Source organism: Anopheles moucheti, chromosome 3, assembly GCF_943734755.1.
Source record: "Anopheles moucheti chromosome 3, idAnoMoucSN_F20_07, whole genome shotgun sequence".
NCBI lineage: Eukaryota > Metazoa > Arthropoda > Insecta > Diptera > Culicidae > Anopheles > Anopheles moucheti.
Window position 1 is genome coordinate 62029661 of NC_069141.1, and position 72089 is coordinate 62101749.

The window sequence follows — 72089 nt, forward strand, 5'->3', positions numbered from 1 at the left end:
GGTTTTTTTTTTTGTTGCTTTCGTTCTCCACGGTGAAGCTAAAGGTGAGATTCGGTTTCGTCTTGATTGGTTTTGCTGTGGCGGGTGAAATAAAACTGCTGCAGTTGCTCTTTTTTTTTATTGAAAATGCTTCCTTTGGGAATGCGGGGAGTTTGGAATGAATAGTCGATTATTTCTGAAAAATCGATAACGATGAAGATGTGCTCGGGATGCTGCAGGAAAAGCATTGAAAAACTTTATTTAAAAAAAATAAAATACCCAAAAACTTCGATAAATTAGACACTATTACTCCACTGTAGTTTAAATTAAATATCTGGAATATTTGTCAACATTATTGAGACACGTTTAAACCATCCAAAGCGATTGTTATTGTTTTCATTAACATTAAAATTAACAATATCCTTTACTTCTCATTTGTAGATTTGTTTCAAAATGAGCACTACATGTCGTAAGAAAAAAGAACATTCATACCCTTTAGCATTCCCTTTTTAGCTCCAATTTGTTTGTCAACAAATTTCAGTGGCATTTGAAAAAAAAAACAAAAACTTCCTTTGCAAAAGTCGTGTAAGCCCACTTTCCAAACACATTCCTCGACCCGGCTGATGTTTCACTAAAATAAAAATAAGCAGTCAAGCAGCGGCAGGTTCCAGGCGTATCGCAATTTGGCGTTGAACATGAATTCCTGCCGCTTTGTCGAGCGAATTAAAAAAGAATGTTTGCACTTCTCACCTGCAATGCAGTGGTGGTGCAACCATTTGGTTATTTTTTGTTTTGCTCCCCAGCAGCTTACACCTAGCAACAGCGAAACGATTTCGTGGCTTTCTCGCGTATGATCGAATTTTATGCTTGTGATGCATCTTGGATGCTAAAATGGTTGGAAGCAAAAAATAAAACAGAGCACCAAAAGAAACCAACCACAACTCGACACATGAAACATCAAAAGCAAGAGGCGTTTTATGGTGCTGGTAATTGAATTTCATACATCACTTTCTCCTGCTGTCGTGGCCAATAATGGTGCTTGCCGAAGCAATTTGTTAATTAATTATCCAACCATCCGCAACAGTGGCACAACACACGAGAGCCCGCTTAAGGTAGCTCGCGATGGTATTTTCGTTAAAAAAAAGTCCACATGATGCTGGTGCTAACCAACATATAAATTAATAAACTCGATCGTTTCCTTCACGTTCGGTACATCCCACTGGCTGTACCGGTTAAACAGTTCGCTCTTTCAGCTGACCTCCCGTTCGAATGATTTCACGGCCAAGAACGTGTGTATTAAGGCGAACAAGAGCTGTCTAAATAAATGGACTTCTTAATTGAAAGTACGTCAAGGGTAATTAAATTACCATATGCGGCAGATAGCTAATCGAATCGGTCGGATGCTTCGAAAAGATTGGGTTGAGTGAAGGTGGTAAAGCGTGCGAAAAGACGAGTTTTACTTGCTCTGATTAATGCTGACAAATAGATCCTCTGTTGCTGAAAACCAATGCAAATAAAGTTCTTCAACAAGAACCGCACACTTGGATGGCAACATTAACAACAAACGGAAATCACACATTTAACCAGTTCACTGTGACAGTGAGGAAGGATGGAGATATGAAGGATGTTCGACACTAATGCTACAGATATTAATGTAATTTTGCAACAAATTGCAGCACTGCAAACTGCATATTAAGCTAAAGGGCAAAGAAATATGTCTTTTGTTAAAAATCCAACATGCAATTGCTCGCATGTTGGCCTCCAAGCGAAAAAAGAGAGATAAAACTGTCTCATGCCAGAGGCATTGAGAATGTTCCGCCTAATGATGTGAGAAAGGTAATTGCTACACATGTTATGGTTCATATTTTATTTGTATATAAATGTAACATTGATTGTACAGTTTAAGGCTACCTAAAGTGACCTCTTATTATTTCGGATTTCGCTGAATTTCTGCTAATATTTATAATATTTTGTTTCATCATATTTTATTAAGCCATCTTTCCAAAATACCAACGAATTCTTCTGATCTTGCTGGGTCTAATAGCTGGAAGGAGCTGGACTTCCACAAACTTTGCACCTTAATCTCATTGGAGAGTTTGTGAGCAACAATATCAATGCCAGGGTTAAAAATGCTGTTATTACTAAATAATCTCCATAGTATATGAAGAACATGACGGGGAGTGTACTCAAGTGTTTGAAACAAATCTTTAAGCTCAAACGATAAACCGCTTTATATTTAGCATTATTTTATTGAAACGTGAAAAGAATATGCTTAAACAAGATGTTTACTTCAATGATATTTATACTATTTCAGGTAGTTTAAAAATTTCGAAAAATTTGAACTCCGCTCCGAATGTTCGAATGTTGAAGTTTGACACTTCAAGAAACATGATATTTTTTTACATATGATTCTTCAATATTCCGAGAACCTTTCTTAGGTTTCGCATGTTTTGTTGTATGTATGAGTTTCTCCAAATTTGTTTAAACGTCTTGTATGATGCATCTTATTTTGTATGTTTCTTTCAAAATTTATTTTCTTGTTCACCTGTTTGCTTTTAATTATGGCAAAATTATATCCTTGTCAGAAAGGTTCGTCCAAACTGCTAGTAGTTGAGTTGAGTTATTGCCTAACAAAGTGCGTTAAAATATGGTCCAAACCCGCCATACTGCAACAGGCAGAATGCACCCGGTGCCAGTGCCGGTGATGAATGTTAGTGATAATTTCATGCCCTTGGGCTCCAACAACATTGGCAGGATTTTGGGAACTTGCTTTCCATCAATCCAGCGGCCAGCGTTGCATTTTGAAAGTTTGAAGAAACATCTTTGCGGGTTCCAGGAGCTAAACTGAGCACACGCAAAAAAAGCGTTACCCACGGTGCGCCGTCAGAACGACTGGTACGTTTAATTCTTGACAGTAGGCTATCCCGGTAGCCCCTAGCAACGCGGTCCTGCTGGAGTGATAAATGTTTACTAATGAAGACAAGAAGTATGTCACCTGTCAGCGGTGCGGGTAGAGCGAGGTACGGGCGGAAACGGTTCACCATCCATCGTGGAGTATAAACGCGACCCATGCACACGAATAAACATCCCAATTTTGCGCTTGATAGCGTTGTAAAAATGGGCCTGCATAAAACCAGCGCGCCTTTTGAAGGCGATGCACCGTCAACGTCAGCGTGAGACGAATTAGGTTGCGTTTTTTTCCCGTTTGGTTGCCCGCGTCGATCATTTCAAACCCATCGTACATTGGCTCGTACAGATCCGGTGGTGTCTTCTTTTTATTTGCCTGCATTTTCGTTTTCTTCCTAGAGAGTTGTTAAGATGCACAAATTTTATGAGTATTTGTTGTGTTTCAGCAGGGCTTTGGTGGTGAATAATTCGAACGCAGGAATTTGTTGCTGGTCGCGGTCGGAAAACCGTGGCTACCGTGGTGATGAATATGCGATGAGGATGGCGCACTTTAATGCAGCACCGTAGACCCGGGCTCATGGGTGCTCATGGGCACATGCGACCCATTCCCGTTCCTGGATGGTTTTCGGTGGTCGGTGGTCGTAAAACACCTGAAATGATTGCTTTCATCCTACATTAAACAAGACACTTTATGGTAAAGCGCAAACAGCATTTTATGCAGCTAAGTGTTCCTTCGTGGTGCTTGCTGTACGAGCTAAAGAAAACCTGTGTTTCGCGTCAGAAAGCATGTGCTTAGCAACTGTTTGCAAAATACATTGCCGAGGTACTTGCCGGCAACTTATCGTCGTTCGATTAAGTCCCACGAGGTGGTACCTTTGGTGCAGGGTGCTGCGATATGGAGTCAGAATTTTAAGACACCACCATCACCACCACCAGAGGTTGTTAAACTCTTGGGAACGACATTTCACTCCATGCGACTAGAAGCGACTCAGACAGATGGAAGTTTATGTTGTGTTTTATGCTATCGTTGAAAAATTTATTGAATTTTCCCTACTTTTTTATTATACGTTTTTAAAAGTTTTGCGCTATTTTGTATATTGATAATTATTAAACGGTAATATAAATTGTTGAAATCATTTCAATATCACTTTTATTAAATCATATTTAAAGACTGCTGCGTATCGTTTTGCAATTTATTTACTTGAAGGTGAAAATAATCAACTTGATCTAAAGCTGCTTGATCAACTTCACCTCAACGGAGAGCATTTAGTTTCCCAAAAACACGGCCCCGTAACTCTCTCGTAATGCTTCGTAATGATCCGACTTTGCACTACAGCAAAACTGAAAATAATCAACTACAACTTTGCGCTTTCAGTTTTTTGTACTTTACCTGCCAAAAATAAAATAGTATGAAGAAAGAGAAACATTATAAAATATTCCAAATAAACTCCAAGCAGCGTAATCAATTCGACATTCCGAAGAAGCAAGTAGCAAAATATAACGCAAAAAAAAGAAACACATTTTCCAACCGGCACTTGTTCCGTCCCGAGCAACTGTATCAACCTGCAACTATTAAACCAAAACTGCCAGTGCCCTGAACTTGCCTGAACTGAAAGTTGTGCAAAAGTGTTCGGGAGTGTTGGGAGAATACAACGCTGAAATAAAAAAAGGAAACCACGAAGAAAGAAAATGTGTACAGAAATAATTTCCCAACACAGAAAAAAAAGAACCCCCCGTGACCGTATCTAAACGATGAAAAATCCGGCCTCCATGTAAATGGCACCGCCCGTCAGGATCTGGCTGTCGATAGGCTCGAAGGTATGGCCGCGCTCTGCTCCCGTCCACATGCTCCACACGAACCAAGCGAAAGAACTCGCAACACCGGTACAATATCGCCATCATTATCAACAATAATTCACCACCTCGAAAACCCGGTTCCATTCGTTCGTTCGTTCGTTCGTTCGTTCGCTGCCATGTCCGGACCGTTTTCCAATGGATGGAAAACTTATTCACCTCGCCATCATGCGAGTGCGAAAGGCGCCTGGTGGAGGTTGGGAGTAAAGGGAATAACGAACAAAACAAAAAACCCGCACACTCCAACCTTTTGCCCGCGAATGTGACCCAAACCCGCTAGAAGCAATCCAAAAATAAAAAAAAAAACAACGCAACGAACGAAATTCCCGGCACCGGAAAGCAGAATGTGGAAGGCTTCAACGTGAGTGGTTGAATTTTCCCCGTTTGCTGCGAGGGTTCTGCCATGTTTCTTTTTTTTTTCCCCGTTGTTGCAACGCCACCACCCGGTTCGAGGCACAACCGTGCCGAAAATAAATCGGTGGGGGTTTCAGTGGTTTGCAAGTTTTGCACAAACCATCGCTAGGCCACAGGGAAGTTCATATTTTTCTCACTGGCTTTCAATTTAAATAAGGCTTTTTGCGGGGAAACTTTGCGCACGGTGTTCCGGGTCCGCAGTCTTAGAGGTCTGCGGGTCGTTTGGATTGGAAAGTGGGTTGGAAAAATGGGAATCCGTGGCCGTGCGCCACCGCCTTTTTCACCACACGAATGCGCTGGTATACGGGGGGTGACGCGATGACGAGTGGCTCCGGTCATGAATGTCGGCAACAGTGGCACCGGTAATGACATCAGGATAGGACGCTCGCCATAACCCAGCAGGATACGACACACTGGGCCGTGGGGATGAGTCACGATGGTGGGAAAGGGGGGGGGGGGGGAGGGGACTTGATACTCAAAAGAGCGAAGCAACAAAAAAGAAGAAAAAACAGAAATGGTAAAAAATGGAACCTTCTTCCATGCAGGCGCCTGGCGCTGACAGGAAATATTCTCTCCAGATTCAATCCGATCCAATCCAATTTCTTCGCTACCGGCCGGATTCGGCATGAACGATGTAGTACCGTTTGTGTTATTTTTTTTTTAGTTGTTGCTGTACCGACCGTTGTGTTGCGCTGCCAGTGTGACAAGCAAAGCCTTTTGCTTCATTTGTCATATCGTTGCCTTTCGTTGGTTGCGCTGAAGCAGACGGACGCGAGCCGAACGTGGAAACGGGGACATCCAATCATCTATCTTCACCGGTAGCCCGGTAGCCCGTGTTTGGGACTACGAGACCACCGGGAACCACCGGGCGGGAACGTGTCCGACTGTGTCGAAAGTATGCAAAAGAATAAAAAAAAACAGTGTGACGAGAAGCAGTAGGACACCGAACAGCAGCAACAAAAAAAAACCCCACAGTGCATGAACTAAAAAGCAAAATTGTACGATGTCATCATAATTTATAAGAAACGAGAATTTGAACGTGATTCGTCGGTTTTAGCTGATTTCAGGTGTTTCCTCTTTTTTTTTGGTACTGATGCTAGTACTTTTTCTTCCCAAGCGTGGCTTCCTTTAGTGTGATGCATGGTTGTGGGAAGTTTTTTCGTTTTTGTTCGTTAGAGGCGTTGTGTTCCCCCCCCGCACCATCTTCATCCGGATGTCCCTGTAGACGGTTTTGACGCAGGCGGAAGGTGTACGAGCCAGTTCGTTAGTACGCACATTGAAAACCCGGGCACGGAAGTCGGTTTGTGTTTATGGGATTTATCTATATATTTTCTTACCAGGTTCTTCGAGTTCTTGTTCGCGTTTGCGAAAGAAAGCAACGGCGGGGAACGGGAAGGGAGTGAGTAAGGACGAAAGGACTAAGTTTATCAACTGATTGAATGACTCTTCATCGGACCGTTCGGATGTGATAAATTTGGTGATCGAGGTTTGAGACAGGCAAATGTAATCAAATTCATTTTATTTACCTTCTTGTAGCGAAAGGTTCCGATTTTGGAAATTGGTAAAAGAATGTTTGTCCTTTTGATGCATTAAACATACCTGGCTCGTTGAATTGAAATGTTATCAGACAAAATTGTAATGTTCGCGTGTAAACCAGCTCTTATACTATTTATTTATCCTTGTTATACAATTTACATGTTTTCCTACTATATTTATAACTTTTAGTTGTTTGTTCTATGCTTCTCTGCGCAGTTTCTATGTATAAAACTTTTTGATGTGGTTTTTTCTCATTGCATGTTCTTAAACTTAACACCGAGTGTGCCCAATTGTGAATCAGTAATGTTTCTTGTGGACCTAAAAATTTTGCATTGCGATAAGAAAAATATGCAAAAAGGAAAAAAATATTATACTCCTACATTTTAGTATTTATTACTTGGGACATCAACAAATGAATTACATTACATTACCATCAATTACAATACTAACATTTAAAAATAAAAAAATGCTGTTTTTTTAATTAATAATATTAATTTACACTCAGAAGATTGTTCTAATGTTTCCTCACTAAAAATGCAAATGAATATTTGATGCTTTGTTTGGCTATTTCTGCAACTTCTTTTTCTACTTTTTGGCACTTCTACTTTCTAAACTAATAGTTTAATTATAAACTGAAAAGCGTTTCTAATTTAAGATTTTATACTTTATTTTTTGTTTTAGAAATATCGATGTACTTGGATGAAGTTATATAATAGTTTTCCTTTTATTGTTCTTTCGTCTTAACAATATCGAACCTCAACCGCATACATCAAAGGAACCCTGCTTTCGATTGACGTATCTAAAATGCTAAAATGAAACTAAAATTTGTCACCCATTATCGTTCTCGCACCACCCAAATCGCCTCAAAAGTTGGTGGTCGCGTGAAATGATTGTGTTAAAGACGACATGATCTAATCCATGCGATGACCGGAACGACCATCCGACCGACCAGAGCGACCACGGCTACCCCCAAAAACCGCTGGCAGTTAGTTATTTATTTAACCTAGTTAGTTAACGTCACCGTCGGTTGCGTTCACCCAGCCAGCAGCAAACCGTGCCTTACTGGACCGGACGGGCCAGGATGGTAAGGATTCTATCACCGAAGAAGGATGCCCTAATTTAATTTTCGCTCACTTTTCTCCATTAGCTCACGGGGCGTCGCATGTCCGAGGCGTCGTCGCTCGGTAAACGGTTGGTTTGGTGAAGTTTCAATTTTCCATTCCGTTCGCATCGCTTTTGATGGCCCCGTGCTGGCGGAAAGTTCCTTATGTTTCCGAAGCGCAAAGCGAGTAGAGTGCTCCCGGAGCGACGGGTGTCACTTGACTTTTTATGTAAAGCAAACAAATTAAAACAATTTCCAAGCATTTTCCACATCCACCCTCGTGTTGCCTGTTTTCCTTCTTCATGTTGTGTTTGTGTGGGTTGTTTTTTAAAATGTTGTCCGTTTTCAGCATTTTCTCTTTGCTTTGTTGCAACTTACTAACCTTCTGACTTTGGGTGGGGTTTTTTTATTATTATTACTGTCCAGTCCAGTTCGTTTTGTTCGCTGTCAGTCTCAGACACTTTGAATTGCGAAGCTGTTTGGGTAAATTTGAGCCCAGCAAAAGGAGTCAAACGTAACGCTAGACTAAAATGAAAGCAGGAAAATTCTTTTAAGTACTTTGTCCCATCGAACCCGCCCATGCTTTTGCGCTGAAAGAAAAAGCGCTGCCGGCAGTCGAGTGACGAGTCTGTCAGAACGCAGAGTCGACTTTTTAACAGCTGCTCGGATGCTGCTGACCTCGCCCGGGCCGATGATAATGATGCTCGCTAGCAAAAAGCAATTAATTTCTTGACCTAGGACGTTCGAGAAGCGACGGCCACTATCGCTTTCACTTGGAATGTCACCGGAGTTTCGTTCGGTTGACTCATTTTCCACTTTCACTCTTGATGTTACGTCCCATTACTTGATGCTTTTTTTGTTATTATTCGTTCGCTTCTTTTGCTCGCACTCTTTTCTTGCGAACATTCATTCGTACTTGACGTCATTTTCCATTACCGCAGTTTGGACCGGCCGCGGTCGGGTCTATTCGCCCGACGGGTAACTTCTCGCGTCATCAGAGCTTAAACTTAAACAATTCCCATTTTCTTTCTATGGTCAGGCGAAGGACACGTCTTTCAAGGACACGAGAAGGATGAAAACCACATTAAACGCTGGAGACGGATGGGTTTAATGAAAGTTGGCGACGCAGAACTGGCAGGCCGTGCTTTAATGCGAAAAGATGCTGTATTGATTATTGATTTTCCATAGTAGCAACGTAAAGTTTAAATTAATCCAACCTTAAGAACCAACGATGGATTGATTAAACAACGCGAATTTCTTTACAAGACCAGGTTAGGTTTATTATATGAAATTAAATGGAATTAAAAGGGTATGCTATAGCATTAAACATTAACATTAACATTGAATATAAATTAGCATTATACATTATTAAATTATTTTTGCACATTTTGCCACATTTGATAACCGGTTAGGCTCTTGAAGAGGAAAACATCATTGTAATTCTTCCTTTTCAATTACAATATTTTTATTTATCACATTTTTCGATAAATTAATTTCGATAATGATTTATAAACCAATCATTTTGATTACAAGCGTCAGTGGTAAACTATTTCGATACCTAAGCAATGATGGATTAATAAGAAATAATGTTTTAAATCCTTTTCAGTTTTACCATTATAGAACCTAGTTTAATTGTCCAATTACTTAAGCAGAAACCCTGCTGTGAACAGAGCTTTTTTGTTTTGAAAGAGTGAATGAATTTTGAGCATGATTTCTGTACGAAAACTATTCTGTTTTTGAACCCTATTTTTATTTAAAATGCGTTGTAGTTTATTTCGTTATTTGCCTATTTTTTTGCCTTCAGTATTCTACATTTGTGACACTATCTGCTCAATATGTATAAAATATTGTTAATTTAATAAGCATTATACCCTCTATATTATAAGTTTATGAAAGAGCATATTCCAATACAAAACAATGCTTCGCTTTGTGCCACTTTCAATCGATAGTAGTAACATTGCGAATAAAGGGCAACCCTCCCAGGATAATAATCTTGCTTTGTAACGTTTCTTCAATTTCCATAGCAGCTTCTTACACAATGTACACGTAAGTTTCCAATCGCTACGGTACAGCCGTAAGATCCAGGAAAATCCATAGAATCCATTCGTTATCCCGAAAATGGCAATTTTCCCAAACCGTCGTTCCTGCCACCCGCCTGCCCCTCCCCCTGCACGACCGTTGAATCATTGAACCAGAACGCAATTTCGTCCACCATCCGCCGTTTTAGCGGAAACCTTCGCAAGGAACCGCCTCGAGACGCTAACGCCAATGGAAATCCCGTACGCTCGTTAGTTCCTTCGCGTCGCCTTTCCTTCGCTACCGCGGGAATCGGCCGAGAGTTTTCCCTAAGATTTCCCGATAACGAGCGCACATAACGCTGGTGTAGTAGTGAGACACCAACACCATTGCACTGAATCAATCCAACTGAAAGACTCACACACTGGAATGGAAAACGCCGCTTTTCACATGCTGTCTCTGTCACACCCACCACACTACATTGAAATGCGATGGTGTTGGTGTTGAAACACACAAGCGCAAAGTATTCCGTTTACTATGGGGGTAAGAAAACTGTCCAAGGAAAATGTATTTTTTTCGCTCTTCTTCTACCAACACCACTAATGTTGGCATCACCAACACACGTGTGCACATTTCCCCTCCGGAGACGGTGTTGCACACATTTCTTAACCTTGTGTTTGCATGTGTGTGCGAAGAATGGGGAGAAAAAAGGGAAAAAAGCAAACCGTGCAGGGGTGCATGTGTTGGTGTTGCGTGGAAAATGAGGCGGTGTGTCGGTGTTGGTAACGCAAGGGCAGTAACGGCGAGGGTGCAAAAGGCTGCTCGGGCAGAAAATCGGTTTGCATTGGCTTTCGTGCACGAAATGGCCGAAGCATGGAATGAAAGCGTCTTTCTCGCACAAACTCACCCCCTCCCTCTCCATATTGCCATTCCTTCCGCTTGATGCGAACTTCACCACACAGCCACCATCACCATCGGGGCACACTAATGAACTACGAAACATGGCCACTTGTCTTCACCGATTTCCACAAACAGACAGCAACATAATTAACGGGTGATTCGGTAAATAATTTTCACTTTCTACGGTCACCTAGACGACCGCGTCCGGAAGAAGCATCCTGACCTCGACCCCGAACACCGCCGCACCGCACTTCACCACACCACGCACCGGCCACAGCCTTCCTTCCTCCCGTTCGGCTTCTGCAGCATCGGTTAATGACTTTTCGCTCTTGTTGCTGGGTTTTAATTTTGCTCCAGTTTTTCGTCGTGGCCGCGATGCGATTCTTTCATTCAGACAAATGATGTTTTATGTTAATTAGCGTCTGGGCGAAACCGTGCGGTGGCTGTGGTAATTAAAGTCGCGTAAACTTGACCTACTTCAATGCGGAAATCGGCAATTTGGGGATTTTTTGTTATTATGAAAAGACGAACAATTACTACAGACAGGGAAATGAAGCGGGGCAGAGAGGCCAATGAAATGTAATTAATTTTACATTAAAGTTGATGTTTCCATTGCGGCGCTAATCATTAACAGTAAATGTGGAATGCTCATGTTTTACAAAACAGTTAAAGAAAATGGAAGCATTCATTAATTTGAAAAAACTTGACGCCTCTCGTCCTTCTTAAAGAGATCTTTTGTGGTATTATTAGCCTTATCTATATTTGAAGATTGTGTGTTTATTCTATCATAATGCTCATTAAATCATCTTATGACATAATAATCAAATCTTAAACCAAAACAGGTTTCATATTATCAAAATTTTCAATATTAGTACTTGGGCATTTTTTTAGAATTCTTCAAAACTCGTGTAATATTCCGGAAGATAATGTAAGAAGTTTTAATCTTTGGTGTAATCCGTGGTAAGTTGTCTTTTTATTGTTTTAAAATTAATTTTATTTATGAACAATACATTAAAACTAGACACTGTTAGTGCCCTAAAAATTTACTTCTAAACTGATGTGATAAAACGATAGTTTGATATCGTATAGAAACGTATTGGTACGATCTTGGACCTTATACCGGCGGGATTTTTCAAGTTGTATATTTAAGATAAACTTCTTCAGTTTTTATTCTGTTCAAATTCAACTCAACAAAATAGAAGAACTTGATTCTTTTTCTGTTCCTATTTCAGTTACTTTTCTGGTTTTTACAAAAAGGTTTATAATCTTTTACTGTTTTATTTATTTATTAAGAAATTCTCAACATAATCATCAATTCTCCAATTATGATTAATCATAATCATCACATAATTTACCACTGAATTTTAAAGAGTAAATTTTTTGATTGGAATTAAATAATAAGAGAAAAAAATGCTATAAAAATATAAAAACGGATAGTATTCGAATATAGATAGTACTTTAAAGGTATCGATAAAGGTAAAAGTTTAACATACAGAAAATGCTAAGACTTTCATCATGATTTATGTTGAGTTTACATTTATGTATTTTATACGACGGGCTGGAATATTAATTTATTCCGGACTGGAGATTTCTAATCAACTTAAAAACGAGTTTTTCTGTTTATTCATTGATGCGTGTATTAATATTTTTTGATTAACAATTTGCTAAATAAATCGACTTCGTTGTTATGGCTTTGTATTGGTCACGTGTTCAGTAACTCACTTCGACAAAAATTGTCTATTTTTTTCGTCTTTATCGACACAATAACCAACAGAAATCTAAGCATACAATTTTTGGCTTTATTTAATCGGCGAATGGGCAACAACATATTCTAATTGAATTTTGTTATTGATTATAGCATTTCACTAGTCATACACTTATTAACACTGGACACACTCGTTCATGCAAGTACTATTAGTTGAATAATTAATTAATCTTTCCGAAAAGACACTTTGTAGCAATAACGTTTAACTGTTGCAACATTTTCACCTCACAAACACATCACGAACGAGCACAATACAGGCACTCATTAGTAGCTGGCACACGAAATCTTCCTTGATCTTCTTGTGGCTTGATCTCAAACCATCATCCAACCAGCAAAGCCTTGCGCTGACTGATTGTGCTACCGTTCGCGCGCTGGATTCTGAGGATCCGTGGATAGTGCGGGCCACCGTGTGCCAGTCCGCACCGAGTGGAAGGGTTAATTTCACTGCAGGCTACACCAACCGTTCCGTCCGCAGCTTCGTGACCTCCGCTTGCCTGCTTACCATTCAAACGAGCGAGAAGCTGGCAGACGGACTGTTAAAATAACAGTGAATAAAAAAAAAACACCCGTACCCGTAGCGCAGAGCCGCCGGGATTGACATGGCCCGGGAAGGTGCGGCAAAAGAAAGGAGATTATGCTGCTCCATGCAGCCGAACCGTGCGGAGCGTGAGCATAGAAAATCGGTGGCAAAGGCGAAAAAAAGAATAAAAAAAGATTGAATGTAAATTAGGATTCTCACGCGTACTTTCGTCGTGCGCTTCCGCATTTACGGTACGATCGCGATCGCGACCTGGCTGGCAGGGAGCGATTTTTGCATAAATAATTATTTATTTACATCCGCTCACCATAGAACACCGGAAGCGAAAGGACACTGTGTGTGCATGACGGCAGGGTATAATAAAAGGTAAAGGTAAGTGCTTATGAAACACCGAGATTGTTCGTATTGTTAGCAGTACGGTTCGTGCGAGAGAGCAACGGCGAACAACAACGCGCAGACTGCACTAACCCTTTCGCTGTACCGAATCCCTTCCCCTTTTTTTTGAGGCCGGATGGATCCACCGATCGTTGGCAAGAAGGAAGGTTCAGGCATCCCGGAAAGGACGTTTTCGTGTGATATCAGAATTTATGCAAATGCGCAACCGACCGTACGGTACGGTATTGTGGCGCATTGTGCCGTGGCCGTGGTAAATGTTTCGTTTGTTTCCCCGCAGAACATAATTTCATTTACAGCGTGTGAAAGATTCCCAATCCGGATGATAAATCGCGGAACGAAGCGGCGCATTATGACAGGCAAAAACTTTGCCCCGATAGGAGAAGGAGACGAAAATAAGCGTACTCATATCGTGGCGATCCTTCTGCTAATGGCAACTGGATTTCTCAGCAGCTTTGGCTTTTTTCTCTGTCTCACTCTTTTACATTCAATCCGTTTTATGTGATTTATGCAAATGACGTTCCATCAATGTCGATTCCGTGTCGAATTGTGATATAAACGAAGGCCTGCGTGTAAGAGCGTGAGATGCAACTGCAATTCGGGAAGCTGCAGTTGGTACTAGACGATGATCGAGTGATCACTTCTGGAACCGTTTTACTCCGAAAAATAATGTAAATTTACGATATGTCACTGGTGTTATACGTGTTGTAAATTTTTGTTTAATTGACAATTAAAAACCAATGATGTATATGTGGAATTTTAAATGAGGTCTTTGTAGGTGAAGTCCAAAAGAAAAATACGTATCAAGCATTTTAACCATTAAATTATGTTTGATGTCATTTTAATAGACATTTTCCTTTGGAATGAGTGTACTTCAAGCACGTTTGAATGGAAGTGGCCTATAAATACGACCAAAAAACAACTCGTTCAATAGCTTATTCACACGTCCTTGCGGACCAGGTGGGATCGGTCTTTACACAAGTCACCAGTAGCCGTTGGCAATGCACAACAACTCCACCTTACCCCTAACCCCTTAGACTAACCATTGGCAAGACCATTAAGAGCTAAAAGGACAAGAAATTGAACGATAAATTGAATTCGGAACGGCCTCCCTCCCCGGTGCACCTTCTTCGGTCCAAGGAACCAAGCCCCAGAAACCGAGCGCCGAAAAAACCCGATCAACGCAGCGATCGTGTACTGGCCAAAGCTAATAATTACAATTACATTAATGCCGGGCTGTCGAGAAGTGCACGGCTATAATTTTTATCCAATTATCCAGATGAGCACACGCATGCCTGCGAGTGGGTTTCGTGAGGTGAGCGTTCCTTCTAAAGGATACGATGCACACGCATGCTTAGGAACGGCCTCTCGGTGAGGGCATCTTTCACTGAGCATAATCTTTCATCGTCGTGCGCTAAACGTTACAGCGCACTGTAGTACAAGAACCGCTCGCGGGAGTTCGGGGCGCAGTTTCACGTGGATGATATATTGTTCCTCGCATTGGGTGCATTGTAGTTTTGGCTGAAACACAGCGCCACGCGGCTTGCGGCTATGTACAGGTGAAGTTTATCCGTTGTTTTTTCGCTTTTGTCCAAGCATTTGCTCTCGAGTTTCGACACTAATCGGAACAGAATCTTGCCCCGGAGGCTTGCTCGAATGAAGGTACGATTCGTCGCATGGTGATATTTGGTCGCGTTTTGTAATTCTAATGGGAGCAGCTGAATCGACGGCGGGGCAAATGATGCAATATTTTATTCGCAAATTGGACGGCAAACCATGGAAGCTGCTTATTTCCTTACAAAATATGCGCTCGTTTAGCTGAATTTCTTACTTAAGAGGAGGCTTACATTAAGGTTAAATTTGGTCGAAGTTAAAAGACGAACCGACTTATCCTATTATTTAAAGCAAAAAATAATTACGTTCGGCACACCCCCTCTACGCTGTTTTTAAAATTGTTTTGAGTATCAATTATCAATTAGATTTGCGATAAATATCTTTAAAAACCCTTCTCCCTATTTTAACTGTCAACTAAGGCGTTCGTGTGTTAGTGTACAGTAAACAAAATCGTAATTAAACTAGGAGTGTAATTGCTAAATAAATAGCTTTATCCCACAAGCGACACTGCACACATTGAACAAGCACCACATGACATCAATACTGCAGAAGATACAGGAAGAGCGACAAAGAAAATCACCCATCAATAAACACCCAGTGCAATCTAGGACCCGGGTCGAGGGATTTTGCAACATTTGCATCACAAAGCAAACAAACAGCAACAGTTTTAGAAAAAGAAGGGCTTTCACATCATGCAACCGGTGCAGGGTTGCAACACCGTATGCATCCGACCACGAATTTCATACATAAATACACACAAACACACTTGGCACACAGTGGCCTGGTGGAACATCATTAATTATGACGGGTGGTAATTTTTGCACGTAGAAAAGCCAGCAGGTTGCACCGTTACAGCGAGGGGTGAATGTCTTACCGTTTTTCCGCTTCCGGGTTCGGAACCGGACCGGATGCGCCCGGGGTTGGATACCAATGCCGGGATTTCTGGGAGCACGAAAAGCTGTGTGGAAACGTGTAATTAACGTTATGATTGTACTAGTGACAATCTAATAATTGTTGGGTTTGAAACCAACATACAGTTAGGAGCGTAAAACGGTGTGGGAATCTTATACTGGAGCTAGATTTGCGATAATATTCAATGAAATTAGCGAAATTTATTTTCCCAGAAAATGTCTGAGTTATTTTGCTGGGTGCTGAATGACAGGATTGGTCTCAATACAAGATATTTTGGGTTATAAAGTCCAAAAGTTTCTTAAGTTATTTAACCACAGTATGCAAAACAATGGTCTAATTCCATTACTTACTTTACATTTTTTGTATTCTTATGTTCCTTTTGATTTTTGATTTTCAGCAGCCGTAATTACAATTCATTTTGTTGATAAAATAGAGACATTGTGCATCAGTAATACCAATTGGGGTTAGTACATGAAAGAAACCAGATCTTTATGAACGTTGAACAAGAAGGCAAGTAAAACGGATCAAACATAAACCAGACATGAAACGGCTAAATTTGACTTCAATTAGAGCAAAACCCCTCAACGAGATGCGCTAGTGAAGCGCCACCAGAAACCACCGCCCGAGGGTGGTGAAGCGGAAACGGAAATGAAGCATGCTCCAGCCCGAACAACGCGCAGGCGGTGCTTGCGTTAATCCTAATTACATTCCAATTACAGCACCGTTGATCGGGACATTTTTCCACCGCCATTAATTACATGTTCGATGTAGCCTAATGTCGCTAATTTGGGTGCAAGTGATGCATCTGGATGGAGTAGCATAATGTGTAGAAAGTTATGTAATATTGCAACACTAATTAACTAAAAATGCTCACGCTGATTCAGCGTAAAATTCTTGGAAAAACACTTTTGCTGATTTTTTTTATGCGAACAGCGCTAGCGCCATCTATGTTTGACTAGGGGAAACATCGTACGCACATTTTTTTCACCACTTTTTTCTACTGCCGATGTTAGCTTCGTCCTTTTCGTCCCATTTCCTCGTTCTTCGTCACCCTTATAACGAGAAACCGACCAGATACGAAAAAAACGGGGATGGGACAAATACAATAAAAAAGTTTATCCTCTAGCAGGAAAGAATGTCGCTGATTCTCGGAAGGGACACACAGCACAAACGTCCAAAATTGTGAGGTGAAAAAGAGAAAGCAAAAAAAAACTGGGAATAACAACAAGAACTCAGGCAGGAAGAATATAATATCGTCCTTGCGGTACCATAGGACGGTTGTGCGAAAGCCCCACCCCTCGAGCAAAGGAAAAACCACCCCTAGAAGGTTTGGTTCCGTGTGGTGGTAGGCTAACGTTTTTACGTTTTTTTTTCTTTGTTTGGTGTGCTCGCCTTTGCGTGCAGCTCTGGTGTGTTTTCCTAAGGTGAAGGCATTTTTTTCGTCCACCTTCCGCATGTGTATCGACTCGGAACACGCACGCTGCTGGCGATTTTCTTTCATTCCGCTCCCTTTCAGTTTTATTTTGGAGCATTTCGGTGTGTGTTTTCTTGTCTGCTTTTTTTCCACCTTTACATTTTGTGATTCTTTCGGTTCGGTTGATTTTCCATGAATCGTTTGCGCTGAATCCACGTGCTGGATCGATGGTGAATCGGACAGGCGCTTATCTGTCGTCGAATGATAAATAAATAAGCCCGACATTTCGTGCACACTTAATGCTACTTTGGGGCGTGGGTAATAAATAAAGCATGCCGTATACTACACAATTCGGTGCAAGGCAAAGGTATTGCTGCTAAAGTTATCATTACGCGTTTGGGACGGCAGGGTGTCTGTGGTGTGGAGTTTGTACTTCAGGTTTTGTTGAAAGAAGACATTGATGAAGAATGTTAAAATCTATTGATTGTTATAGGCTTAATAGGTTATAGGAAAAATACCTAATGGTCCCGTGTAGGAAGTGATATCAATTTTATTCGATTTAGATTTACAACAATTATACAATAAACATAAAATAGTAGAATTAGTTTTTCCAACTACCAGTGCAACCGAGCATGTCAGGGATAAGGCAAATCGCAAGGAGGAAATGCCTTGTGCCACTTGTTATTATCTCTCAACACAAGCGATGTTAAAAATACGGCATTGACGTCATAATAGAAATTAAATAAAAAAAAGAATTAGTTCTTTCTGATTCAGCAATGATATTTTGAGTTTTAGTTTCGTTTTGAACAACAACCAAGATTTCGGTTTAGTTCATTGATGAATTAAGCATCACAACATCAATAGCAGAAAACGGGTTTATAAAGGTTAAATGGTAACAGCTTTAGAAAAATCTTTAGAATTTATATAAATTAAATTCTTTAAAACAACAATCGAATCTTGTAACAACCTCATTATCATCATTAAAAAACATTGCATACATGTTGTATAAACCTTTTATTCATGGATTCATTTAGCTTAAACTTATGTAGTAAATTGAGCAAGTATAATTTTCATGTTACTTCTGAGTAATTCGATCCAACTGCATATATTTTTGTGCATTTAAACATTAGTTTCATTATTACTTAATCGATCAAGGACCTGAATCAGTGCAGTAATATAAATTCTTTATTTATATATTTAAAAAACCCTTAGTGATAATCGTTCATTGCGCTTATTTAGCCCAGCAGCAATAAAAACAAAACAACAATTCCTGCGTGCACATATTATCCCGCACAACCTGTTGATGCACCATGCACAACAAAAAAAAAGTGCAGTGCACAACCAATATCGATTGCCTGAGCCCTCATTTCGCAACGACCCCTTTTTTCAGGGATCGAAGCATTCGGTTCACTTAACTAGGGCACTCACACAAAAGAGTGTCAATTTGTCAAATGCTGGTGAAACGTCACGTGCGATTATTTCGCAAGGTTGCCTCTCGAGAGGGTGCCCTGTTTTTTCCGACAGGGATGTGATGGGATTGCAATTTCAAAAAAAAAGAAGGATAGGAAAAAACGACAGTGCAAACAAACAAACCGCAAACCATTTCTAATCCACTGCCAAAAGGCTCCTTTCGGTGTGTGATAATCAACCTTTGTGATGCACTCGAAAATGCAGTTCTGCTGGAATAAGGTGATCGATTTCGGATAAGGGTTGGAAATTGGAATCCTTTGACTTCGAGAGGAGGATATCGGCATGTGAACAATGAAAACACCAATAGAAATAAAACCATTTGACATTGCGAAATGATTGTTTTACGTGCAGTAAGCGTCACAGTTAGCGTACAGTTTGCCAGTCGTTGACGTGAGCACGATACTGGTCTCAGTCTTGGTGCCTAATCCACCACCGATGAGTGTCGCCTCGAACGGGTGCAGTAACAAATTGTTGTAACAAATGACGTAGAGGAGAGCAGTCTGGGAAAAAATGGGAAAAAACACGAAACGTCGCAAGTAAATTACCCGCTGCTGCATCTCGATCTCTCGATCAACTGCAACTTACCGCTGGGATGAACGTGAAGGTGCGCGTTGTGATCGGCGTAAGCGTTTTGACGCTGACAGAGTTGGAGTAGCAAATGGAACCGGAAAACGCACCGTACGTGATCACGTTCGGGTAGCTAAGCGCTTCTGGAGGCTGCGCTAGGGTAGGACCAGTGCCGCACGCAAAGAACAGCCCGAACAGCAGTAGCGTGCGCGACAATGCACCGGGCAGCATTTTGGCAAACCGTAATTGGCAGGACATTTTCTTCCACGCTCGCCGACCGTACTGACGTGTGGCGAAACTGTGGGAATCAGTTTTATATCGCTGACAGGGGTGTGGTGAAATTTTGCAGAAGTAGGTTAATGCAGCTGGGTTGCAAAAATTTCGTCTTAATTTCACCCTCGATTAATGGCACCATTAATGCACGGCTTAGTGCAAGGGCGCTATAACATTGGTACCAACGGGGATCCTTCAAGAATTCGAAACCATCACATCGAAAACTGATCGCACTATATTTATTGTAACATTTTCAAACATACCCTTGCATATAAAATATATCAAATTGTACAATTTCTTTAGAATCCCGATCGAAAGTTCCACTTTCTCCCCACATGCTCTAAATAATTCGCTTTTGAAAGCTCCAAAACCGAATGATAATGTAACGTCCTCGTAGTTTTATTCGGTAGGTTTCACTCACGGCCAAAATTGGGGTCAATGCAAGCGATTATATGCGCGTGGCGCAGTACCTTGCACTTGAACGGTGTTCATTTTAGGACAACTTTTTGCACTTTATTTTTTTGTTTCAGCTAATTATGGAACCCGGGCCCCCAAAACCGGACAGCTGAACCTGTTTCGCGAGCCATCGGGCAACGAACTGATAAGGGTAATGATTTTATTTTCCATCGGAAAACGAGGTCAGACAGCGTCATTAAACCGGAACGTAAAGAAACTGCATTCTTTCTGGGACAGAAGAATTGCTTTCCCGTGGTTATGGTCCGCAGAAAATTTTTACCGTCGCGCTAAAGAATCCACCGTGCAGGGCATAACAAACGGTTAAGCCTTTGCTGTACGACCCTAAATTGAGCTGTCTTCCAAACGTACTAGATCGTCCTTCAATGTGTTGGACTTTAGTAAATCCCAAAAGCATTAGTAAGAAAATATAAATTTCGTTCTTCATTATATGAGGAATTGGAAACAGTTGCTCTTCAGATTTGGGGAGAGTTTGTGAAAAATGTTTCAAATGCACTAAAGAAATATTTTCAATTGCCACAATATGCGTTCACTTCCGCATAAAGTCGTCCACCGTAGTCCGATGTGAGTGCAACACTGATCGGTCGTAAAGTGTCCATGTTAACGCCGCCCTGCACAATGCGAGCCGTCAACTTGCCGCTCGTTTTGGACGCAACCGTTATGTACCGCACGTGCATCTGTAACAAACATGGAAGCGAAAAACGGATAATAGTATCAACTGACTGGCTAATGCTACACCAGAACCGTCTTACCTTCGGTGTGAAGGTAACGATCCTTGTGATCGGCAACAGGCTGAAAATGTTCGCCTTCACCGACGTAGAATAGCACTGCGTGTAGTTGGCGCGTTTCGCACCAAACGTGACGGCAGGTTCGGAACCATTCGGACCGCCGAAAACCAACAGAACGCGACAGGATGCGAGCGAAAGCAGCAATGCAACGGATAATTTACTCGATCGCTGCATGGTTGCAGGGCAAGTGAGTGCGACATGCGTGCACCGAATGGGTTTTTATATATCATGAAACATCGCACATAAGCGTTGCTTTTTGGAACCATGTATTTTTTGAAACGAAATAATACAACGCACGGGATGATTGTGGGATTGATTTATTATGCAAATTGTTGCCCTTACTGCTACCACTGAACTACTGGAGTGTCTTTTAATTACCTTTAATTACGGCCTAAGCACCACAGTAGATCCGAACGGCCACATTGAGGAAACCACCGTGAACGGAAGTAACGAGGATGTTTGTCGGTGTTGGGTTGGCCGTACCGATACCGCCGTTTACGATCTGTGCATAGAACTTACGCCGATCGGGAGACGTTATCCGAATGAACCGCACATTCATTTGGGCGGCCTGCGAAGATGTTTTTTTTATTTAACAATTAACATTTTTAATGGCAACCCACAAACAGCTTACCGTCGGTGTGAACGAAAAGGTGCGCGTAATGGGCGTTAGACGATGCGCTTGCGAGTTGATCGAATTCGAGTAGCAAATCGTCAACGCGGTCGTGTAGGAACCGAATGTGAATTCCGTCGCCGGAAAGACGGTCCCCGTTTGGGCGCGCACGAAAGGGAGCAGAAACGAGATGGTCCAAAGTGTGCCCACGACGGTGGCCAATGTTCGTACCGTACGTGTCATGTTGCGGCTAATGCAGTACGCCGAATGGTACTAAACCGCAACCGAATTCTTCCGGTGCATTTTATAACCGTTGCGCGTGCGAATGCGTTGACCCCGAAAAATTACACCCAGAAGACATCGGAATAATGATGCTGCGGTGAGGAACTGACCGGTTTGTTGGTTTTTTTTTCGGGGGAGCCTTTCAACGCTGTGCGTAGATCCCGCTGGGCAGTAAAATTATCTGAATGCTGATCGAGATATCTCGGTGAATTGGGGTATGCAATTATTAGCTGATACAATTATTATCACGCGTTCCACAGTTGCGCGTTCGTCGCTTGTGATGGGATGAAAGTTTTTTGTCCAGCACCGCGTCAAGAATGTCTTCCCTCGGCGAGAAAGCGCAACCGACTGGCAGCAACGGGTCGGGATGGGAAATTACTGTGCACGAAAAATAAAGTAATTTGGCAGAAGTTTCGCTTCGGCCGCCGTTGGGTTAAATGCAGATTGATGCGACAAATTAAAGTATAAAATGAAGACCGTGTAATTACCTACCGGTTCGATGGCAAAGACTATTTAATTATTGTTGGTTATAGTGTAATCGGTGTGCTATTAATTATAATTATTAGCAATAGTGACACTATTTGACGATTAATTACAAAACTGTGGTTACATTTTATTTCTTCCATTGGAGGTTTGCTTTGGATAGTAATCTATCACAATATTATCGAATTTTATTGTTCTAATATCCTAGAGTTGTTTAAGAAAAAGTCTAAAGCTCGTGTAAAGCTCACATTAAATTCAAAATGGGTATTGTAACACTTTTTTAACAGCCTGTAACTTCCTTGCTAAGCCATGATGATGCTTAAGTAATTGTTTAACAGACATTTTAATTCATACCAATAAAGATTACCTCTACAACACAAAAACATTCCCAAGCTAGCGTCTGCATTCAGTGAACATTACATTGCCTTTGAATTTACAATAAAACTACAAAGCAAAGAAAATCCCAAACGGTACAAGACGCTCTTTGCAATGTCTCCGATATTAATCTTCCGTTCGAAAGAACACATTCATTCGCCTAAATTGAGGATTGTGCTCAGATTAGTTTCCAGTGCATCTTTGGAGGGGGCTTGTTGTGAAAAGTTTCAGATTTGTTTCCCGGTTTCTACATTACGCCAACAGGACCCTTGACTTGAGCGCACTGATTTAAGATCGTCTTTGCACACGAATGAATCTTTTTATTAATCCTTGGTCTGAGCCGCTGGATGGCTTTCCATGGCATTTAACTTTTTTTCCTCTAGACTACACGCTAATTGTGTCTTAGATGAGAAATGATAAAATAAGGACGAATGCTGATGGAACGATACGGTGAAAACCAAAATTCCCTCGGCACTGCATTTATTGTTATAGAAACGAGTGGCGTCTTTTGACGTTTTTTTTTGTATTTTTTTCGTTTCCTTCGTTCTTGGTGAGCTTGTTCGTATTTTGACAAGGGACCAAAAACCCACCCACAAACTGGCCACAAACTTCGATGGAATCAAAACACCCGACGTAGGACCGACGCAAATACGGATTGACCCCGCAAAGACGTGTGCCACTTGAACGGTAATCAAACGAAATGCGCCCGGACCGCTGGAACGCATTCGGAAGAATTCCAATTTAGCGAAGCATTTCGAAATTTAATTTAAATGCGAATCTTTTTTAATATTCGTGTCCACCGACGCAAATTCCCCGATGCGGATGATGGATGCGGATCGAACCGGCTATTCGCGGCTGGGTGTAGGTCTGACGGGAAATTGGCCAATGCTTATTGGGCACGCACTTGCAAACCGTGGCATGGGGCGAAGAATGCGAGCGTCATGTAAACGGTTGTAATCGGCGAAGCAGTACGTTTGAAGTTAGGTGTCTTTAAGGTATTAAGAATATATTAAGTTAAGCGACTATGAATTTTAAGCATGATTTTTGAGAATTATGCACGTTTGTGGATCATTGTGGAATTCCTTTATCTTTTAATAATAGTTCAATGTTTTAGCTGGTCCCCATAATTCAGTGATACGTCATGGCCGTCCCTTAAGAAAAATAAAATGATAATCCAGAGATCATGCTCTTTGCAATTCAGTGATGATTGGGTAATTTACACCAACTAGATGAGTGTATTATAAGCACATTTTGTTGAAAACTCGTCATTCGATTTACAATATAAAACGCAAAACTAATCAAGAACATGATTTAACAATAAAAAAAATATCAATACCAGCATTCTGATGTAGGCGATTCGATACTTAACGAGTTTTTGAAGAATGAGCTCAAAAAGTTAGCAAATCTCTCGTAAAGTTTTATTTACTTGCTGTAACGAACAAGTCCTCAAAACATCAATTAGGTTGTGAAGTAATATCATTTTTAATTTAAACAAATAAAAAATATAATAAAAATAAAGAATGAAATGTATAATAAAATATATAAATAATGAATATTTATTTATTAATATATGCCCACTATATGCTACTAATGAGCAAAGGAACTTTGTTACTAGCTTTCCGCAGTGTATCGTAGAAATTCGATATGGGAGCATTGAAGTCTATCTCTGGGATAAATGCGTTAAAATTAAGGATCATAGCTAATATTAATTAACAATAGAATAATTGAATCATACGTTAAAATAGATCTCATAAAACTGATCACTGAAACTCTATTGTCATCTTCAGAACTAAACCTACCTTCCTAGAGGGTCTTCTTGTGATCTCCTCAGTTAATTTGGTGGCAGTCGTCTAGTGATCGTGCAAGATACCAAGATAACGTACTACGTTTGAACAGCTAATTAATTGTTCATGAAAGACAAAGTGGTAATGAATAAATTAGAAGGTGATAAGCATGTGGAAAAGAGATAGTAGTAAATTTGTGTACACTTTACACTTGCTAGAATTCGTTTAAAGTATCCAATAGTTCGTCATGGTCGGAATAAAAATTAATAGGACGGATAAGATAAATTTGTAATAGTTAGATATCTAACTATTTCATAAATTTTAAATAAAAAAACGTACATTTGAATTGTTTTGGCCGTTTTGAAAACGTGCTATGAACCTTGAGCAACAAAAAACCCGGTTCGAGGCCATAAAAAACGATTGATCCACTCAACGAGGTAAGCTTCAACGGTTTCGAGGTAATTTTCATATCATGACCAAAAAAAACTTGATTTCATCCTGCTCCTAAACCTACCCCAAAACAAAACAAAAACCATTTCTACTACACGCCGTTGGTCCAGATGTCGTTCCTTTCAGCATTAACTCGCCGAGGCCATCGAACCGGCATACACGGAAGGTAGGTTCTGTTCTGTTTTTTGTGCGTGGCTCTCTTGTCCATATCGTGTGTCGTCTAAACTGATATCCTTTCCCGTAACCGGGAGCAGCCGGGCTCACTATCATGAGCATTTGAATAAACATCATTGCTGCCGGGGCCGGGAGTGTAAAAGCGAAAGGGTGCGTCACATTGTTTTCTCACATCTGACGTAAGATAGTGCGCGAGCGGGCTGTGGGGACAGAAAAAAAATCCTCTACCAACAACACGGTCCGGAAAATGAACGGCAGATAGGAAAAAAAAATCTGTTACACACGAAAATATAAGAAAAAACAGTCCCAATATCCCTTTCCATCCTTCTAGGCACGTTAGAATTCAGAAGGACATCCGCTGGTTGGTTGGCACGAGTGGTTGTTCCTGCATGGTTGCATTGTGGAAGGTTTAATGTATTTTTTGTGTGCTTTATTTCGTTAGATGTTCGTCAGAGAACAACAGGCATCATGCTTCCGAACGCGCACGCTTATAATCCACAAACAAAATTACTACTCATCCAGTGGCAATAATTTTGTTGCTCACGTCGCCCGGGTATGCAGATGACGGATGATTGCGTTAGTTACGTTTTATTGAACGAGATTTTTTTTTGCTTGTTTCTCATTTTTTTATATTAGTTCTATTTAAGCTGCCAGCTCGTGAAGCGTTACGTTTTAGACGTTACGGGCTTTTGAAGTGTAACTGATCCCTGTGCAGTGGTTCGGATAAAAATAGATGATTTTATGTTGTAGGCCATAGAGAATGGTTTAAAAAAAGAAATTCAAAATGGAATTTTAATTAAGTTTTTGAATGTCCCACATGTGAATGTTCTTGATTTGGATACATTTCTTCTGAGGTGTTCTTTGATAACTGCCCTTTGCAAGTGACAAATTACACTTTGATTAACATAAACTGCCACTACCTTCGGGCGAACAAAAGGAACTTCATCAAATCCTTATTTCCTTGCACCCTTTTTCCTTTCTTCTTCAGCTTGCTTTCTTCTAAACCCACTTCCAAAGAGCAAAAAGAAAGTAAAAGCGTACTGCAGCCCACAGTTCCTGGTGCGTCGATTGACATACAAATGCATCCCCGGTGCAGTTCCGGGGCAGTGGCATTCGTGCGGAATAGTTCCTTTCCGTGGCTAGGAAAAGGTTTGTGTCTTGATGCGAACAAATTCGAGCGAGAGTTCCTTTCGGTGGGAACATGACGCAGCATGAAAACAGCCTTTCAGCAGTCGACGCGGACAACACGGAGATTACGATCGACCATGGATCGTTATTAATTGAATATGTTAATTCGGATCACGAGAAAAAAAAATCCCGGTCTTAGTGCTGGGTCATACCTCGAGCTTGTTTGTATTCTTTCACAATTCATTCAACTCATGAGAAAAGAAAAGTTCGAAACTGTAACAACTGTTGTGTTCGGTTACATCTTCCAAGAGCTCCAGGTCAGAGAAGAACTTTTACTTTCTACTCAGCAAAGCCACACGAGGACAACGGACTGATGAACGCGGACGCATATAAATCACTCACCGAGCACCGATCGGTACGCGTTGGTGCAGCTGCTGGATGATGGCGGTGTGAAAAAAAATGCTGACTCCCCAGGATGGTAATTTATGTGGCAGTTGCTTGACGATTCATCCACATCCCTTGCGTCGCTGTCCCCGTCCGTAATAAGCCCTTTGCCACCCAGCAAACATTGCTGTACGATTGTAACTAATTCCCGAGCGTATTATGCATCGCCGAAAGGTTCAATTTGCTGCGACTTTGCCGAGCAACAGCTGCTCGAGCCTGGGATTGCCCACCGGATTGCGTAACACGGAACGAAATGGGGGGAAGGGGGGTTGGCGAGTTGGCGTTACCGTAATCGGCCGTGGCCACTTTTAATTGCAATCGTTTGCGGTCAAGAAATCTGGCTGCTGCCAGAAGCGGAACCAGCTGTTGCTAAGGGTCGGGGTTTGCTTTTGTTTCCGGTGCAAAGGAACCGCAAACCATTGCTAGCGGCGTAAGAAACCGTAGAGGATGGCATTAAACAAGGATTAACCTACAAATGGAACAAGTTTTTAATCGAATGCAGCATTAGGGTAAATTATGAATTTAAATTGACCAATTAATTTCGCAAATCAGGGGTTTGTAACCATGGTTGTTGTTTTTTCGGTTTCGTTTGTCTCAGATAAACCATCTTACAATTGGAAGTTATACCCAGAAGAACGTGATGGAAAATTAAAACCTTAAGGTTTAATTTCAAAAAACAAGTCTTTGATTATTGCAGCTACGTATCGTGACAAATTAGTTTAATAAATGCTGTTCTTGAAATATGATTTTTCAATTAGATAAATGTGTTTTGCGATCAAAACTGTACAAAAATGCAGCTAAATAAGCTTCAGCATAACGATAACATTTGAAAATGTTTTTTTAACACCTGTTACAGCATGATTTTAACCTGTAAGCGAATAAATAAACCCCTCGAAACTCCCATCGAAGTACCCTCCGCGTATTTATTAATAACGCGTCTCGGGATAATGATTACTTTGCCTCTTTCTCCTGCCGGCAAAGAAAGCCCTAATAATGATGGGATTTGTGGTGCAAATTACGGTTGCATTCCATTATTATCCGAACCAGCGTAACGCATTGTGTGCATCCGTTCCGTGTGCGCAAAATGCTGGATGTGCAAACAAAACCCTATCCCTCGTACGGAACAAAACCCTTACGGTGATGTACTTCAAACGGTTTGGATTGAGCTGGAAACTGGAGCGTGATCGAAGGTTTCTGTTTTTTTGCACATACCCTTTTGTGCTTTTATTTTGGCATTGTTATGTCGTTCCTTTATTTGCACTCATATGTCACCCGTGTATTTTTGGTGTACTGCCAGCGTTGAAAAGGGGTAGGCATTGGATATGTGCGAGAAATGGTTGTAGAGCGAAAAACTGCTCTAAAGCGAACTCTGTTTGGGTTGGCATACTGATAACTTCCTGATTACGATGAAAGGATTTCTTTTTTTGACGATCTTTCGAGCAAACAAGCGAACACCATGCGAAGGGTTCGGAATGAAACGATCAGGCACGATAAGAGCGTGAGAATTCGGGACGTGGTGCACCTTTCTCGTCATTGTCACACCGGGCCCGGGCTGGGTTTGGGTTTGGATGGACGTGATCTGAACTAAATTAAGCGCGGATCAATTTGCATCACATTCAACCCAGGCCCGACACGGTGATCGTTTTGTCGTGCAGTGTTAGAATACGTCGGAAAGCTGATCCCTCTGCCTGGAAGTGGAAAAATGTCCTTTAAAGCTTTACCCAAAAAAAAGGCACAGGTAATCGATCTCGGTCGTGAAGGTAATAAAAAGAGATACGGTCCAATTTAGCTGGCTAATCGGTGTCTTTTGCTATGATAGGGAAAGGAGAATAAAAGAGTCCTGGATTTAGCGCACAACCACAACCATCGAATGGTATTGAAATGGACAGTTATTTCGATAAGAATACAGGACTGGAAGTCTTTTCGCTTGCTTCGAACGGAATGAAAGTGCTAAAAGATTATCGCGCGAAATGGCGTAATCGGCCGCGGCCATATTTTTTCTCGATTCTTCACTTCTTCCTAGGCACTTCTGCATGCAAATCGCACCGTTCGATTCACCTTTTTTGTTGTGTGAGCGAGGGACTCAGTTTTTCGATCGATCCATAGCTTTTTTTTCCCTCCTGCTTTGTTATATTGCGCTGTTCGGGTTTGAATTTCCCTATCATTCACCGCGAAATCATGTTCTAAGCAGAAAAGAATAAAGCACGAAATCAACATAAAACGAATAAAAAAATGTACGCGCGTGAGGGTGACTGAATGTACGCTTGTGAGGGGTGAGAAGCAGAAAAAAAAAATGGAACATCACCCTCGCAGGGTTGTTTACTTTCGCGGATTAGCATACGGTTTCGGGACGCACGGATGAGTGTATGTATGGGTGTGAGCGTTTTTCCGATCCAAACTCGCCAAGAGATAGTGGCCATTTTTTCCGTAGGTTTCCTTCTGTCATTTTGAACTATAAGCGGGAGGGTTGTTTTTTTTTTTGGTACTAGCCCCAGAAGTACGGTGTCCGCTTCCGGTGAGGGTGAAACTGTAATGGCCGTTTTTTTTCTCTCTCAAACTGTCCATTTATACACCAACGATGAGATAAGCGGGCGATGAGTAGCAAAGGCGAACTGCTTGCTGCTGTATCGATCGATCGAGTTGTGTAAATATTTGCTCACAGAACAGTACCAAAATACACTGCCGAAAGGTGTTGCTAAGTAAGTCGATCTGCGGAGCATTGATTTGTTTCAGGTTGTTCAAAAAGAAGCTTAGTGATAAGATTCTTTCCTTCGTTTGCATTTGAGATGAGTCGGTGTTTACAGAACGTGTTACAGATTTTCAGCTAGATTGAAGGATGTGCCACAACAATAAAGCGGTTTTGAAAGCGTTTCTTCTACTATTTCGGCATAGACCGATAATCACGACTGATTGTTGTGCTGCCGTTTGAAAATATGATCGAAATTTATTTAAAGAGTTGAGTCCATCGGTTTTAAATTCATGTATCTTATTAAATATTTGCACTCAATGAATTACTATGTATGCAAATCATCAAGATTCATTGAACTTCAAACGATCTTTATTAAATTTTGGAACATTAGCAATTAAAATTCGGAACATTCACAAATCCTGATAGATAAAACAAACTAAATAAAGATTAATATACTTCTGAAGGTTTATGAATGTTTTGTGAGTCGTAATATAATTCAAATTACTCACTACTAAAAATTCGAATGAATGATTCTTCTGAACACATTTATCAAACGTAGCATTTAAATCGTAATTAATTTCTTCGGTAAAGTTTTGAAACTTAATGAAGGCGAGATATAAATATTTTTTTGATCATTTATTCAAAGTTACATGAATTCTGAATCCTTTGCAGAATTTTTGCTAAGCCGTGTGAGCTTTCAGTTCTTTAGAAATTTAATTCACTCTTTCATCTGATGAATGACTTATGCAACATTTGTCAGGAAAACATTAAAATCCGTAAGAAATGTGCTACCAACAGTTTCCCAAGAAAAAAATCACCAAAACAGGCATTAATGAAATTGATCATATCGATGTGATGGCCGCTTTTCGCATATATTGATCAACCGTGCTCGGAATATATTTCGCTACCATTTTTCCATTCCCTTCCCGATTTGTTTCCAACATCGGAGCGCACTGCTGGACGGGCGTGTCAGCTGATAAAAAGTAATAAGGCCTTTATTTATGTCATTCACGTTGGAAGTTTGAAGCCAAACAAACAAGAATCTCATTTTTATGAAATAAATAAAATACGCCTCCACCATCCACACAAAACGCTCCTCGCCATCCTGCCTACCCGATCGGAATCGAAATCAAGGACAAGGAAACGTGGTACGCTGGATGTGCTGGGAAATGGAAAATAACAGCCATCGCACACTCGGCTCTGGTCCACTGACGTTTCACTCCTAGGCAGTGGAAATACGGGGGGGGGGGGAAACACGCCCGAAGTGAAAGTGAAAACCTAGCTGGACGGATTGGCGGTGAAAAGGTAAAAGATGTGTGCACCGAAAACTTTCCACCTTCGCCCGGTTGCCCGCCAGGAACCCACAGTAGGAGAATAATAAATTTCCCTTAAATTAGATAAATGACATTTTTCTCCCTCGTTGCTTCCTACGAATTCTCCGCCCGTTGGCACGACAAAGCACAACCGTGAGTGTGTACGAGAGCGCACAAATACACGCATTAAAAAGGAAAAGCAATGGTGGACGCTTTCCACGAAAGTAAAGCCTACCATTTTTGCCATTTTCATCTGTGTTGTGTGGCTCCGGGGAACGGACGACCGCACGAAACACTGCGGGGGAAGAAATCGTCATTAACCTGACGCATTTCCACTTCCTACGGCGGGCACAAACCCGGTCCCACACACTGCTACGTAACGGCGCCCCGGTATCCTGGACCGTGAGCCAGCGAATATTTTCGATCGTGCCTGATGGATATTAAAAATAATACTAACAATACGCATTATAATATTTTATGTTTATCCACCTCTCGCGATGCTTCTGGTACAAATTTCCGCGCCCGAGTGCCAGTTTCGTCAACGACGATTTCGACGTTCCCTCCGCCGATTGCCGATGGTATCACATTTCAGTGGCGTGGACGTACGTTTACGTCCTGCAATGGGATGAACAAAAAAAAGCACTGATGGAAATTTTTGGGCTCGTCCTTAAGAAAAACCGACCGATGGCCATCGGTGTGTGGCTGTCGATGCAAACAATGATTAATTGTTGTGGCACGTGATCAATTACCGGTTGCGGTGCGGTTGTGCTTTGAGCTGTGGCAGCAAGGCGGCAGAGTTGAGAGCTGCTAAAAAAACCGAACCATGTTTCAATAAATTTGATCGCCTATCATCATCGCCGGATCGTGGGAGTTTCCAAGAGATGCCATTTGGTCTTTAGGGATGCTATTTACGATGGTTTTTGGTGATGAATTTATTTTTATTTTTTCCAATGGATGTTCAAATTGATTAAAAATATTAATACTGAAAGTTGTGGACTAGCATTCCACAAACGAAAATTTGGAAGTGTTTTTTTGTAGTAAAAACTGAATTTCAATTGTTATTTATTAATTTTCCAGTATGACGACTTTTGACGTATTGTTAGTAGCAAAGAAATATTAAATATAAAATTAATTACTAATAGGAAAATCAAAATAAATAAAACAGATTTGGAGAAGTAAACATTGTTGAGAAATACACAAAACGTGATCAAAATTTAGTTAAAAATAAACATATTTTTTTTAATTACCGCCAAATGTATTATTACCGCCATATAACGCCAAAAACGATTAATCATATGAAGAAAATATCGAAATCGCAAAGAATATTTCTCATGCATCCATATTAATATTTCTTTTTTGCAAAAATTTTGTGGATAAATAATATTTTTGTTACAAAAATCCTATTGTGAGGAGATAAGGTCTAAGGGGTCTTTAGGGCATCCACAATTGGAAATTCTATTTCAAATTATTATTACGTTTATTTAGTCGATCATATATGCGTCTAAATGAATAACTAACTGAAAGTGTCCTAATATGCTACACAATATATTAATATGTACCTACCGAAACTAGTTTAATTTATTCCGATACATTATTCGTTATCACTGTTATGTTACTTTAACTTAGATATCATGCGAGAGTATTTTATAATCCATTTAATTTGACTTTCGTCCTCGTTTCATGGTAATTTCAATATGATCCTTGCCTTAATTGTTGTTAGTTGTTCAATTGTTCAATATGACCTTGCCTGCAAACATTAGGTGCAGGGCCACAAGAGTTGACAAAATGCTGACAAATTTGTCAAGTGACAAAATCAGCTTGTCAACTGCGAAAAACCACTATACCGTTGCCGCGCACACAATTGTACTCTTTGACAAAATAAATTGACAAGAATATCCACATGATCGAAGCAGCTTTCGACAGTTATTACCAAAAAAATTAATAATACATATTTTTGTTTGTTGTGTAATTATTAAGAGATTTGAGGAATAATGATAAAATATAAGTTATAGTTCATTCAAAAATCAATCTTATGTACTGGAAATGCAAAATAAAATTTAATTTTCCATAAAAAAGTAATATTAACATAATGTCTTCATTAGAAAGCGATGCAAAGCATTTTGTAAGCTCTCGTGGCCCTGCACCTTTTCAAACACAAGCATCTGCTTGAAACATTATCATAATTTTTATTTTCAAAAGTTTTGTTAATAAATTAATAACATTTATTACATTTATTTCATATTTACATTATTTATTTATGTATAATTGGGTTATTTATAAAATTTATTACTTTTATTTTGTTATTTTAAAGTATTTCGGTTTTTGCCGTATTATCAACACAGAGCATAAAATTTATAATATTTCTATTTTTATAGATAAAAAATCGTTAGTATTGTCTAAGCTTTTGTTCCTGAAATAAGTTAAGGTAGTTCTTATGTTTACTCTTAAAGCTCAAGCTATTTATAAAATGCCAGTGAGTTCCTGGAGTTTGCGGAAATAACATTGCTTTACACGTGACGCAAAATTAATCATCATTAAGCCAGTACCGTTCCGTGTAAGAAAAATGGTCATAAAATTGAATTTCATGCATCTTATTTTAACGATCCCAACTGGCTGTTTGCACCATTCCGACGACCAGGAAACGAGGATGTGATCTGTCGAAATAATTATCCTGTCACAAACAGACTAGCCAACGACCAAAACAAACACCCCGAAACAAACAAAAAAAAAAGCTAGCGGAACACAAAACTCACTCATCCATGGCCACTGTTTTGGGTAGAGTTCTAATGGGAACTCCCCACCCCACCCGTGAGGCATTCACGTCTTTCACGATACAAAAACATTTTCCATAACCAGATGCCTACCTTGCCCGCAACGGATCTTTACGCCGAAAACAGGGGATAAGAGTCAACAGCAACTTTAAAGAAAAAAATGACAAGTGACCATAAATGTGCGGTGTGAAGATGCTTACATTTTTTTACACTTTGCACTCATTTGCCTAAATACATCATCCATCTTGTCCGGATGGACCAGCGGACGGCGTCCTGTCGGAGACCGAGTGTTCTTCAGGCCAGCGAGAGTGACCTGTCGCGGTAGTGAAGACTACAAACAGACATTCACGCAGCACATCCACACGGTGAAAAGCGTCTGTCGAATGGCAAAACCATAAGGAACCCCCTTATGTCCGTAAACATCCGCTGTTCGCTTCCTAGCGCCATCAACCTGTTCGTTCCAAACAGACCAAACGAAAGCGAGAAAGAAGAAGAAAATGAAGCGGGAAAATTAAATTAAGAGACGCTATTTTTCTTCCCCGAAACGGTGCATTTGTTTTTTTTTTCTGCCCGGTGCCCTTCGGTATGATTGGGGAGTTGCTATTAAAATAAACCTGTCCACGGGGCGCATGGCGTTTGTTTTGCAAATACTGGTTTGTGATTTTTCCTATTTTGGTTTTTTTTGTTGTTGTTCCCATTTCTCCAAGAACATTTTGCTTTCATTGCGTCTGATCTTGTGTTTTGTTGTTGTGTGATTTTTTTTTTCTACTTCCTTCAAGCTCCGAATTGTTGCGCCAGAGCTTTTGCTTCTTTTCGGACGACGAAAGCGTCCTGTCTCGAGCAGACGGGCGGAATCTTCTTCATCAAATGAATGCATCATCATTATCATCAAATAGAACCGGCGGCTTAACGTTGTATACGTGCCGGAAACGTGCGGGGCGACGGGAACGCGAGGAGAGCATAATTATTTGTCAAGGAATTAGAAGGACATCATTTACAGCTTGGCAGCGGCTCAGACAGACCGTGGCCACCGCGGTGAGATGGTTTCGCCGGTGCGATGGGAATCTGTCGTTTGCGCTAACAAATTGAAGTTTTGGAGTCCATTGTTTCGCGGGGTAAGGTTTACGTTTCGCTCATTACCTTGAAACGATGCGCTTGAATTCGCTGAAGCTCAGGTAAATAGGTTTTTTTTAAACCCGTACTAAAGATTTATACAGATCGTTTGTTTTTGTATAAATATAATCTACGCATACAAAGTTCCAACTTTAAAGTTATATTTCTTACAACACATTTACACATTATATGACTGTCACTTTTTCGCGAAAAGTCATCCATTTTCGCCTATCACTAAACCCGATTTGTCAAACCATCGACGATGGAGACGGGTTTCGCGCTGATACGAGCAATGGGACAATTTATGATAATTAAATTTCGCCCCAAAAACGAACACGACACTAAGTGAAGTGAGGAAAACTGTCGATTTTTGCAAGAATTCATCGAAAACCGAGCAGCGAAACGAGCGCCGCTATCAACCAAGTGGCACATAAACGAGCAAATTCATCAGTTTCCTTGCCACCAACGACCAAGACGGCCGCCACCAGTGCTGCAGGCATCCTTCGGCAGGATCGTCACTAATCGGAAAGAATGTAATCATATTGATTGTCACTTTTTTTTCGACTCGTTTCGTTTATTATTGTCAACTTCCTAGCTGGAGCGATGGGCATTTTTGTGCCTCGACAAGTATTTCAGGCTGTGGATAATTCCACTGCGCGCATCATCTTCGTGATGATGCTAGCGAAAGTCAAACGATTCGGAGCGAACACGAAGCCGAATGCTGCGGTGTGGAAGAACGTGGCGGTAGTGCGTATTTCGAGTGCTCATTCGCCAATGATTGAGGGCACTTCGGCGTGAATTGATTATTGTTTATTCGATGAGTTTCGAGTGGTAAAATGGCCGATACGATGGGAGTGCTGTTTCGATGAGCTTTAATTGGCTCTTGATTTAGGATTTTTTAATTCATTTGTTTTGTAGCATCGATCAAATTCACCTTTAAAGAATTGTTTTTTTTTTTCAAAGTCTTATTCCAAATTAAAACCGGAGTGTATGGCGAAATAGCGGTTTTAATCATTCGTATGGTGTGTTAGTTTCAGCGGTTTTTGCTACGCTAAACATGCACCATCACGATGCTTCATGCCCATCGTGCCCGTGGTATGAAGCTGGAATCATTAAAATCCACACGGTTCGCTTGTTTCGTAAGATGGTTATATGGTGTGTCTTTTAATTGTTGAAGCTGTCAGGAGTGGTTGATGCCTTTTTCATTATTCCTTCTCACACAAGCAGATTCATGATACTAAGGTTTGATTAAATAGAAGTAGAAAAATAAACTTAATATGAGTTTACTTTTTGCTTTGGTTCTTCGTAACACAAATATGATCCAAATTTTCCATCCCGACAGATTTTCCTTTTCAAGTGACTGAAATATTTCCTGAGCGATGTTTTCCTCCCTTTTGCTACTCACCGCTAGGTGGCACTGTACGGGTTATTGAGTATCCTTAAAATGTCCTTTCCGGTTCCAAAATAGGCAAACGGTTAAAAATATCCTATCCAGGACACCGAACTAGGACGTGACAAACTTACCGGGAAAATGAAACGGAAACTAGAGAAAAGGTCGCAAAGCGTCAATAAAGCTTTTGTCGAAAATGCAGCGAAGGTAATGGGAGGGGTTTAGCGCATTCGCAAGGATTCCGATTGTTGAATTAAATAGTCCGCGTATGGAGTCAGGATCAGTACGTAATCAAAAGGATTCAAATGAGAGGTTTACATTTATTTTATTGTTGTGTGTTAATTATTATTTTTTTGTGAAATCAATCTACTTTTCTATTTTAGAGTTTCTTGCCCGAATTTTACAGAGTTTTATGATTTAATTTCTTTCACTATTCAAAATCAGTTTAAAGAACTTTCTTGTAAATTTTAGAATAATTTCCTGTTTATCCAATTTGAATCTTAAATATCTTATCCTAGCAATAAAAATCAATTTTTATTATTATATAAATTGCAATATACTTTCATAGGAATGTTTCTGAACTTGTTTTACATCACCAGGAATATATAAGTGAATTTTTAAATTAATTACCCTCCAATCTTACAATTCGTCTGCAATGCTTTATTTCAGTTCTTTCATGATTTTTTACCCAACTTGATTTTTTATAAATTCCCCTTCAATCGACTTTCGCAACGATTGCTTTTTAAAACGTTCGTTAAACACCTGTGGGCATTCGGAAGCTCATTCGACGTTGTATCGCTGTGGTAACCGTTGTATAGATCCCTTTATCTTATCTCATTTCAGCCCTGTGCGCATCCTTCTTAGGTTTAACCCTTTTTGGGCGCCAGGATCAAGAAGCAAAGCAAAAAAAAAAGGCAGATGAGCTGTGTAGCATCTTCTTCGAAACGATCAACATTAGGCTACTCACAAGCGTGCCCTAGCACACCCTTCTTTGTGCGTTCTTTAAAAAAAATCCTTCTGGATCAAGGAATGAAAGGGTTAGCGCATAAATAATGCGTAACCCGAGCATCTTCGTTCTGGGAGAGAAGCAACACGATCGAGCAAGGAGAATTTAAAAAAACGGAGGAAAAAACATCCTTCACTGTGACTATGTTTGTCTTCATAGTCCTTGCCGGTTTGTTGCCTGCTTTGCCTGTTGCATGTTGATCCCTTCGAGCTATGCAGAGCGTGATCATCTTGGAAAGAAGTCACAACCAACGCACCCAACCCTTTCGCTTTCCCCTTTCCATACGCTGAACGTGAAGCAAACCCTCTTTGTCTTCCGATTTCCGATGCCCTCCGGTAGACGACCCGATGAAGCAACCGATCGACGCAAACCAGCGTCTAAGGTTTCGTGAGAAAACTCAATCGACAATGCAATTTCAACCCGAATGTCAATAACCCGATCGGTGCGCTCCGGTGTGTCCTGCGCCAACGGCCAACGGCCTCCGTGATTTGCATACAATTTTGACAGTGCCTCAGATTGAGCCTCGCAATACCGGGTTGCCGGTGGTCGCGTTGATTGAATTATGCTCGAGAAATTTAAATCACAATCGACTCACGCTGCGTGCTCGCACCACGCGGCCTGATGCGATGCGAACCTGATCGAAAGAAGCGACGCCTATCGTAATGCTGGCTTGGTAAAGGCTGGGCCACAAGGCGTCGTCCTTCCCGGGGGTATGCAAATTCGGCACCACACGCTCGAAGTCAGTGCACTCTGGAGCGAGCGAAAAGGGTTGGCCGAAGAGTGAAATTGTTTCTAATGTGTTCAAGACGCTTATGATTTAATCGGATTTAATAGCTTACACGGTTTCGTGAGTGTAAATTACAAATTAAAAAGTGCCCGAAAATTTTTATTAAAATTAAATTAAATAAATAATTATTGCTACTTTTGATTAACTATTTTCGTTTTATTCATTTGTTCATTGATGTACTTTTCTTTCGTTTTTTGGTCGTTGTTTTGGTAAGTGTTTTCCCGATTTTGCAACCGATATTATTGATTTTATATTATCAATTAATATTGGTTATTTTTGTTATAAACTCTTAATTGAAAATTTACAATTTTCTCGCTTAGTAATCATTGTTTGTCTTCCAAATTAAAACTTCTTGAATGTTTTGTAATTTATCAAGTTCATTGACCTGCATAGCATCCATCTTTTAACGTACGGGTTGGCAATTGTAACAACGATTTTCTTTACCGTTTCTCACCCCTGCACACGTGCAACTTTCTTACCGGGTGCACATTAATCATATGCAAAATCGAACACCAGTACAATCGGTGACATTGGGGTGATCTTTGCGCAGAGTGCGTAGCGAGAAGTGTGTGAAATTTTGTGTTTCACAACCTAAGAGTAAAGAAGTTCCGACGGTGCATCCCAAGGGCCGAAGTCAACTCGATACCTTCGATTCACTTTCGTCGAGAAGCGCACAGGTAAGAGGTCCTTTTTTTTAAAGCAAACGATTGGCAAGAAAGGATTGGAAAGGTTATCGCAAAGGGGAAGAGAAAAACTAACCTTCGACTTTTCATCCCGTTCAATTGTCTGTTCCATCAGCCGGGAAAGGGTTTCCAAGTGCGCCGGCATGTAGCGCGCGTCATCAGTCGTAAAAAAAGGGTACGGCAAGTTCATCACACAGGCAGGGTAAAGGATTCGGGCAACCCGCGGAATAATATGCAAATTAATTACATTGTGGCACGGTGATGCATCTGGTGCACCGTTTCGTACCTGGGTTGGAACGTTGAGCTAGGACAACAGACGTGGTGTAATTTATTTAAATTGTATTCCATTCAATCGATCGATCGACCCGGCTGTGCGTACGCTACGGAAGATGATGCAGTTTATGGGCCGTTGGAGTCTTGGCTTGATTTATGCGTTAATTCAATTAGTTAGGGCTGATAGAAGTTTTTGGAGGTTACCAGCGCTGCTCGTGACAGTAGGCCGATGTGTCAGCTGCTACGCGTTCGTTCGAGATCGATCATAAATTATCGGCCATCGCGCCGTCGAAACTCAATCCAACGGTGTGTGTGTGTGATTAGATTTTGACACAGTTTAAAAATACCATCGATATCCGTGTATATTATCTGCAACTAGAACAGGGAACGCAGATAGATCTTTTGAAATATTATGAAATTATTTTATTTTATTATACTTATCGGCAATAACATGAAGCTATAAGTTGCATATGAAAGGAACATGAAAATTGTTGGCAGAACTTAATATCAATCAATAATATTAACTAGTTAAGTTTTTACATTTAAGCGACCATTTAATTTAAATGAGGGTCAAAATAATCCGATTTAATCAACATGCAGATCAAGAAGATTACGGAAATCGTTTTAATTTTCATTAAATGTACAATTAATTATTTTACTTTTTTATAGTGTTTTTTATAGTTTTAAAGTTAAAAAATCGTGGTGATATACAGATAAGAAAATATAAATGCTATTTGTAATTTCTCCAAGATTACTGGCATACTTATATTGGTTGATCTTAAACTAACTGACAGTTTTTTAATGTGATCTGTACAATTTATTTTGTGTTTAACTTCTGTTTTAATTTTTTTCTTTTTAAAGTAGTTATTTTATTTATTGTAGTATTGTTCTTATCTCTGTTGCTGTCTTATAAACAATTTTAAATTATTATTGAATTATATACTTTTGTCCCCTCAAGCTATCTATAAATTTTCCACACGATTGCAACATACTCATCGAACACGATTTCATTGTCAATTGGCGCCAGTGATCTCATGGTTTATGCGAATTGTTTTGAGCCAACCGATAAAAAAAGTGTCAAAAAACAACGGCGAACCCATTACGCTCAAACTGGTTTCGCTTCCGTTCGGCGGTGCCTTTTCGATCGAAAAATTGTTATTTGATTGTAACCCATCCTCAGCCGACGGGGGCCGGCAACATGGGGTTTTTCACCAAACCCACCCTGGGCGCCCCTGGGATCGTGTTTGTTGAAGCACCCGGGACATCAGTCGCGTAGCCAGGACAGCAGCCGTCGTTGACATGCGGCGACATCGGGTGACATAAAATTGAATGTAAACTTCAAATAACTGCAAATCAAATTACCATAAAAAAGAAGCATCACATCAAGCTTCCGCGCGCATTTTACGTTGCGTACCGCCCGATAATCTGCGCACGAAAACCATTCCGGGGCCCCCGGAACTACCGGGACGACCGCCGTACCGTGCCGTGGCTACGCTTGCATGGGCGTATTATTTTACAACCCAGCATCAAAATCATGTTCGAACTATAAAACAAAATAGCACGAAATTTGGGGGTGGAAAAATAGACGGATGGGAACCTTCTGGGGCTTAAACCCTTCTTCACGTGGCTTACCGCCCACCGCTCAACCGTGGGTCGTGTCACCGTGGAGAGCACTCGTTGAGCATGTGAGCATGTGGGGGGTATCCTCTTGTGCGCGGAAAAAACAGGAAAAAAGGATGCTACTTTGGCACTTTTATTGCCATCAATACTTTCGCGGAATCGTGTGCCCAACCCGAAACGAAGACGCTGAATTATGGTTTCAAGTGAAGCGCAAAACATCCATCGCTTGATCCACCAGGACATCAGCACTAGGGAATTCCGTTCGTCTAATATGTGCTCCGTTTAGGGATGGTACTCGCTCGCTTTTCCTCTCTCGGCCACTCTTTGCGGGAATGTTTCCAGGCAATGATGCGAGGGGGTGTACTTCAAATCCCATTTCCTTGGAGGCGTTCGGCAACAGGGAGCGACCCCTAAAAGAAAGTAGCAGCAATTTGTGGTACGGCACTCGGCATTCGCTGCAATGGACAACCGGGAAAAAAACTGTGGAAGGAAAAAAGGATGATTTCCAGCGCCCGATCGCTCGACGCCAATCCTTTCCGGGTTGCAACTCCGGGCATCCGGGGCAGGCGGAACAAGTGTGCTCCGTCGCCCATCGCCAAGAGAGGTGGCAGTGCAATAAAGTATAATATTTCATTTTGCAGCGCAACATAAAACATCCATAAAACACCCTGGGAATGACGAAAAATATATCACATTGTCAGAAACAAGCGACGCAACCGGCGCTTTTGGCGGGGTTGGGGTTGGTTTGTAACGAAGCGGGACACGAGAAATGGAGGGATCCGAATGTGGATCGGTGCTCCTGAAAGGGTTTACGACACATAGTACAAGACGACGACAATGACGATGCGGCAACAGAACGAACGAACGCTGTCGGGAAGGATCGATTCCGCGAAACATAAACCAACAAGGAAGGAAGAAAAAATACACACTCACACCACTGGCCTCGGCCAAGAAAATGTCCTTCCAATTTGCGTTCTCGCTTCCATTGCACGGCGCAAAGTGCGTCCCAAACCGTGCCTTGGCGTGGTACGCTATCCCTCAGACCGTAGAAGGCCTCCACAAACGGGGGAAAGAAATTTCGCAGTGAAGCATGGTTGTGTCAGCTCACTTTATTTCATTTCTAATACAGCGGCATTTGCAATAACTTACGCAGGGTTTGGGATTCGGCGGGGACTAAAGGAACGGAAGTCCCCACCCGAACGGCGGATAATAGTGGCGCACGGTACCGTTGTTATTTCCATTCCCCAAATGTGCTATGTGTGTGCTTATGCAAATGTCACATGCCGCAACTATGGAAGCAAGTGAATGGAAAATGCTGACAACACGAACGAACGGAAAACGACATCAGCCGTGTACAAATTTGATTGGGAATTACAATTTCTCAATCAATCATTCGCCAATCGCAATTCGATGGGCTGTCGAGGGATGCGAAGCATGGTGGGAGATGATGGATTCACCAACAAGACAAGTTACTTGTTCCTTTCGCACCGGGACAACAAAAGGTTTCTCTGCCGAGGAAAAAGTCTTCCCACCGGCAAACGACATCAACAACACTCGAAGAAACTCTCGCTGTGCTGCTCCTTTGCCCCTATGTTTTTATGTAAAGGGAACCATTTTCCTAAACATTATTCTGATAGTGTCACTATTCCATGTATTAGTACATATTATCCTCTTGTATTCATATGAAATCATAAAGTTGTGAATTTTCCACGATTAAATCACTTTAGCAAACGTTTATGCCGTAACAGTGTGAACACGAACTTATATAACCTTAAGTAAAAAAACGCCCTTTAACAAATACCACTTCCTTCTTTACAAAAAAGCCTAAACACACGAAAACAAAACGAACACATTCACGCAGTGGTGCGAAAATCATGCTACAAATTAACCGGCCCAACTGCCACGTCAAACAAAAAAAACAACAAAACCAAAGGAAAATGGCTCCCGCTGCAACAACAACCGATGGCGTTCCGGCGGAAGCTAAACCGTAAATGAATTGCATTGACCGAGGTCGGGAATGCCCGGCATGTCCCGAAGAAAATGACTCTCATCTCCCTCTTCCCGTGTGTGTGTCCCTTCCCTTTCATTATCCCATCCCTCGTGGCTCGTGGCTGATTGCTAAATTTGATGAAAAACCGGAGTAACCTCCGCACCGACTTTCCACCTTTGCACATCCTTTTCTGTCCTTTCTGTGTGAGAGTGCTGGCTGGCTGGGTAGTAAAATCATCTGCTAGCTAGGTGGGAAAGCGGGTACGAAAAATACTCCACTGTTCCAGAGACACACAATTAACACATTTCCTCGGAATTTTCCCTCACCTGGCAGCTGGTGCCGCCAGCAGTTTCACGTTGAGGTTGTAATGGTATTCATTTCGCGAAGAGATTCTCTCCTCATTTTCATTTCATGCGCTGGAAGTTTCACATTCTCTCGCTCTCTCTCTCACACACACACACTTTCTGTGTCCCTTTTACCGGCCGGTCGCTTAAAACAACCTTCAGATAATTATGCCCTCGACATCGGCACTAGGTTATTATTACTACGGTTAATTCCGACTTTGGAGTGCTTTCCTTCCCTTTCACTCACACGGTCGCACGCTCCTTTTCATCAACGAGCACGTTTTTCATCCCTTACTCGTCGCTTTATCAATGTGTGAGTGCGTTTGTTTCGCGAATACATACCAACGCCTACTATACTTGTATGGGTTACGTTACACTAGCGTAACGCTTTTCCTTATATACTTGCGCGCACATACACACACACTTAGCAAACGGTACACGTGGTTCTGTCGGGGGATTCGGTTGTTCCACGAACAGGGAAAATCCACCCTCCTGCATCACCACCACTACCCCGGTTCCAGTTCCGTGTGGATAAGTGAAGGGAACAACCACAACAGTGCAGTGGTGTGATGGCTGACGGTGCTTTTTGGCGCATGCGTTCACGCATCCGTTCATTCGGTGATGTTTGGCATAGCGAATTTGCGAATCCTTGCTGTCATTTTGCAAACTCCTCCACTGCCTGACAGAGGATTAGAGCATGATGATTGGCTGGCGGCGCTAGTACGCTTAACGTAACTTATTCTATGGTTTATCGCAAGCAACGAGCTCGTATGGAATGAAATAACAATATACATTTATTTTTATGCTGTTATATTGTTTTATTACTCATTTGATTTAAAAGAAAACTGTAAACAGCATTTTTTTATTTAATAGGGACGGCCAGACCTTAATCCTAACTATAAACAGATATTTTTAATATAATTCGAACATGTTTTAATATTTAGTATATTAAAAAAATTATTAAAATTTCTCCGAAGAGTTAAAGTCGACTTTAATGTAAGTTTAATTTTATTTGCAATAAAAATCCGGTTTTTCGACCATTTTTAACAGGCTTTGTGATAGCAGGTGTTTATGGCTTCGGTTGAAAAAACTTCCTTTTAATATTCATAAATACTAAGGAGCAATGCATGTAATACAATCCTCGATACATCCATCGCCTTTACGTTCGCCAGCATGTCGTTCGACGTTTCGATCATTCACGCTTGACAACTGACAGGACAGCAGACTGACAGTGCGAAGCAGCAAGCACCACCCACAGCGCCCCGGAAGCTGGCATACAATGCCTGCTACACATTGGAAGTCAACAACCATTCTTCATTATGTCACTGTTCTAATCTAATATCACTTTCCATTTCCTTACTGCAGTAAGACAGCCGAACGTACATGCAAAGGTTTCAACTCACTTCTAGGAAGAGGCTTTCAAACGAGCGATCCTTTGATAAGTATTTCCCAGTGCTACGCATCAAACGCCTAGGGAGCCAGGGAAGAAACAAGACCATCGCGGAGAACATGGGGCATACAGGGACTCCACGGGAAATTCGCCAAAAAAAAAAAACGAAGCGAACACACTGCGATGCGTATAAAATTACGTCAAAATATCAATTTAATGGCTTAACTCGCATCGGTAATCAAATTGAAGCCAATTTCGAGTATGGCGACCACCGGGCCGTACGGGCGGGGGACCCGTTCGACCGCACTCCAAACGACCGAGTGACAAATCGGGGCCGGTTTGGGTGTGATGGATATTGGTGTGCTGCTTGGTGGAGGTTCTTTTTTTGTGTTCCCCGTACTAGTGGATAAGCTTTTCCGCTGCTCGGTATCAGCCGGTAGCACGCGTATAACCTGGCGTGCTGGCTGATAAGATTAATTTCCCCAATTGCTTTCGTCTTAACGTGGCGCACCACGCACGATCGGTTTGGTTTGTTGCGAACAAAGGCCACTACGCGTACTCATTATGCAATATTCTGATAAAGCTATTTGTTTATCTTCTAATACTGAAAATTGGAAATTTCTGGAAAAGTTGATATAAGATTAATTTGAATTTCGACAATAACTGTCGTTGAAACAATCAAGTGTTAGACAATAAATTGATGAACTATTTTAATATTCTGCAATAAGCTTGGATTGGATTTAGAATTATATAAAGAAGAGAGTGTTCTTTCAAATGGAAATGGATGTAGTGGAAAAATACTTAAGTTGTATTTCAATACAGTGTCTCTACTGATATTTCAAGCTGTTTTTAATAAATTTAGGTTTTAAATGGATACGTTATTGAATAACATACTGAAAAAAAAAAATAAAACAAGCTACAGCTAATGATAGAGAACTAAGAATACAAATTCGTTGGATGCATATAATTCATTTTACTGTTTTTAAACTCTATTCCATTAAGTAAACCTTCAACATTTCAAAACTAACAATCGGGTACGGGTTCCGTTTGTATCAATCCGTGAAGATAAATCGTAAACGTAGCTATTTGATGCGCCATTTTTGGAAGAAAATTTTCCACCCTTGGCCGGAAAATTCTAGCACCAAAAATTCCGTTAATGTTAAGTATTATCACAGCCAATCCCAGCTCGCACATAATCATAACCATTGCGTTACGACAGCGGGCGCGTGATTCGTATGCAAAAGGGCCTAAATTTGGTACACCCGAATCGCAAATGGACGCAATTTTGGCAAGCCTTTCACCCTTGCACAAAGTAGCGCTCGGATGACTTTTTTTTCCAGAATACAAAGAACTCATCCATCCTGATCCATCACACGCGGATGGTGGTGATGCGCGTATGTGAAGTTGTTTTCTACCCCCCAGGTTTCCGCCTCATATGTATTTACGCGCATGAAGGTGGAAGCAACGATAACGACGAATCTTATCTCCGCCATGACGCACAATCCATTTCCGGTGCCATTAACTCGTTGATTTTGACATTTTTTCGAGAACCATTTGGTGGCGCGTGTAGCTTTTTAACTTGGTACCGAGCGCTACACACGAGCTCACCTTTTCTTCTTACCAAGTTTTGTTTCTTTTTATCATACTTACCCTTATACATTCACTCACACACGTGCGTTTCCTGTTTCCAGTAGCAGCAAACTCAATCTACTGGTTGATGAATCCCGGGGTAACAACATGCTTCCAAGCGGATATCGAACTGTAGCGGAGATTGTGGTTTAGTCGCCGGCTGCCTGAACCACCACCGGATAATCGATGGGAGGATAAGCGAAAAAGCAATTACAGCTAACAACCCAAAATTCAAATTGTTTATCACTACCACCCAGCGCATGGTTGAGCGGGAGGTTTTGGAACGGGATGGCGCGATGTTTTCCGTGCCGTATCGTTCACGTGGCTTTGTTTTGGGGTTTTCGCGTTCCTCTGGAATGGAATTTGTTAAGGTGAATCGAAAATAATAACGAGCAGCAGCGCTGCAAGCTGTGCGGTTGAGTGGAGAGCGTCGGGAATGCTGAAATCTCTTGAGGGAAAAATCCTTCGAATCGCTGTAACAGAGCCCGCGTGCTGTTTTACGAGCCATTCGCTAGGCGAACCAGTGGAATCGCCCTCGGCTTAGAAATGAAGTGTAAAGCCTTCAGTGGCCGTGTTTGTTAGTATTAGGGATTTGAGCAAAGCAAATGTGTTGTATTAACAACATTATTCAGATGTGCCACGGTCAACGGCGGGCTAATGGGCAAAAAAGGAGACCAAATAAAAGGAAAACGATGATATTTGAAAGTCGTTTGTAGCCGATTTTCATAAGGATTACGATGAATGAATTGGATCATCTATAGAGCGAAGATCATAAAATATTTCAGACTTTAATACTTTTCTTCAACTGTGTTTGATATAAAACTTGATTGTATGAATTAAAACTGTATGTAACTATATCCTTAAATTCTAGCTGTGAGCTGAGCATGTCACCTACATACAGCTCACAACTTATCATCAATTTTATGACATGTCCTTCAGATTGTATGCATCGTACATCTTCATTGCATCCCAGTTTAGTTCTACTAAACGTCCTCTTATTAAGTGTAAGACCTTACACACTTTAAGTTCATGATTGTCCGATATCATACTAATGACATAACTAGCGCACTCATTGCATTGCAAAGCAAAGTCTGGCAAAGCGTTTGCAGAAATTTTTTCCGCTCACAAGGACATCTCCGTATGTCAGCTCTCATATGATTCGAGCTAGGTATTTGGATAGGCGCATAAAGAGAAAGGAAGGAAGGCTTTTTGTGGTGATCTTTCCCAATATCACGCATGAGCAAATCATAATATTGTTGCAAATTCGATGGACTATTAGACTTTTCTATCGATTACCTTATATGATAGAAACAAGATTAACTAAGGGATGAATATATCTCAATGAATCGAAGATCGAATAAAAAGAAGCTAGGATGGCTTTATTTAAAACCCTCTATTCTTGTTCATAATCGAGCTTGGTTTGCACGTTAGACATCCTTGATATGTCTGATCTCTAGCAAGTACACTCTGCAAACATCAAGTAATCTACGCTCTTTTGAATGAATTATACTTAATTGAACTTCACTATCGTTACTGCAGTTGTGAAAAACTGCTACTTTCTTCCAAGCTTACTTATAAAGAAATAGCACGAGAAACTCAAAAGTTCAAATAACTCTGTGCAAGGATAAAAAATCTACATGCTGGAATTTTCCTTATCAATATTGACTGCTCGCCCTGCCACATCCCAACCAACCATGCATATAATATTACGACACCGGTGCTTATGAACGCAACCTCTCATAAATCTAGTGAAATGTAATATTTTCCTATCTTATTCCCCTTCACCATTCCACCGGAACCTGCCTTCCTGCGGGAAGATAGCGCGTTCTTCTCCAAGCGCACTGTACCTCACGCTAGAAACTCTCGTTCTCGCTGTGATAAAGATTGTCACGAGGAATCGCGCTGACAAAGGAGACATAAAGCGAGCAAAAATTCAATTCCTTCCCGAAAAAACCCCCCCAACGATCGTAGCCCACCGGTGGTTTAAAGCTTAGAAATCGTTGAACGATCCTCTTCCATTTCGTTCCATCTGGCCCGACCGAGCGAGAGGTGAAGCGGCGAAGATTCCACACCGAAAGGAAACCCGCATTTGAGTCTCGTGCTGGCTGAAGTGAAGGGTTCTCTGGGTTCTGGTTTTTTTTGTCAAAATGTTTATGCTTCACCATACCTTAGCACGCACGACGCACTCCGGTTTTCTTTGTGATGTTTTATTCCTTTACATTCGAAGGAAGAAGTGCTTTCTGTGCGGTGTGTGGTGTGCTGGTATTGTTGCCTGCAAGGGAAAGAATACGAAACGAGGCTTCCCATGCCCGAGGGAACACCCTGAAAGGATCAACCGTTGCTGTCCTGTTTCTCCCACGTCACACCCGCGCAGGTGCCACCTCCGCCCGGCCGGGTTGCGGGTGCCGCTAGTGGATGCCGCTCAATGCTCAATCATGTCACCATGACGCCGCATAGGAAAAATATGTAAATGCGTATCGGGAGGAATATTCCAATCAGCAGTATTTTTCTGTGTATGTATTATTTTTTTTGTGCGCGCTTCTCGCCTCCGCAAGCCCCGAAAGCCCGCTGCACGAAATGCTTTCCCACTATAGCTTCAGCTTAGGGAAACTAAGGGCGCGTATTTTGTGTGGTGCCACGCTACCCGCGTGGTTCCCGTGTGCCTACACACCTTTGCAACGAGTTAGAAAATCGCACAGTTTGCATTATGTGATGTCGCCGAAGCAAACAAGGGAACGCAGAGACCGAAATAAAATCCTACCGAACCGTGCCATTGCGCTCGCGTTTGCTAAAATGAGAATTTGAATTTATTCCCGCAGATATGTGGAGAAGATGTACCGGTGTACCGGGGTCGGACGCTAGGAACGAGGGGGTCGGCCCAACCGGCCCTACAAGATGGCAGGCTGACAAAGCGGACGCTAACGGTGGTGGTTATGATGCTGATGGTTATGATATGGTGAAGGTGGTGGATTAAGGGAGCGAAAGCGAATAATGCTGGCTTCAGGTGAAATTTCATATCGTCCTTGAATGGGACACAACACACAGCATAATAAGAAGCATAACCAACAGACGCTGCCAGGTTGACAAATGTAGTTTAGTTTTGTGGCACATTACTAGAATGTACAAGTAGTAATTGAATTACTCACGTTCCATTGTGTTATGTTTCAGTGACGGTGTGGATGGATGTTTGGATGTATGGGGAATGTAGGGCAGCATAATTTCTCAAAATGATTCATGGGAAATAAGCAACTCTTTAAAAGAAAAAAAACAGATATCTTGATGTTACAATTACAAGCAGATTGATTGCATTAATTATGAGTTCAGCAATAAGTCCATCAACATTAAAATTATAAGGAATCTTCATTTTTTTATGTGTTGCCACCGCTAAGTAAAGCAAAAGCTTCCGATCAATATTTTTACTCAAACCTATTCCAATACTAACTAAAATTGTAAGCTCGAATGCTTATCCGATAAGCTTCCAAGGAATTAGAGGTGTATTGTTCTTCAAAGAATTTATTATTCAATCCTGATCATTCGAAAAATTGTGTCTATTACACAGTGACGTGTGATATGTTTCACAGAAAAACAGGCAGTCGGATACACAAACTTACAGGTGTATCGATTTTTTATAAATGACTGCAGAAGCAACAAATAACTTTTATGTTGAATCAAAAGTTGAATCAAATTTTTATTGATGATGATCTAGTGATGGGATCTAGTATAGAAACACAAATGTAGCGTGACTGATTTTGGGTCTTATATGTGTGGAACAATGATCGAGAATTCGTTGATGATTTGCTCTATCTGTTTTCGGGGGATAACACATATGAAACCAGACTTTTGGTTCATGACTATGGCATGAAAATGCCACCGAACGACCAAGTTCGCATGACCTTAAAAAGGGAATTTAAATAGGGAATTTTTGGATCTTTTCAAACAATTTTTTCATAATGCATTTGACAATAAAAACCACCATTAGGAACTTTACACATTTAAAAGTACGCAGTACAGTTGTCTGTCAAAAAAGCTCTAAAAGCAGCCAAACACCCAAGTTTGGGGTACCCATTGGCGTTCTTTAAAAAACATCAGATTTTAAGAACTTAACCATTTCTAGAAATAAGACACTTATATTTATAATTTTTCATCGCGAATTTCTTAGATTTGTTTTCTTATAAAATTGATATTGAAGGATATGCCTTCAAAGGAATGTGAGTTGTATCTTAGATCAAGTAACCTTTAGTTATAAGCAATACGGCCTGGCCGTTCTTCTTGTAAAGGATAAAGGAGGTAAAGTTTGTTTTAAATAACTCTTAAACTTATGTTAGAATAATATAAAAAAGCCAATAATATAAAAAGCAGAATAAATAACCAACTTACTCTCTTCCCTTATCCCTTAGCGACAGCCGGAGTCACATCAAAATCGAATCCTTTGAGCAATGTCTTTCGAAAAGCAGCTACACCACCCGCCACGCCAACCATTGCGAGGTAAATCCTTTTTGCATTTTCCCATCCCCATTTCCGGTAACAGCGGGAAACGCACAGCACAGCGAAGCATTTGGCTGCTTTCGACAGCGCCGACAAAAAGGAAAGCAAAGCGTGTATCGCGTAGGAGTATCCACCGTGCGTCGATTCTGCGTCAAGCTTGGATCAACCTTTACGCCTTTTGATGTGTCAGCCATCGCGACGCAATGTTCGGAGGCACGGAGTTGGGAAAATAAGCGCACAGAGGCGAAAACCTGCCGCACCCAAGGTGACACCAGCGCAAACATACACCCGTGCTGGCACATGCTCACATGCGTTGAAGGGGGTTGATATGTAATCGCTTGATCGAGTATGTGCTCACAGAAATGGAAGGAAATTTGCATTTTGTCTCGCGTACGTACGTGCGTGCATGCGCCTGCCAGTTTTCCGTCTGTATTTCGCCGTGTCAAACGAACCGGAATGACATTTTTCTCGCAAAGGGAAAAGGGAAAGCAAGAACCAACCGCTGGCAAGTAAACAGACACACACACACGTTTAAGGCGCAAATGGGAAGGAAGGTCCTGTGGCACATCTCGCCTTCTCGGTCCCTTTTCCACCACCACCCAGCCGAGAGGGTCGCCGATTGCTCCCCAAAAAATAAGGGACATTTGTAACATTTTTAGCGATGGAAATTGGATTTTGACTTGCCACAGCTTCAGGCTTTCTTTTCATCTTTTCATCCTGTTTGGTGGCTCCGTTTTTTTTTTTTGTATCCTCCGATCTCCAGATGCCTTTCCGTTTGGTTCGCAAACGGATCAAACTCTTATCAAATGCATGTTAGAATAAATTGATTTTTCTTCTCTGACATCCATTTCAAATCAAATGTGGAAGAAGGTAAGGCGCTAGCAGCAGACAATTTTGCTCTGTTTAATCCATTCTCACGATCGCTGAAAGCATAACTTCTCCATCGGTACAATAAACCTCGAACTATTGCCTCCAAACTCGTACACACAAAAATCCGAGCTTCAACTCAACAGAAGGCTCAACTTTTCCCATCAACACCTGTTGAGCCGGGATTGTTCGGAATGGTTGACTTTCTCGTTGCCCATTTTCCCAATTGCCATCCCTAACCTAGAAACACAATTTCCCTGGACTGGTTCATAATCTTTCCACCTCGTTCGCCATTTCCCCCTCGCATGCGTACCATCCTGGCTTCAAATTAAACTCATTTAAACGCCGCAAAAGACAAACAAAAACCACTTCCCCTTTTGGGGTGCTGTCGAGACGCCAAACAGACCAAACACATCCAAAGAAGAAGGTGCACTCGACGGCTGTGACACAAGCGTCTTCCGTCTGTGCGGGTTTTATGTTTGCACTTTTCTTCTGTGCAGTTTCGCCTTGCTGCTCTTATGCTTTTTTTAAGTTATTTTTACCGAATGAACGAATGACTCTGCGCTCGGTGCTTAAGTGTTGAGGCAACTACAATAATCGTACACCCACACACAACCGTACACTCGGGACGAACTACGCCACGATGTGATACTCACCTGCAGTGGGAAATGCTGTGGGAAAACCACCACCACTGCGGGAAGGACTGTGCAGTTTTTCTTCCATCACGCCACAGTGTTGGGTGATGGAATAAGAAGGAAGAAAAAAAAACATTTACCGTGATAAATGGTGAATCGTGGCGCATATGCTTTCGTCCGACCAACTACCATCCTCGGGCTGGTTGCATAGAGCAAAACTCTCATTTTCATCCGCTTTTCCCATTCATTTTCATTACCATGCCTCTCTAGCCTCGAGTACGGCAGAACGTGTGCTAACTCGGATTTCCCAGCAGCACAGAAAAAGAAAGAAACACACACACCGAAGAAAATGAGGAAAAACGCGTCAATGAACTCGTGCCGGAATTCCTTTCCCCTCGTGCCGATGCCTTCGCTTCCCGGACCAGTTGGTCCCGATGGTGACGTACACTCATTATAAAAAGGGAAAAGACACGGCCATGGCCTTAACCACCGAGCTGTCTGCCCCGTATGTGTGTGTGTGTTTGAGAAAATGCGATGTCTTTGCGACTAGACATCCGCGCTCTAGTTCGTACAGGCGAGCGCGCTGTTTTTCGCTTGATAAGAAGATACACCACATTCCGACCGTGGTTTTTTCTTTTCTTTCCTCCGGACGAGCGAGGGTGAAATTCATTTTCATTAAGGCTGCCATACTCACACTCAAACACACACACACACACAACCGCGTGGTTGCCATCGCTGGGGCGTTTGTTTTCTCTCGCCAGGGGGGCTCGTCCTATTTCCGCGAACGCAAGGACACGCGAAACGCGAACGCGAACAGCCAGTGCTGTAGGATGCGTTGTCATTAGCGATGCGTAAAGACAGACGGGGAAGAAACAGACCGAAGGGGGAACGATGTGAAACTTTCCAGCCATTCCGGGGGCTAAGAGAGGGCTTTCCACCACCAATTTTCCAGCGAACCTGTCTTTCTGTCTTCGGATTTCTCTCCCTCTCTCTCTTTCGCTCTCTTGCTCATTCAAATTCCGCCACCACTTCGCTAATGAATGAAACGAGGGAAGGAATTAAACTTGACCTAGAAAATTATCCACCCGGTACACACGGAGCACCCGTTTCGTCCTTGGAAAACCTCCCCTCTATCGCCTCCCATCCCCCTCCCTTCACTCCATCTCATCACCTTGTCCTGCTCATTATGTATAAGCGTACGCTTTCGTTCGCTTCTTCATTATGTATGTAAATGTTGGCGTTTGTTTTCCGCGCGAATTTTCCAACGGCAGCCGGCAGCCGGTCGCACGACTTTACGCTCGTGGAGAGACTTTTGCACTTTTGCTTACTTTCTTCTCCGTTTGCTTTTTCTTTATTTTTCTTTTTTTTTTGGTTTTGGTTTCACCGTCACAGGCAGGACACGGTTGGAATTAAGGAAGTGTTTTAATCAGCTGTTTCGGTGCGGTGCGCAACGGTACGACGATGGAGTTTTGCAGGAGCTGAAGCTGTTTGAAAGTTTTTCATTCATAACAGGGTAGTTTGTTTTTTCTTTCTTTGTTTTGGTTGGGGTTTGGTTGTGTTCGTCCTACTTTTTGGTGTGTTCTCAGCACCGGAAAAGTTGGCATTTGTTTTGGTTTCGTATACTTGGGAATGGGAAGCTGATTAATTGGATGTTTCGTCTGTGTGAAGTGTTTGGTGAAACATTCCAAATCGAGGACCACGTGGTCGTGCAAACTGGTTGCATACTATCAAGCGTTAAAATTGTGCTAGGGTTCAATCGCTTTTTGATTAACTAAACAATTAAATAGTAACAAAAAATATGTATACTATTTATGATAATAATTAATTACCATTTATCATCAACCACAATACTAAAAACTGCTTCCAAATATTACTGAAACAGGAAATGTCTGACGAAAATTGAACCTATCATTATAAATCTATTCGAATTAAATCAGTTGATGATGAATTTTTGAGTCTTTTCAGAAATAACTCTTTTTATTTTAAATGGAATTGATTGGGACTTGTTCTTGTTAATATCATTTTATCAGTTCGTTTACCATCATTTCGTCTAAAACTCAAAACAAATGTGACGAAAATTTATAGCTAGATTAAAGAAAAAGCTTTTCTTTAATATTGTTCACTATGCTTACATTAAGTTTCTGTTTGATAACATACTTTTCTTTACTACGACAACTGTTAAGCTGCCTGCTTTGTAACCTTCTCAACCCCATCCATCTTCATTCCAATCCATCATTTGCCGGCGTATTGTGTCACCGTTGCACGGGAAACTGCCATTCACTTCGTTTGCAACAAATTGGCAACCTAAAAAGGAAGACGAGAAACAGTTCCACACGAGTCGTACCATAATATCCGTTCGATTTGGATTCATCTCGGTGTGCACATGGCAACATTTTATCAAAGCTTAGCCTGGAATGCCGGGCCTTTCCGTTTCCCCCCCCCCGCTCCACGCGTTTTCTCGCTATTTTCTTACCCTTTTGTGTGTCGCTTTCTTGGCAGGAGTTCGTTTCGAGCTAGACGCGTTTCGCCATTATCCATCCAGGGCAGAGCGTCGGAACGGGGTGGGGAAATGGAATCTTTCGAACCCGTACAAAAGCCTCAAGATCTTCGCCGGGCCAGCAAGTGCTGGAGTGGAGTGGAAAATTGGAATTCTAATATTTGAAAATTTCATCATCCCGCGATGGTACGCGCCTGGCTCCGTCGACCTTTCGTTGAACGATTGAGCACGGGTTTTTGTCGGGTGGAAAAATGTGGGAAAATACATGCGCATACAACTATAAAGGAATGCCGCCCCGTTTCGCTAGTCATCCATCCACCCAACCGACGGGGCGCACGTTGTGCGAAAAACACATCCCCCATTTTGCTAACGGGCTGCGTCGCATCGTTGTGCGCTTCAGTTCCTTTTTGCTTCGATTTGCGTCTTCCACTAAAAGCTCGCCCACCATGCGTGCTACTTGCCACCGTGGCCGTGGGTGGAGGTGTTACAGGGTGAGTTTGATTTCCTTTTGTGTCCTGTCAATCCTTCCCGGTCCATCAACCCTGGGCCTGGCGTCAGCCTGTCCCGGGTGAAAACCCCAAAATGAAACAAGACATTTTCGTTACATCTTAGCCCGGCTCCCCTGGAAATCCGTCGCTTCATGTCGCTTTGGACGCGCATGAGAGATAACGCAAAAGGGAACAGATAAAAGAACACTGAGCGGCGGGCGGCCCGAGAGGCCAGAGGCAATAAAAAAGGATAACCGAATATTGTACATATCCCACCGTTTCGCTTTTCCACTCAATTCCTTCCAAGAGCCGCATCCAATATGATCCTTTCTGAACGAGATAGAGAGTGTTGCGTTCCAATGGCATACGAACGGTGGCCCAACGGAGGAAAAACCGCACACGAGAGCACATATGAAAAGGTGCTTGAAATAATGTACATGCATAAATCATACATCAAATAAGTAGTGTAACTACGGCAGTGTGATCGAATGTAGAAAAGGGATTTAGAAGATTTCCTTCCAGCACTGGTAGGCTAGAGGTGGGTAGGGTTTAGCGCGAAAACGGCAATATATTGCAGAGCTGTCGTTTTCCTATCGGTTTCTTTTGAATATTTGGACACCCCTTTTTTATATTTGCCTAACAATTCACGTCTGAAAATGCTGGCTCAGTAGATGCAGCTCCATTAGGCCAATTCGGTTTTGTTGTTCAGTAATGGATGTTTCTTACCCACAATGGGAAGCATCAGATATTGGATAGTTATGCTTCTCCGTTTGTACTGTAAAGCCGCTAACAATGCCTCGTTTGTAGTGTAGCGTTAAAGTAAATTTGAAATACTACTACTGAGAATGACGATTTTTTGCAGGTTTAAAATAAATAAATTTAGTAAAAAATAAATGAATAAACAAATAAATAAATAAATAAGTAAATAAATAAATAAATAAATAAATAAATAAATAAATAAATAAATAAGTAAATAAATAAATAAATAAATAAATAAATAAATAAATAAATAAATAAATAAATAAATAAATAAATAAATAAATAAATAAATAAATAAATAAATAAACAAAAAAATGGATAAATAAACCCTAACGGCATACAATTTAAGTTGAAATAAATAAATAAATAAATAAAATAATGAAAGCGAACTTATGCATGTTGCAAAAGAGCAAAATATATTAATTATTGAATCACAAATTTAATCATTTACATTATATTTAACTGCGTAGATTTCAATTGTAGATTAGAGCACTTCTGTTTTTTTAGAATGAGTAATTTATAGTGAAATTGATGCCAATTTGTGTTTTCTTTAGTACATAGACTGTACTTTAATTGGAATAAATTATAATAACGTTGAGAAATCATCCTTTCAAACAGGACACTCCGACACGGTAATTAAGGTTTCGATTAACTGCAAAATGTTATGTAAAGTTCACCATCTAATAGCTTAAATTGAATAGTCTATGTCGCATAAGTGCATATCATCTCTAGTTTATTAATAATACGGCGAAGAGTCGTAATAATTATATAAAATAAACAGATTCATTTACTAAAGTTTTATTGCTCTAATAGAGCTTTGATTACATATTGCAAACTATTCTCCTACAGCTTTTAAGTATTCTACAAAACTACAGTGATTTAATCCATTCATTATTACGATGACTTTTATTTGAAACATCGCAGAAATTAATGTTAGTCCATTGCATTGCAGCTCACTAGACGCAATTCAAGCATCTAATTAATTGCAAACCATCTATCTTCTTCAGAAAAAATATAGTCCAACACACAATTCCGATCATGTGAAGCATTTTACCTTTGATAAGTGGGAAAATTCCATGTAAGAAGCCGAGCTTCCGAGTTCCTCCGGCAATCCGGTGTCTAGCTGCGACTTGTGCGATTCCGTTCCATCAATCTACACCCACAGCGCTTTCTCGTCTTCCATCCATCACCTTTGCTGGCGGAAAGGCACCATTTTATGTACCGATTCGGGACACGGGTTGAGTCACACACTTCACACATGTGCAGAAAGAAAGCAACCGCTCGGGCGTGTGTGGTGGTCGATTCCGATTCCCCGATATCAATCGGATTTTTCCGAAGGGTGAAACACAACCCACAAAGCGTACCGGGAGGAAGGTGATCGAATCGGTGTCTTCGGTGTGATACTTTTTTTTCTTTGGGGGGTTTTGCTGCTTTGCAGGATGCGAAAGAGCAGCCCAACCAATGTGACTGCCCCTTCGGAATGGGGTGCGATTGTGGTGAAAGTCAGCAAAGAGCGTGGAAAATAATGATGGCACATGTGTATATTGGACAAGTTTTCCTTCTGCGCTGCGCAACGCAGGTGGAAGTGGGTGGCGGAGAGAGTGTGTGTGTGTGTGTGTGGTGAATAAAATGTCTGCCGACTCGTTTCCTCCAGGGTGGATGGAACCAAGGATACCCGTTCGATTCCACTTACGATGCGACGTTCTCCGTCTCAGTCATGAGTGTTTGTGTGTATAATGTTTTGCCGTGGAAAGCGGGCGCTGGCGAGGAAAGAAAGGAAACATGCGAAACCACTTCAAGCTAAACTCACAACGACATGCAACGCGCAGGGTTGCGTTCCAAGGAGGGCGAACCTTTGCGTCCTATTTTGCACACCGAAGTGGTTGGTGGTGTGAGTGACTTTTTGCACGCCTAAAGGGAACGAAACTCGCGCAACAAAAAAAAAACCCCGTAGTACGTGAAGTGGAAAACACCGACAACCCGGTGGCACACGTTACGTCCATCATGTCGAAGTGGATGGGCGCCCTTTTTTTCCCAGGCGCACGAAGTCACGTCAACGAGCTCTTAGCACGACGGCGACGGCTGTTTGGCTGTGTGGGTGAGCAGATTCGCGATCCTTATGTACAAGCGCGGCCTTTTCTTACATACAGCGCACGGCATGGTGAACCAGTGTCGCCTGATTGCCATACGTCGTAATCATCATCTCCGTCGTTCGTCTGCCCTCTTTACGTTTTGTCGTCCCGAGCGTCGGAGGGAAACTCGAGAAACTGCCTCGAGCGGATCCTCTCGAGAAATAAAAAAATCGAGAAACCGAGCAGGATAGCGGATGGAACTCGACGCAAGCTGTGGATGAGCGGGAAAAGGAAAAACTGTATTGGTGGAAAACCGGTGAACGTAAATCGTCCTTCGCGTATGTGTGAGTGGTCTGTTTTATTTCTTTTTTTTTTTTTGGTATGTTTTGCCTTTTAGTAACAGTGTGTAGTCGCGAAACGAAAGGAACAAATCTCCGGAATCGAACGGCGACGGAACCGAGTGGCTTCGGTCTTCGTGTGAAGGAGGGTCTCGGAAGGACGACGCCGCGGATGACGATAGCAAAAGGGTCTCCTATGCGACAATGTTGGCTCCGATAGGGAAAATACACCCTATCCAACAGCAAGACGACCCCTCGAGGGGGACACATTTGCGAAAGGATAAGGAAACTCGGGACCGTTTAGCGAGAGAGCGAAAGAGAGTGAGAGTGGGAAAGAGGGAGAGAGCGAGAACGAAAAGCGAACGGAAAAAGGAGTGATAGAATTTCGCCAACAAAAAGGAAACCCACCGACGGGTGGCGGGTGGCCCAGGCGGACCGCCGACAACGCAAGGAAAAATGGAACAGCCAGAAACGGCCAGAAAGCGTGGAAGCGGTGGCTGCCTGGCGGGATGACGAGAAGAATGACGCTTTTTGATAGAGCCAAACCCAAAGAAGCGGGTTCTGCAAAAAGCGTCGCGACTTTCATTCGTTTACCGTACGCCCTTCAAGGCGGTTCCGTTGCGAGAAGTTTTTCCACCTTCGCAGCGTACAGTTGGTGGTCGGTTGATGTGTGTGTTTTTTGCACCCCAAAACGGGGTAAACATTTGCTTTTTAGCTCCTGTTCGCCCGAAATGGTTCCATGCTGCTGGAAGTTCTTGTGGTTCGCCTGTGGTGAAATGTATTTTTGGCAGTTTTATTTAACAAAGCAGATGAAAGAACCGTTGCCAACAATCCGTGTGATTTGAGCGTGAAAAACACAAGGTGAAGAGGTGAAAAAATACAAACACTAATTTCGCAAAAAAACAGTTCTGTGGCCGAAAAAGTAATCCAGCCTACGACCAGCGTGGGAGATGGCTCGCGCGTAAGTGTCTTCCGGACAGATTCATCTCCAAGCGCAACATTCATTTGTGAATGAAAATCAGCTGTTCGGGAAAAACACAGAAGGTAAGGAGGAAAACGTGCACGACCAGCGCGGCGCTAATTACTATCCGCTCCGTGTGCGTGCGTATGTGTGCGCGAATGAGTGTATGTGTGTGTGTGTGTATGGCTATATATGAGTGTGATGGTATGGGTGAACTAAGTACATGAATGAAACGCCGAACGTAATGAATGGACGGTCTGCTCGGTGCGTAGCTCGGTGTGTGGGTTTGGGGTTTTTTCGTTGTGTTGGTATGGCCAAAACGAATTCGCATAGTGTTTCGCATTGTTGACACGCGTGTTGTTAATAAACTGATGGGGGGTATTGTTTTGCTGGAAGCTAATGGGTCAACTATCTACTGCTAAGGTGCGAAACTGGGCACACTAACACACGCTTTAGAGTGTTGCACTTTGTTAAGGATCATGGAAAACTCTTTATGTAAAATCTCTTTTCGGTGTTTGTTATATTTGAGGAAATTATTGTTTAATTTCGAGAAAATTTGGAATCATAATTTTTCCATAAAATTGTAAATTAAATAATTTTAATGAAAATACGTAAAACTAAAAATAATGCAGTGTCCAACAATTTATGCCTTCATTATTCCCGACAATTGGTTGTTAAAAGACTTAAACGTTAGAATGTAAAGTAAGGCTTCGTAAAATATTACTTCTACTTTTTAAATGATTAAATTGTTCATAAATTCGTTATATATGTTTTATCAACTATCATAACAACAAGACACAGTTCAATAGCGAGTTGTATGAATGTTTTGGTAACATTTTTTACTACATACATCGTCTCAATGATATGAGTACAGTAATTTTCCGAGTTACGCGAATTCGAGATACGCGAAATTATCAAAATTTTGACAGTTCTTATAGTTTTGTACGTGGAATTGAATTTTTCATTGGTCAAATTTCAAATTTACCCAATAATGCGTTACTAATCTATATTATAAACATAAATTTTGGTGAAAACATAGCCCTACTAGTTGAAATGAACGTGGAAATATCAATTATTAATGCGCTATGTACCGTGAAAAGAAGAAATCGATCTCTGAATACTAAATATATACGAAATTATAAAGGGAATTCAAGTTATGCGAATTGCTCTGGCACGTATTATACGCGTAACTCGGGAAATGATTGTTTATTCAAATGGAGAATTCAAAGAAACATTTTGAAGGACCTAGAGGAATCTTTCTACAAGTTATATTACTTCTACATCAATTTAATTTTATTCTTCTATTACTTTTACAACAAGATTTTGATTAAAACCATTGAGCAAAATCTTATAATATAAGACAGAGTGTGCTAGTGTCATAACAATATCGTTAAAAAATTTTTATTCGTTTCGATATGTATATTCATTTTAAAATAGCCCATCCCTCTGGCAAGGATATGCAGGTCTCTTTTTAAGCGTTAAGTTAGTTAAATTAATTAAATTTAAGTAATTATGATCCTTGTATAAAATGTTGAACTATAAGCGTACTTAATATATCAAAACAAAATAATAAGTACTGAAGAAAGATGAAAAATCTGGGTAAAATATGTTAATTGAGGTTATTGAGGTTATTTTTCGCAACGTCAAATTCGAACTGCAAAAAAATTACGTATCATTCAATAATTCCAAGTATGTGCTATTTTGTGTCCAAGTAGTAACTATTTTCAAGCTGTATTTCATGCTGTTTTAGACGACTTTCATGTATATTATCATAATATTTTCATGATAAACAGCAAAGCGATAGTTTTCTGGTACCAAATTTAGCTAGATCATTATTGAATTTCCCTTAAGCTATTACGGTACTTAACGTATTTTTGCACAAACACCGCAAAACCTCTTCAAACCTGACATTGAGAGCAGCTAGTTGATGAGCTGTTTCGAATTGTTTACCAACACAATTCACAAACCAAACCACACACACACACACTCTCTTGCACACAAAACGCAACACAACCGGCACGGTCGGAAACAAAAGCTACCCCGAACGCAACAAAAACAAACACGCCAGCACCGTAATATATTAACCACCAAGATCCGTTCGAAAAACACGGCGAGGGAAACATTCCCATTTGTTTCTGCTGTTGCATCGCTGCAGCCGACGATTTCACGCACCAATTTCCCATGAGCATTGGGAAATACGCAGATCACCCGTGAGATGATTTCCCGCATATTATCCTTGTGTGCGATAGATGTGCGAAACCCCTTTCGGGTGTGGCAGGTAACAAAAAAAATCAAAGGTAGAACAGCCAAGGGTCCTAGCTGAAGAAGAAGATACCTTCGCCATTGATTCGCGACCTGCCGGGTCATATCAGGAGCCCCGTTGAGCACGGAAAGGGCACTGATCTGTCTGTGTGTGCCCGGGGTGGCAGGATTCACCCGACCCGATCGCAACACAGTCCCGTGCGCGTTGCGCAAAAAGGGGTTAAAATAATAATAAATTACACATGCATAAATTATGCGTTCCTTCCCAGCGCACGGTGGCGGTTTGTGTGCAATGAAGCGTTCCGATTCATATTATTACATTTTTTTCGCATGCTGCTATCCTTGGCTGAGTGTGTGTGTGTAGGTACCCTCGCGTTTTGCGTATCAGATTTCTCGCTCTTGCATACCAATGCTAGAAGCATTTTATTTTTTGCCAAACCCATACCTTGCGACTGATTCGCACTGCTGGTCGTCATTATGCAAGACACATCTTTCGCATGGATGGAGTTTGATTTTTCATTGCCAGCCGCGCAACGGGAAAGCCGTTAAACATTTCGGCACAATGTATGTGAAAATGGAAAGGCAAGAAGAGGTGTGGTTACTGCATCGTATGCTAAACAAACTTAAAAAGTGCTTTCGACGGATTTTTTTTTGTATTCTGTACTGGTCTTGTACACCACGTGTTTTCATGCAGGCAATTTGACAAATAAACGAAACCATGTGCAATGAATAAGCGAAACCCGACTGTCATACGGGCGAACCTGTGTTCATCATTTGTAAACATTTTTCTCTTCGAACAATCGAAAGGATTTGAGCCGATCGACGTACAAATCCTTCCAATGATTAATTTCTCGATCATGTTGAAGGTTTTTGTCGGAGTGTGATTTGTTCCCATTAGGTAGCGCCCAGTAGTTACTTTAATCATTATTAATATGCTTTGCTGCTGCTTTTAGCGTCAAAATAAACCGTTGCGGTGTCACTCTCTTTCTCGCTGTTGCCATGGTGTCATTAAACCTACTTGGACTATTTCGTTTGCATGCTGGAACGCAACCCCGGAAGCATCCGATTCCACGTTCAATTGACATCCGGTTTCGCTATTCTCGGGTTTTTTTTCTTCGACCCATTGCGTCCTTAAGCACGCACATCCTTCTGCTTGAATTTTGAGCATCTCGGTGTAGAACCCTCGTTGTATTTTATTTACATCCTGTTGCCCGGCTGTTGCTTTTGTTGAGCGAGAGTTGATATTCAAATTGTGTGTGTTTGTGGCACATTTCGGTACAATTCACTTTCACAATTGTGGAAAGGTGTACGCACTTGAAGAGTAAGGATTTTTCTCGTGGTAATATAAATAAAAAGCATAAATGAAGAGCATAAATGATTTTAATTCTGCACAGTAGTTAAACCACAAAACAATCAACAAAACTCAGGATACTTATATTGAATGTATCAGTGAAATAATTAAATTTATCTTTCTTAGCACAATTATTATACCTTAATACGATGATTATTATTGTACACCAACACTTCGAGCAATTTCAACTTATACGAGATATTTAACTTTTTAAATTTCATCTGATAAGGACGTACCCTCGTGAAAGAAGCATTCAAAGCTTCAAAATATATTTGCAAATCCTTTTCAAATATATTTGCAATTTGCAATAGGGCATTAAGCTCTATTAATATAAAAATATCTGCACAAATGAAACAAAAACATAATCTGCCTTGTTTATGATGAGGAACCAGGAGGTGCTTCCAATTGAATCTTTGCATAATCTGGAATAGCAAATATTCTCTTCTTAGTAATATCTTATCTAACTTTAGAAAACACGGAATGGAAGTTGAAAATGCAACGAAATGCAATTAATATGTTAGGTTTTTTATGTACCGAAAATAAATAATGATTGGAGAGACGAGTTTTATGGGAATATTTTAGAAAAAGGCATTTTTAAGGCAAGATTTGAATATGAGATAGAAGAAACCATATTAATTTCAACATCGTAATAAACACCTCCAAAGCAATAACAGCATCTGTTCCAATCTCAAACCTTCCTTCCTAATTAATCTGTTCGCAAATATTTGTATCCGCTCTTGTAAGACTTGTAAGACAATCGCTCCACCTTGCGCCACTGTTCAACATCTAGCACTTCCAACGCATAACATAATTACCATCCACAGGGCACCTGTTAAACATCAACCACCCGATGTGTGATCGTCCACCCTGAGGGGTAATAATTTGAGCTTCACTTTCAAAAACAATCCACGCTTCAAATGTTTCTGCCACAAAACGGGTTGAGTTATCGCTGACAAATTATCTTTTAATTGGCACAGCCTCCGAGCGGTCCGTGCTCACAAACACACAGTTGCCTGACAATGGAGACACATTAGCCATCGCGCTTCTGTTCGCCTTTGCCTTGCTCAGTAGTCCAGACCCAGCACATGTGCGGGTGTCGCAATTTAACTGCTTTGCATTTTAATTGATATTTTAATCCACCGTCGATCGATTGGCGATCGAACGATGGTGATTGTAGAAAGCAAGCGGCAGGGTGTGTGTGTGTGGTGCAAAGGTGCAACGGTGGTGACATGTAACAAGTGAGTCGAGTCCTTCACGCGATGCAAATCGGTGCGTACATTCCGGTCCGGTAAATGGTTAATTGAATCGGGTAAACATATTATTAGCACTTTTCTTGAGCAAGTGGTGCTTGAGCGGTTTGTTTTCGTTTTTGCTTTCCAAGATTGGTTTGTTTTCGCAATGTTATTCAAAACTTCAAATTGTAGTTGATAATGATAGTGCTAAGGCATTTCATTTTTGATTTTTATACCTTATAATACTTATTTTTAGGTTCAAAAACGTCTTGTCAACGTTTTATGTGTTATATGCGGTCGGCATGTAGATAAAAGGAAATGATCAACAATCTGAAAAATGTGGTAAAGGAAGTAAATAAAAGTGAAAATCTCATTATAGGTCATTTGAACGCTTGTTATCATCGCGAGACATTATCTCCAGTCCCAGGAATCAGTCTGCAACTGATCTGCCACGTCACAAAGACAAACCACTAGCGAGGTATAGAGTTCCTATGTGCCACAAACAATTCGCTACTCATAGGAACTTCATACCGTGCTCTTGGATTGATCTGAATTCAACGCCAGCAGCGGAGACGAAACCCTTTCAACATATCGACTCGGTTAAAATAAATCGATGGCAATCGAACAATGTCGATATCTTCCCCATGCAATCAACACCGTGCAGGGGCAGGCAATGGATAAAGCAGAGAGCAACCTTAGAGATACAACAAACATCAACCTTTGCGTTCGATTTCGTTACCTTTCTATCCACATTTTCTGTCCAATAAATCAACCACGACTAATAAAAGGGATAGAGGAGCGTAAATATTCTACCTATACTGCTACCTACGTCAGTGTGTGCTCTTTTTAAAAATAATGACCGATAAAGTAGATACTTTAGTCCGTGAAAACACGTACCCCGGACGCACTATACGGCATCCGGCCGTATGGAAAACATATGTTAAACCACTCAAATTCATCCCTTTTCCAGTTCGTGGAATCAAGCGCAACGTAGGCAAATGTCATTAAACGCATATCTAATAAATTTCCCGCGCTGGCTTTGTTTCTGGCCCGCATTGCAAAAAAAAAACGGCTTTGTGACCCCTTTCTGGCCGGCATTTATGATCTTGTCTACCGTTTGTGTAGTGTGTGTGATTTTTATTTAGCAAAGGGGTATCATTGCCAATGCAAAACATTTCGTTGATTTTAGCCCGGAAAAGCAAAACTCGAGCATTGAAAAGCTTCGGATAAAATCAGAAGCATTGGTTGAATTACATCCATTCCATGGAGCATAACTCATTCGTGACAGAGGTTTATGAGTATGTTTGCTGATGACAGACAGATAAGTGTAAAGTAGAATAGAAATAAATGTCGATTTGTTTAAAGAGACAGTTGTGTTGTTGTTTGAAAGTATTTTAATTTGAAGTGTCCATACTGAAGTGATTATTTAAATTAATTTCTTTTTCGTCTTAGCTTAGAAATACTTCACATTCATTGATGTCTAATATCAAGTTACCAAATAAACTTTAAGATTTGTAAATATCTGTGTTTTAGGATAAACAGTGAATAACAAATATTACTTCAGATTTTCAGATTTAAGAGCTTGCAGATATTTAACTCACAAGATTAAAAAGCCTCCTAAAAATGAGTGAGCTTTTTTAGAAGCTGATTAAGGGTGTTATTTTGTTAAAAAAATATTCACAGTCCACTACAATATTGAGTAAACCAAATTTATATTCATCCCAGTCTCCATTTGTTCTTTCATATTCACTTTGTCGATATTTCAGCCATCGGAACAATCACAATGATTAAGGTAACGTGATCTCGATCGATCTGTGTACAAACATGTCATCAACGATCATGTACTACTCTATAAATTGGAAATTTATCTATTTTCGGAGGCTTTTCCGGTAATCATCTTGTAAACATTATTTTTATTTAATTTATATTATGACGGCAATGCCGTATTTTCATGTAAAAATTAGCTATAATGAGAACTTTTCTTTCAGAAAACTAAAATTTTAATCGGCTTTCATTTAAATTTTAATGATTATAAGGCCTTAATAATATATATAAAATAAAAATTTATAGGAAAATATTAATCAAGCTTTTTACTATACACATCTGGGCAGTTCAACAAAAAACAGCAATATTTCATTGAATGTCCAAAACCTAGCTGCTTGGAATGCTTCCAGTGAAAACAATCACCTTGGATAGAATCAATTCAGTACATCAATTGTTATTACAACTGTCAGACGCTGACAGGCTCGAATTCAGGCGCGAGGAACGCAAACACGGAAGATACGTGTCAGCTACAGCACAACAACCCGGCCCGGTACCCGATGCCCATAATCATATCCTTCAAATTCGACCCAACCATGACAAACAAATCGGGATGTATGCAAATCTGGTCGACATTCCGTGCCATTCCGTTTGCCGTCAGCCGTGTCGCATTTCACTTTCGTTTTGCAATCGAAATGGAAGTCACTCGTAGTTTTTCCATGCTTCGAGCACCGTGTTTCGTGCCGGTTTTTTTTTCGGTGCTCGTTTGTCACTTCATTTGTCCTGCGCTGGTTTGGTTGCCGTTACAAGCGGGTCGGTTGTATTGTTATTTAAATTTTTGCGCGAATAGAAGGCCCGAAAACGCTTGCGCTAAATTGTGTGCAATAACTACCAGTGTCGTGTACGTGTGGCGTCGAGTTATGCTTCCCCTTGCTGCTGCTTCCAGGCCAGGTAAGTACAGCCGACAGGCTCAAATCAGGCAGTGGGTATGGAAAAGACCGAATGATGCAAAAAACATTAGGGAGACCCAGAACCAGGCTCTCTTAAAAAATATGCAAATCAGTTCGCTATTTTTTCTCCTTAATTTAGTTTTGAATGGGGATGCTATTTTATGTTTTATGTTGTTCTCCCCCCCCCCCCCCCCCTGTCACTTGCAATTCCCCGCGGACAAACCCGTCAGCATCCTTTCGAATGGAAGTGAAAGTGAGAAAGGATGAGAGGATAAAAAAAAAACTCCACAAACACAGACCGTCGCTGCCAGCAAAAGCGAAAGTACGCTTTGGCACGGGAAAGTGTTCGGGGTTTTTTTTTTTGGGCAAGAACTTGGACTGCGTTCGTGTGCGAGCCCGGTTTAAGGACGCACAAAACCAAACCCGGCTGGCAGCTGACTGCGCACCTTTCGTGCAACGGACGAATCATTGAAGCGAGCGGTAAGTGGTTGTAATTTTCGGGCCGCGCTTGTTTGCTCCCGATCGTCCGATGTGCCGGTTGATCGGTGGAAAGGATTAACTCTCAGCAAAACCTCAAGAGCCGTCAGCCAGTGGGGACATCAGTCAGATGTGTTTTACGATGCTAATAACAACGGCACAGGCAAGGTCGTGTACCCGCGTGTACACACGTTTTGCTTCGTTCTGGCGATTGTAATTTTATGCAAATTTCCATCCTGATTCCTTCAGCTGTCTCCGGTTCCGGGAATGGAAAGATTTGCATAAATTTGGCGCGATTAGCACGTTGTTGTTTTTTCATACGTCCGTAGCCGGTAAGAAGCGCTGTTGCTGTTGGCCGGATTTTTTTCGGTGCGGCATTTCTGTCAGCTTCCTGGTATCTCATGCATGTACGACGATAATTGGGCTCATATGCTCGTTTGCTATAAAGCACGGCAGTGGATTAAACTCTGCACCAGGAAACACGCAGAACGTCAATTTATGAAGTGTTTATTATGTGTGTGTGAGTGAATTTTTGTGTGGAAATCCTTCTTTTGTTGGGAAAACTGAAGCCTGAAGAAGGAATAGAACCGCCCTGTCAATCATTTGACGCTAGTACTCGGGGGAACGCGTGTGTGCGGTTGCGTTTACCAATCGGGAGCAAATGTTCGATTTTATGCGAGGGTGATACATTTTGCCACCCCCTTTTGTAGTTCATGTGTGTTTTCCATATGAGTGTGTGAGTGAAATCGCAGCAGCACAAAATGTCGAAACGTCGAGAGTATTAATGGTAGTTTTTTTTATATCGGATGTAAAGAAAACCGGAAGCTTAGATTATAGCTCAAAGTATAATAAAAAATACATCGATTATTGTGACTCATTTAGATAAAGTATGTTCATATAAAACACGTCGCAAATTTAAAATTTTATTCCTCGAAAGGCAATAAAAATCAAAAAAATGTTGAAGTTCAAATCAAGTGATGAGGGATTCAGTAACAGCTATGTATAAACTTTAGCAAGTCTAACGACAGTACAATATTGGAAATATGGTTGAGCGCACGTTTATTTAGGTCGATTTTACTTCAATTGGTTGTAAAAACTAATGTTACAATTAAGCGGGAAAACAAAAAGATGTATGTAGAGATACTTGAATGAAGTGATCAAGTTGATCAAGTGGAGGTATACTGAGAAATGTCATATAGCTGTCACACTCATTTAAAAGAACAGCATATCACAAATCAGCGGGGCTATCATCAGGTATGATGACAGCAGCGCTAAAATTCCATCTGGATCAAGCAGGACTGACTATTTCGCTACGAGGAAATAAATCCAAATAAATAAATAATCAAATAAATAAATAATAATAATCAAACAAACAAATAATAAATAAAGAAGATATTACTAATCAGGATGATTGTAAACTACAAATCTCTTTATCGGCAGAACAAACTGAGGAGGTCTGGGCCTGGTTGCATAGATTATGTTCTGATATGTTTTGGAGTTCGTACAAAAAATTGTTATGTAAAAGACAACAATCAGTTAAGATGTGATTGTTTATCCTGATTTATTAACAGTTATGTCAGAACGAGCGGCCAGCATCGATTTATTTTACCACGTAGCAGGATAGTTAGTTCTTGCTACGAGGGAACGGTGAAAATTTGTATTGTTCATGTCATTTGGGACCAGCGTCACTGCTAAAACCACGTCTAACCTCTAAATTTAATATTTTTAAAGTTAAGCATTCGTGTCAAAATGACAGATCAGATGCTTTTAGTCTTAAATACAAAAAAAAATATCAAACTTTTAAACAATTCCAATGAATGTTTTGTATCCTCTTTTCTAGTTTTTTTTACTTTATGGAAGAATTAAGGCTGTGGTGGCTTGAAATACTTTCTATATGCCCGTAAAATGGAATACAGTGTCAGGCTACAAATATTTTAACACAGCACACGATATCTCGCAACAACCAATTCAAGCACCGCGATGCAAAAGATCTCTTGCTTATTCACGCAACAAATTCCTCATCCGATACCGGTGTGCATCGATAAAAAAAAAACACAAGCTTTATTGCCCCATCGAAAGTTATTGCAGCGTAAAACGTGCTACGCTTAACGCACACACGCACTACCGGCTCCTTAGGACGAAAAGATGGAAGAATATTGAGGACCTGTTTGTTTGTTGTGTTGTGTTGTGTTTGTTTGTCACATCCCACCCAAAAAAAAAACGCTAAAACCATTCTCAATTACTGCCATTACGGTTAGCGACCGGGCGATGATTTTGATAGAATCAATCGAAATGGGGCTTACGGTAAACATAAAAGTCACGAGCAATTTACCGGTAATCATTTGCCTAGTAGGAAGCGAGGGGCAACAAAAAATAAACCAGGTGCCATCTGACCCCATCATGAGACCCGCACCTCTCGAAGCGTTTGGCAAAAAAGGCAGCGGGAACGGTAAGTAGCTCGTAAACGTTTCAGCCTATTCAGGCGAAAGGCAATTGCGTGCGACTTATCTGCAGTACTTGTGGAATGTCTTATCATGCAACCGGTTTCCTGAGCTCCGATAGTGCCCCGCTCGCCCGATCATCGCAAGACATGGGTGCGATGTACAGTGTCACATGTAATAGGACGGTTCCATTGTACCGTTGGCAGGAGTGTGTTTTTACGGCTCTGACATATTCTCATGGCTTTTCCAATTTTCCCGACGTAATGACGTTCGATTTTTACGACAACTGGCACTGGAGCTGCAGAAAGGGGGATAGGGGTTGCGGCTTGATGGATGGTAAAGCATCGGCGGGTAATTCGGGTGTGTTTCTTCTGCTGCCCAACTCCCGGCCAACTCCAGAAGCAAAGGGTAACGACACACGCTTAATACCAAGGATATCGTTGTTCTTGTGCTTCGTGCGCTCTCTCTCTCTCTCTCTCTCTCTCTCTCTCTCTCTCTCTCTCTCTCTCTCTCTCTGTCTCAGTCTTCCTCGGTTTAAGCATGCCGCTGAGTTGATGCCAATTTTTTCCACGACAGCAAAAGACCTCTCTAACGATGGAGCAATTTCGGCTCAAAATATCGCATCCATATATCACTTCACAGATCTGCCATGCCGGATCGGTTGGATGCTAGCCACGGGGAAAAAGAAAAGGAGAAAAATGCCAGCAACGCGACACACCATGCTGCAGTCCTGGGTGTGAGTTGGGATAATATATTTTGCTGTTCCTACCAGGGAAAAGGGCACACATTAGGGATCGGCAGCGCGAGAATCCGGTTCGCGATCGTTCTAGTGGTGGATCGTCTTAAATCTTAACTCGTTCTCCCCGCAAGGAACCATTCTTTGTTCAGTAATTTGAACGCTCCGCTCGCGTGTTACATGCACGGGGCACCGTAAGAATCTGCTGCCTGACTTCAGCATAACAAAGCGTCTTCGTGCATGTGGAGCAAAACATCCATTTAGGAAAATTAGGAGTGGAAACACACAATTTACTTAACATGGTTCGATTGAATTCTGGCACATTTACAACAGCAATGTTTTCTCCGATTCAAGCAAATGCTGTTAGTATCGTTTACAATGCGAAAAAGGGGAACTCCTGTCCCACGAAGTTCCCATCCTGCCAGGGATGGGAAGAAAACCGATTTCCCTTGCGAAGCATTGGCACACTTTACATCGATGTCAGTCCACAGCCGGTTGAACATTTTCAACCAAATTGCTTCTGCCATCGTGAAATATTGGTGGGGAATGTGTGTTGGAGCTACTTCGCCTCTTATGATTTATGCGCCACGTTACGATCGATTCACCCGAGCCGTAATCGATCATCGACTAGTGCCCTGAGAACGGGCGTGGTTCGTAACGCGAGTGCATGAATAGAGGCTAGAAGATGAGGGAAATATTTGTAGTCACTGCTGTTGTAAGGAAAATTGTCTCATAATTCGACTAATGCATAGGTTAAGGAAAAGGATATTCATAACGATTCATGAATATATCGATATTTCAATGGGCTACGCGTAGATTTATATGGAATTGTGTTATCATGTGCCAAAATTGTGCTAACATGTGACATGTGGTATGATGCTTTTCTCGTATTGTCTGTGCTTGTTTTTAAAGTTTGAATACCTCTCTATAATCTCAAAACATTTGATTATTAGCTCACCATACTCACTAGCTCTAAATATCGATAATAAATGATCAATAATAAACCTGGCTTCATATAGTCCTTTCCCATTTGTTTTGGAATTGGACCAGTTAATATCAAATTTATTAGCAAAGTCTTTGCTTTATTTCATTCCATGTTCCTATGAACTTCTTGATGTGGTTCTGAAATGCATTAAAACACTTTTCCCAACATTCTGAAACAATCTTTCCGCGAAAGTTTGGCGAGCTGACCCAATTTTAACAGCACAGCGACAAAGGAGAAATATAATCCACTTCATTTTCCACCATGGCTGACACTAACCGTTCCCTCATTGCCGTAGATCAGCTGATGAGCGTAACCGGCAACCCACTAGTGCCACTCACCGTCGGTCCGTCCTTCCGTCCGGTGCAAAATCATTAAAAGCGCAAAGCAAACGATGAACGCCAGGAAGGGCGAAAAACACACCCAAGAACGAAGCGGGAAAACGCTTCCCATGCCCGGTCTCCACACGGCCAGAAATGATTCATTCGCTCGCCGAATGACCTTCAAATCTATTATGTAAATGCTGTCTTTCCAGCCCTGTGTACCACACCGTCGTCCCACCTGGCGGGCTGGTGGCTGGCTGGCTGGCGCTATTTAAATAAGAGAAAAGTGAAATCACGAAATGGTCGTAATTAAATACAACGAGGTAGGTCATGATCATCAAGCTACCCACCCCGGTATACGGCCCCCGGGTTTCCCGAGCGAAGGAAAACGTTCAACTTTTTAAATACTCCCTGTCTTCGCACCGTGTCTGGCTGGGTGCGGATCCCGCCGTTGACAAACCTGGGCTAGCGAGGTGGTGTCGAAGGGGGAAACGGGAATGGCACGGTTTTGGAGAGAAATTTTCCACACTTTTCCGCGTGTGAGCGTGTGTTGGTGTGCTGGCAACCGTGGCGATGGGTGTGCCGCTTGGATTGTCTCCCGCTCGTACCAACACAGTGACACTGGTGGAAAACTTTTCCTCATTTAAATGGCACAGCTTCGCCTTTCGCCTCGCGCGGAAACTCGTTCGTGAGGGGAATGGAAATGCAAAGGGCAGATTCTTGTCACTGTGTGTAACTGTTGATGTCACCGTAGGGAATGGTGGTAGTGGTGCTTATGTGCAACCAAAGCCCTAGCACATAAGCACACACAATTACGCTGAAGTGTGC

The 72089-nt window shown here is 41.3% G+C and overlaps 2 protein-coding genes across 2 annotated transcripts; both read right to left on the reverse strand.

Moving 5' to 3' along the window:
- Positions 1–19155: 19155 nt before the first annotated feature.
- Positions 19156–19612, reverse strand: LOC128302888 (uncharacterized). The gene is made up of 2 exons (XM_053039735.1): positions 19400–19612; positions 19156–19314 (listed from the first exon to the last, which is right to left on the reverse strand). Exons 1-2 carry the CDS (start codon positions 19610–19612, stop codon positions 19156–19158), a joined length of 372 nt encoding a protein of 123 aa, XP_052895695.1.
- A 1025-nt stretch (positions 19613–20637) lies between these two features.
- Positions 20638–21090, reverse strand: LOC128302893 (uncharacterized). Its single transcript, XM_053039741.1, has 2 exons — positions 20881–21090; positions 20638–20805 (listed from the first exon to the last, which is right to left on the reverse strand). Exons 1-2 carry the CDS (start codon positions 21088–21090, stop codon positions 20638–20640), a joined length of 378 nt encoding a protein of 125 aa, XP_052895701.1.
- Positions 21091–72089: the final 50999 nt, after the last annotated feature.

Coding starts and splice junctions, on each gene's coding strand:
- LOC128302893 (XM_053039741.1), bottom strand. CDS start 21,090: ATGCAGCGATCGAGTAAATTATCCGTTGCATTGCTGCTTTCGCTCGCA. Junction 20,806..20,880: donor TCGTTACCTTCACACCGAAG/GTAAGACGGTTC, acceptor TGTTTGTTACAG/ATGCACGTGCGGTACATAAC.
- LOC128302888 (XM_053039735.1), bottom strand. CDS start 19,612: ATGCTGCCCGGTGCATTGTCGCGCACGCTACTGCTGTTCGGGCTGTTC. Junction 19,315..19,399: donor CCTTCACGTTCATCCCAGCG/GTAAGTTGCAGT, acceptor ATTTTTTCCCAG/ACTGCTCTCCTCTACGTCAT.